The sequence below is a fragment of the Miniopterus natalensis genome, chromosome 6 (assembly GCF_054644295.1).
Source record: "Miniopterus natalensis isolate mMinNat1 chromosome 6, mMinNat1.hap1, whole genome shotgun sequence".
NCBI classification, from domain to species: Eukaryota; Metazoa; Chordata; class Mammalia; order Chiroptera; family Miniopteridae; genus Miniopterus; species Miniopterus natalensis.
In genome coordinates this window covers 65,301,983-65,374,022 of record NC_142086.1, presented here as the reverse complement: position 1 = coordinate 65,374,022, position 72,040 = coordinate 65,301,983, and the positions used below count along the sequence as shown (strand labels likewise).

The 72,040-nt window shown below is 42.7% G+C and overlaps 1 protein-coding gene across 1 annotated transcript; it reads right to left on the bottom strand.

The window, feature by feature from the left end:
* Positions 1-19,558: 19,558 nt before the first annotated feature.
* On the bottom strand, positions 19,559-58,935 carry SLC7A14 (solute carrier family 7 member 14). The gene is made up of 7 exons (XM_016202983.2): positions 58,632-58,935; positions 46,704-46,940; positions 44,568-44,785; positions 35,784-35,930; positions 33,554-33,762; positions 30,872-31,749; positions 19,559-20,037 (listed from the first exon to the last, which is right to left on the bottom strand). The coding sequence occupies exons 1-7, from the start codon at positions 58,933-58,935 to the stop codon at positions 19,715-19,717; spliced, it is 2,316 nt and encodes a 771-aa protein (XP_016058469.2). The 3' UTR covers positions 19,559-19,714.
* Positions 58,936-72,040: the final 13,105 nt, after the last annotated feature.

The window sequence follows — 72,040 nt, the reverse complement described above, 5'->3', positions numbered from 1 at the left end:
GTAAAGTGGAGACTTGAAGCAATGACCCCCATGCTGGGGACTGCAGATGGTCTGAGTGTGCTGAACTCAGAAAAGAAAAATATGAAGAATAATTTTTTTATAGTTGATTAAAAACCAAACAATAGAAACAACAATCTAGGCTTTATCGAGTTACTAATATAGGTACCACATGAGTGATTTAATGAACTCCATTTCACAACCTGTAAAAGCGTGGCATTCCCCAGTCTTTGCCTAGTGTGGTGGTTCTGCTTCACAAAGCCTCAGGGACCCGGCTCCTTCCAGCTCACTGTGTCACCAGCTCTACGAGGTGGCTCTTGACTTCAAGGTCTAAAATGGGAGCATCTACATTGCAGGTGGAGAAAGAATCAGAGGCCCAAGTCCACTATCTCCTGGGATTGCTCTCTGAAACTGGCACAGGAATCTGCTTGCAGTAAGTCACACAGTCACACCCAGCTGCAAGAGGTGCTGGGAAATGATAGTCTTTATCAGGGCTTGCTACATAATTGTTGGTGCCAGAGTAATATGAAAGTGTGGAGGTCCTTTTACTGAACGCAGGAAAAATGTGTTGTTAAAGATACTGAGGCGTAAAGCTTTTTCCTTTTTTTGTGGTCTCTTTTTTGATTTGTCATGGTGGTGTGTGTTTTTTTGCTATTAAATGTTCCTAAGTAAAGAAAATTAAAGTTTTAAATTACTAGCATAATTTTACTATTCTTCTTTATATTGTGCAATATCTGTTTTAAATGCAAATATGAGTGTTTCACTTTTATGTGGAAACAACCAAAATTCCACAATTTGCATTTGGTAGCTTGTACATGTATTAGCATTTGCTTCTTATTAGAACAGTGGAAACACTGCACATAACTAACTCAGTTGTTTTTTATTTTACTTACTGACATGTACACATTCTGTCAACACTCTCTACCCTCAGCTTAGTGATGAGTAAGGAAGAACTGAAATGAAGAGGAACTATAAATTGCATTCTTTCCCTTTCTTTCGATGTCATCACTTTCAGTGTAAAGTGGTTGATTAAACATGGAATTTACACAGGGATAAGACAAGGTTCCTTGGTCGTTTGTGTTTCTCAGAACTCCATTGCCATCTTTTTGTATTTGAAGCAAATTGTGGTTTGAATGGTGCAGTGTGGTCTCGGGACTGTCAGTGCATCTGCTTACTCAGTGTCTTAGTCTGGTTGGGCTGCTCTAACAAAATGCCACAAATTAGGCAGTTTACAAATGACAAAAATTTGTTTTTCACAGTTCTGGAGGCTGGAAGTCTAAGATCAAGGCATGGTTGCTTTCTGGTGAGGGCCTTCTTCCTGGTCCACAATTGGCACCCTTTCACTGTGTCCTCACTTGGCGGAATGGGCAGGGGAGCTCTGTGGGGTCTCCTTTGCAAAAGCTTTAATCCCATTCATGAGTGCTACACTCTCATGACCTACGGACCTCCCAAAGGCCCCATGTCCTAATACTATCACTTGTGGGGCTTAGGATTTCAACATATGAATTTTGGAGGGATGCAAACATTCAGACATTACACTCAATCATAGACATAACACACACTTACCTTTGAACTTGCTTGGAGTCCTGCTGAATTCCCACACATCATGGATGCACCAGAGTTCTATGCTCACGAGGCACTGTGAATGCTATGTGCAAAGAGAGTGGTAAGAAATGGCGGGCACGTGTATTGCATGTGCATTTTCTTTGCTCACACACATGCTCCATCGTCCCATTAAGCTTCACTTGCAAAACATAAGTTCAATGATAAAATAATGAAAAAGTTCAAGACAGCAACTGTAGAGAATTAAACCAAATGTAGGGTCCTTCTGCTTGTAGGGCCTGTGAAACTATAGTTACATGTCCATGAAGCCAGCCCTGTCCTTTACTCTAGCTGGCTATGTATGTGCCCAGGTAAAATTTTGATCAAGTCTGCAAGAAGAAAAGAGTGGATTTTCAGGGAAACTTGTAGCCTATGTTCTAACTTCTAACAGTTATTTGAGGAGTGTAGCTGTTTGGACTGCTATAACAAAATAGCATAGGCTGGGTAGCTTAAACAATAAACATTTATTTCTCACAGCTCTGGAGGCTGGGAAGTCTAAGATCAAGGTCTTGGCAGATCTGGTGTCTGCTAAGAACTCTCTTCCTGGCTTGCAGATGGCTGCCTTCTTGCTGTGTCCTCACAAGGTGGAAAGAGAGAGAGAGAAATTTTATCCTGGGAGCTTCACCCTCATGACCTCATCTAAACCTAATTACCTCCTAAAGGCCCCACCTCCAAATACCATCGCACTGGGATCAGGGCTTCGACACGTGGATTTTGAGAAGCACACAAACGTCGAGTCCATTCATCGTTCTTTTTCTCCATGTGAAGAAACTGGGGCCCAGGGAGGCGAAGTAACGAGGCAGGGCCATAGCTAGTGATTATCAAGGTCAGGATTCGAACCCATGTCTTCTAAGGTTAACGCCAGTTCCCATGCTGCCACAGCACACTTGGAGTTTATGAAATGAAACAAAATTATGTTTAACAAAATACAGTAGATTGAAAATGTCAAAAACATGCATCTTTTGCAGGAGACATTAAAGAGAAGCATACATTTTACTGAATGTTGACACAGAGAGTAGCATACAAGAATTTATTTAATTTTTAAAACAATTCCATGAGTTAGGAGCAATCATGTACCCATTTTACAGAGGGGAAAACAGAGAGGTTAAGGAAATTGCCTAAGGTTCTATAGCTGGGATTATAACCCTTGCAGCCTGACTGTAAAGTCTAAAGCATTAACCACTACTCTAGCTTTCAAGTGAAATTTATTCCTTAAGCAAGTGGAATGAATTACTAGGGAAAGCCATTTAATAAAAGGACAGATGCAAAATTAGCATAGGATTTTTTAAACATAAATACTCAATTAAAAATTTAGCTTAGTGGCAGGGTTAAATTCTTATCTACAGTTAATTGGAAAATTGGGAAATAAAGGGAACTCAACTTCTCTATAGTGTAAGAGCTATTGAATATTTCTATCTCTGGAAAGAGGAAATGTAGAGTCATATTCTCCATCACTACACAAATGGATTTTCAGGAAATATGGGGAATTAGCTACCAAAGGGAGTAAAATCTGTGGTAGGCTTTGAAGTCCTAATGAATGACAGAGATCATAATCTGCATATGCAAAGTCACACGGGAGCACCTTTTACCAGGTCTGGGCTACAGTAGTCACCACTTGCAAGCAATTCCCAAAGTTGTTAAGCCGGGGTATGGACAATGTTCAGATCACGGGTTGAGTTTGCAAACAAACGCCAAAATTAGTTCATAACTCTGTTTTTAGCAAAGAAATCGGGTTGGAAAACCCTCAAAATATCAATCATTCAATTAGGCCTCCTTAGGAAAACAATGTTATGATTTTTGCACAGAGCCCTTTTGAAGTTAGGCAGGAAACTTCAAACTTTTAAAGTTTGGCTTAAAATTTAAAAATAAGAGACCATTCTAGGTCAGGAGGTCTTTCTGAGCTCCTTGCAATCCTGCAAGACCCCTAGAAGGCAAGTAGGTAGAGTCTTGATGTTAAAAAAAAAAAAAAGTGTTTGGCTTTAGTATGGAAAAGAGAGAGGCAGGGTTCTGATTTCCGAGTCATGCACTTTCCCTCCTGACCCTAGGAGGGTGGGCCGTGCCAAGACCTGGGAGGCTATCAAAGGCTCCCTGTGCTTAGGATTTGGAATTTATTTCTGAAGTCATGAAAAGAACAAAAGAACCTCACTCTGTGTCAGGCCTGGTAGCTGCAGTGCCCCTGATGGAGAGGAGTGGAATTCGTGTCCTTGAGGTACATCTCCAAAGCCTGAAGTTTTCCTTGAACAAACCTAGTTTTAGTTAATAACCCTTTAGAGAGTTAATCTCCACGAATGCATCTGAACCTTCCCTGAATCCATCTCTGCTTGAGCGGGCACTGCCACTTGGAGTTAACAAGTTCCATATGTTTGCCACCCATGGTGAAAGTAGTTATTCCACTTATTTGCCCTCCAATTGTCTCCTGTAAGCTGGGCGCTTTGTCTCATCAATAATTAATTTGGTCGCCACAAAGTTTGCTCACCTCATCTCAAGGGTCAATACACTGATCTCAGAACTTGAAGAGGAGCAGCATTTGAGAGGCAAGTTTTGCTGAACTTGCTGGGTAAACATTCTGCAGTGACTGAAGATTTGGGCACAAGTGAGTTAGCTTCAGATGCGTCCATTTTCTAATCTGTTAAATGGAAACAAAAGCTCCCCAGACTTTGAAAGAAGAGAAGAAAACTTTTCAATTGCAATATAATGATAAGGGATAAATATGCCTTTAATTTCCCTCTACGTTTTTTTCACTAACTGGCTGGGCATTGCCTGGAAACATAGTAGTATTTCACCATATTTGTGAATTCAAATTAGGCAAGATACTAGAATGGGCCTTTGTTTGGTCAAGTGAATTTATTTAATGATTAGATCTTGAAAGTTTGCCAAAAAAATGCCACTAAACTTCAGTGTAATTTCTCTAATATATTTTCTTAGCTGGATATATAGTTTTACATTATTATCTTTTACTCACTGGTATAGTTTAAATTCTAGGACACCAAAATTTTTTAGAGATGATTTCTTTCCCTTTAATTATTACAAAATAAACAGATCATGTTCTACCTAAGAGTCCTTTTTTCCTCTTTTTGTGTTTTCCTTCACTATTCTATGCACAGGATTCATGGGCACATTTTATATCTCTGCTATTAAATCTTATTAGAAAATTTCATTCTGCAAGCTTTTATTAACTATCTCCTCTGCTTCTAGATGTACATATATATGTTTAGTTATCTCTATAGATGAACAACTGTATTAATGTATTATGCACAGTATAAAATGTACACAAAATATTAATAGAATGGAAAAATAAAATAACATTTTAATTTATTTCATATTATTTATTAATAATACAAACTTTCTTTTCTCTTTTTATTAGTAATGATATTTTAAGGAGAGCAATGAATTTGAATGTACTTCATTATTTAATCCTGGGACAAACATTCAAAAGGTTAATTATTAGTTCAGTTAATTTTTAAAAATATATGTTTTTATTGATTTTTTTTTTTTATAGAGAGAGGAAGGTAGAGGGACAGAGAGATAGAAACATCAATCGGCTGCCTCCCGCAGACCCACCGCTGAAGACTGAGCCCGCAACCGGGGCATGTGCCATGACTGGGAATTGAATCCCTGACCTCTTGGTTCATGGGTCGACGTTCAACCACTGAGCAACACCAGTTAGATAGTTCAGTTAATTTTACTACTTGGTTGTAATAGCTGCTTTGGCTGAAAGAGGCTACTTCATATGAATACAAAGAGCCATATGTGAGAAATCCATCAACTGTCTTCTTCAGTCATTATACTCTTGTGTCACCCTCCTCCATCAATTTTGCAAACATTTGTACTTTTTTTCTTTTTAAATTTATCTTTATTGTTGAGAGTATTACAGGTGTCCCATTTCCCCCTCCCCCCCAATAGACCTCCTCCACTTCGTTCTCAACCCCTCCCCAGGCCTTCACCCCGTTATTGACTGTGTCCATGGGTTATGCATATATGCATATAACTTCTTTGGTTAATCTCTTCCCACCCTCCACCCCCCTTCCCTCTTTCCTCTGAAATATGATCGTCTGTTGCATGTGTCAATGTCTCTGGATCTATTTAGTTCGTCAGATTCTTTTGTTCATTAGCTTCTTCTTAAAGAAGACCCTTCAACATTTCCTGTAGTGCTGGTCTAGTGGTGATGAACTCCTTTAGCTTTTTCTTATCTGTGAAGCTCTTTATCTGACCTTCAATTCTAAATGATAGCTTTGCTGGGTAGAGCAATCTTGGTTGTAGTTCCTTGTTTTTCATCACTTTGAATATTTCTTGCCACTCCCTTCTGGCCTGCAAGGTTTCTGTTGAGCAATCAGCTAACAGTAGTATGGGTGCTCCCTTATAGGGAACTAATTGCTTTTCTCTGGCTGCTTTTAATATTCTCTCTTTGTCTTTAACCTTTGGCATTTTAATTATAATGTGTCTTGCTGTGGCCATGCCTCTTTGGGTTCCTCTTGTTTGGGACCCTCTGTGCTTCCTGGACTTGTAAGTTTATTTCTTTCCCCAGGTAGGGGAAGTTTTCTGTAATTATTTTTTCAAATAGGTTTTCAATTTCTTGGTCTCTTTCTTCCCCTTCTGGCACCCCAATAATACGAATGTTGGGCCTGTGGAAGTTGTCCCAGAGGCTCCTTATGCTATCTTCATATTTCTGGATTATTTTTCCTTTTTGCTCTTCTGGTTGGGTATTTTTGATTTCGTCATGTTCCAAATTGCTGATTTGATTCTCAGTGTCCTCTACTCTACTGTTGATTCCCTGTAAATTATTCTTCACTTCAGTTTGTGTAGCTTTCATTTCAAATTGGTACTTTATTATGGCATCAATTTTCTCAGTTATTTTCGTAAAACTCTTACTAATATCCTTGAGCATCCTTATACACAAAATTCTGAACTCTGAAGCTGTTAGCTTGCTTGGATCTGTTTCATTTAGTTCCTCTTCTAGAGATTTCTTCTGTTCTTTCCTTTGTGACCTGTTTCTTTGCCTCCACATTTTGGCTGCTTCCTGGTGTTTGTTTCTATGTATTAGGTAGAGCTGCTATGTCTCCTGGAATTTGTAGAGTGGCTTTGTGTAGTAGGTGTCCTGTAGAGTCCAGTGGCTCAGCCTCCCCAGTCACCTGAGCTGGGCCTTCTAGGTGCTCCCCTGTGTGGGCTGTGTGCACTGTCCTGTTGTAGCTGAGCCTTGGTTGCTGTTGGCATCACTAGGAGGAATTGACCCCCAGGCCAGTCAGCTCTGAGGACTGGCTACAGCTACAGCCAAAGAGCTGCTGTGCTGGAGACACCCCTATGGAGCAGGATTTACTTCAGTGGAGCTTTGGTGTTCACCAAGTGTGCCCCTTGAGTGTGTCACTCGTGGATGTGGTAGGGTTGTAATCCAGCGTGGTCGAGTCTGATCACCAGGTGCACTGTCTCTGAGGCCTCCCCTGAGGTGCCAAGTCAGCCTGTGCCAGTGCCTTGCCCAGGGCCACCCAGCATGAGCTACACAGCAAACCGTAGTTGGCTGCTACTTGTGCTGGGCTTGGAGGTGCCCAGGAGAGGCCAAGCTATGAGCCAATGCAGCTGCCACTAGCGCCAGGCCTGGGGCCACTTATCAAGCCATATGGGGCCCACTGCTGCTTGTTTGAGAGATTTTAGCAAAGTCCTAAGCATGAGGCTTGAGAGGCCACTTGCACAGAAAAGCCCCTGGAAATGGCCTGGATGAGCTGCAGGCGGGGAGGGGCGGGGCCTCCGGGAATCCCGGGGCGGGGCCAAAGGTGCGAGTCAGGTGCTGGCGACTCAAATATGGCGCCTGCCTGCCGGCTGTGTGCGGGAAGGACTCGCCACAGGAGCCATGGCCTCCGCCAGCCTTCTGCCTGGGAGGAAGCCGCCCTCCGCCTCTCGCCCGGATCTCAGGCAGGTTAGTTCCCCCCCGAGTGTCCCGGGTCCTTTCAGCTGCTGCCCGGCGCTGGGCTCAGAGGGAGCGTCCGAGTGAGTCCTGCCGGGCCCTTTAGAGGAGCTGCTGGGGCTCCCGCCGCCTCCGCGACCCTCAGGGACAGTCCCCGCTGGTTTCCCAGCCCGGAGTTGTGGGGACGTCTCTTCCCGGCCTGGAGCCCTGGGCTGGGGGCCTGCTGTGGGGCTGGGACCCCTCGCTCCTCCAGGAAACCTCTGCCGCCGAGATTCCCTCCCGGGTTTACCCCTTGGCACCGGGGGTGGGCCCGAGGCCGGGTCTCTATGATTCAGCCCCGCCCGTGTCCCCGCCCCTCCTCCCGCTCTCGGTGCTCCTTCAGCCCCCTGGTTGTAGGGCTTCTGTGCAGCCAGGTTCAGGAGGCTCTGAGTGACGGTGGTTCCGTGTTAAGTTGTAATTTTGATGTGGTTGCGGGAGGCGGCGGGTGCAGCTGCTCCCTACGCCGCCATCTTGTTTCTCCCTCAACATTTGTATTAAAACTTGGAGATTCTCCATTTTTCTTGGTGCCTTTCAGGTGTTTTTTTTTCAAACTAATCAGTTAGGTTGCATTTTTATACTTCTAGAAAATTGTTTGAAGCTTCATTTGTAAGATTTCTTAATCAGATTAAAAAAATTTAAGTTTTCTGTATGTAGAGTAGGACTATTTTTATAGTTGATACATATTATTTTCAGCTTCGATTATTTGTGTCATTGCTTGGGGAGAGGTACCAGGGTGTCTTCTTGGTTTGCTACTTGGTGGCTAATATTTGAAAAGGGTCTTATGTTATAGGACATAAAGATGAACAACATTTTATTTTTGAAAATAAAAATAAAATATGTTTTGAAGAACATTTGAAAAACAAAAATATAAAGAAAAAATGCAAAACATCCCATGTAAGACTTCTCAGAGGTAACACTGGTTAACACTTTAAATAATCTTCAAAATCTTTTACTACACATTTATAAAGTATATATATTTTCAAAACTAAAAACATAGTATCTATAATCTTTGCATCCTACTTTAAAGTTTAACACAATGAAAAGCTCATGTCATGAAACACTTCTTAAAACAGTTTTAGGTGGATGTACAGTATCAAGTTCTATGATTACAGTGTATTTAAACCTCTAGTTGGGGACATTAGGTTGATTTCAATTTTGAGGTTATTTTCTTTCTGTAATTACAGATATATCCTTTGGTATAAACATTTTACCATATCTCAGATTATTTGTTTTCTTAGGATCAATTTCTAAAAGTGATTAGAAAGATCTGAAATCTGTTAAAGGTGAACTGTCAAATATTTAAATAGAGTGATTGAAATTGTTCTGCATCTTGGCAAAAGCACAGGGAGGGCCTCTGGCTGATGAGGAAAAACTTAACTTCTGTTCATTCATTCCTTCAGCAAATATTTATTGACTGCCCCCTACATCCCAGGCTCTGGGCTAGTTGCTGAGGTGCACCAGGAAGCAAGAGAGATGTGTTCGCCCCTCATGGTAGTGAGACCTAGGAAGTTAGAAATCATGGGCCAACTTCTTGTTTCCAGACGAGGAAGGAGGGAGTGGCCTGCCTGAGTTTACTTAGCGAGATGTGAAAGCCCAGAATGGAATATGGGTTTATTCTCTTGCAGTCCAAGCCTCTTTGCACCCTACCAGCCATCTGTCCCCTCAGAGTGATTTGGGGGCATCAGTTCAGGGCAGGTTTACGGTCTCTTGTACCCTTGCTGTATTTGGATCTAGCTCTAGGCAAGGTTGTGAAGTGAGTGGGGCCAAGTGTGTCTCTGGACCTCTCCCTTCTGTGCCATTTCTCTTCCTGGAGTCCCCCAACCCACTCTTAGGCACCCAGAGACCTCATCATCTTTTCTCATGACTTGGGAAAATGTGTTTTCTGAGGAGAAACTGATATCAGTCATTCATATCTCAACGTGGATGAGTAAAGACACTGTGTTCCTTCTTCCAACGGGAGTTAACAGTGAGGCATTTAAAGGTCTCTTTCTTGTTGTGGAATGCCAGACTTTGTTTCCAATGGAGGCATTTTGGGCCTCAGGGAGCAGACAGGGCAGAGGTGTCCTTCCCCCACTGGCCCTCCAGGCTCATAGCACATCTTCATGTGCCCTTCCCATCACGGTTGGTTGGCCCAATATCCACATTCTCATACAAGATTGACAAGGTGGGTGAGAAAGTTGAGGACATTGTATCCACACCTGGAGCTTGTTTCCAGTATATTAAAGGGTCTGCTTTGGACATAGAGCTTCATAGAGCAGGGAAACCCCATTGCTAGGAAACCCCCTTCCCCCTCCCCACCCTACCCTGTGAGGAGTGTCTCTACTAGGAAGGAAATCCAATCAGTCTTCCAGCCACCAGAATTGAATTTGGATGGACTGTTTCCTCTTTGGATTCTGTTCCAAATTGTATTACTTTGCTATGTTTGAAGTTAATTAGAGTCATAAATCATTTGTATTTCCCTACTCTGAAGGAAAACCTGCCACAATACTTACCTCATCCAGTTAATTGACTTACAGAGGGCTCATCCCTTCCTGAAAACATTCTAAATTGCTCTGACGGGTATCAGGCTTACACGTATATGTAATAAAAGCTGGAGAATTCAGATTTCTAGTTCATAGAAATGGGGATGTGTGATTTTCTCTCTGAGCCTCGTAGCTTAGAGTTTTTCTTGATTTGATTGAGGCTAATGTGAGAATGAAAGAAACCCATCCTCAGACAGGGAAAGAGATGCGTGTGGGCAAAGGAGAGGAAGGGAACTTGACATAGAAAAGACTCTCATTGCCAGTCAGTGAGCTGCTGACAGTTGAAAATAAAATGTGAAAGAGCTGTCAATTTAATGCTTGCAATATGAAGATCCCTTAAATTTCTAATGGGGTATTTAATTTTAAAGTGGTTTTGAGTTATGGCCTAAGGAGAAGATGGTTCCAAATCAGCTTTGATACTCTGAATAGCCTTTTAATTGTTTTTCAATTTAAAAAACTGTGGTAAAATGTATATGACATGAAACTTATTATCTTAACTATTTTTAGGTGTACACTTCGGTGATATTAAGTGCATTCATCTTGTTGTGCAATGATCACCACCATTCTCTTCCAAACTCTTTTCATCTTGCAAATCTGAAACTGTATGCTCATTAAATAGTAACTGCCCACTCTCCCCTCCCCCAGCCCCTGGAAGCCACCATTCTTCTCACTGTCTCAATGATTTTGACTATTCTAGGTACCTCAAAATTGGAGTCATATAGTATTTGTTTTGGTGTGACTGGCTTATTTCACTTAGCATAGAGCTCTCAAAATCCATCCATGATGTAAGATGTGTCAGAATTCCCTTCATCTTTAAGGCTGAGTAACATTGCATTGTGTGTGTTTAACACATTTTCTTTATCTGTTCATCCACTGATGCTGTTATGAACATACACCATCAAGACCCTGCTTTCAATTCTTTTGGATATAGACCCAGAAGGGGAATGACTGGCTCCTATGGTAATTCTATTTTTAATTTTTTGAGGAATTGCCATACTGTTTTCCAAAGCAGTATGTTTTCCACTGCACCATTTTACATTCCCACTCACGGTGCTCAAGGACTGGACTCCACACCGTTGTTAGCACTCGTTATTAAATAACTGTTAATTTTAAGGCTCATGTCATGAGGTCATATTTTGAAATATTAATTCAATTATTTTTCAGCCTGGTAATCCCTACTTCCAGGTTGTCCCATGACTCTTCTTGGGTACTGTTTGTAATAGGCAAATAGACAACCCTTCCACCAGTAAGACTGAGTTATGAGGCTCATTGTCCCTGGGAAGGAGCATAATATTAAGGGAATCCTTGTCAGGCTGAAAGAGGGATGGAAAGCCAGTCCGTGCTGGCCCTGCTGGATGGTGGGAAGAAGAAGAGAAATAGAGGTAGGACAGAGAGGGAAAAATACTTGTCCTGGTTTTCCCTGTCTATGGGTGGTCTACTTAGGGAAAGGGTATAAGCAGTGTGCTGGTAAATGTGTAACACGCAGCTCCTTGGAAAAACAAAAACCAAAAAACCCCCTGATTTTGTAGCACTTGACAATTTGCATGGCATAAATTCTCCCATCATGGTTGATTTCAAGCTACCAAAGCAAACTCATTGAACATGGAGTTGGGAAAAACATGTCCAACAGCATGTCATTATATAGCGTCTTCCTCATAAAGATATATACCTGTAAATAACCCTGAGACCAGTTAAATGCAGTAAAATAATTAGTTATTACCTTTGAAAGTTTATAGGAGTTAAGTTTTAATAATGGTTGTGTTTAGCAACTGACTCACAAAACTCCTAAGACGTGAACAATTGTTCCCATGAGCAGGCTGGAGCACCCTACTGGCTATAAGCTTCAATGAGCAGATCCCAGAAACGATAGTGTCTCATTAGTGAAGGAAGTGGCTGGATACCTGAGGCCAAGGTAGTGTTCATGGATCCCCAGGTCTCAGAGGGGTGAGAGGGGGGTTCTAAAATGGAAGAGCTGAGGGCTCAGTGGATCAGCAAAGTCCTGGCGTCACTGTGAAGAGGCGTCGGTGTACAGAAACTTCATTTCTGGAGTGAGAAAGCCTAAATATACTGGATGGGTTAGTGGTCTACTTAGCTGGAAGGAATATAAGCACTGGTGTACTGGACCACTGTGGACTGAACCCGGACCTATAGATTTTGGAAGTGAATGTCATTATGAAACCAATTTGTCTAGATGGGCCATTTTCAGTGGTCACCTGTCCAGGGAGCAAGACAGGCAGCCACTCTTTTTAAAAAAATTTTTTAAATACATTTTTATTGATTTCAGAGAGAGGAAGGGAGAGGGAGAGAGAGATAGAAACATCAATGATGAGAGTCATTGATTGGCTGCCTCTTGCATGCCTCCCACTGGGGATCGAGCCTGAAACCCAGGCTTGTGCCCTGATGGGAATCGAACTGTGACCTACCTCATGGTTCATAGATTGATGCTTAACCACTGAATCACACTAGCTGGGCCAGGTAGCCATTCTGTAGCAGCATTTATTAAGTGTTCAGAGCACTCTAATTCTATTGCACCCCCAATTTGTGAGATCATACAGGCTCTGCCCCTAGATGCCATTTTGGAGAGAAACAAAGGGGAGGGGAGGAAATCCAAAGACTGAGCCTTGACCCCAAAGAGACTCAATCATCTAAAGAGACTAAACAGAGAGACACCTGAGATTCTGTAAATTGATACATTTAAAGTTTGTTTTTCTCCATTGCTACCCAGGCAAGGGAGATCATGAGTTGCTGGAAATGAAGATGTAGTGTAGAAAATATATGAGCCTGCTGCACCACTCTCCTTTTCTCCAGGTGTCACTATTGTGGTGTCAAAAATAAAATAAATTAAACCACCACTAGAGCTATTACAACTGGGTTTGGGATTGTAGGCAGGTAATATTCCTACAATTTGTCCTTAAAATGAATGGGGGCAATGGGATGGAATGCTCCGTGGTGCTGAGGCTGGAGGGTGTGTGTGGCTGTGACTAGGACTTGGCAATGGAAATGCGGTAACTCAGGAGGTCCTGGTAAAGCCTTGCACCTTGTTTGAAGAAAATCGTGAGAGGGAGATTGAATCACCTCACTTCCTCCAGAGTCCACTAAAGCAGAACTTTCATGTTCTCCTCGTGGAAGTAAAGTGGATTTGAAAATGTGGAGTGGCACTGACTTTCTTCAAATTTAAATTTTAATAGTCGGTTAGCTGTAATTTTTAAAATATTTTTATTCTGAAAACAAATTTTCCACAATAATGCAATTAATTTCAAACCAAAAAAAAAAAAAAAAAAAAGAACTCATTTATCTGGCTTTTCTACAATGGACAATTGAAACATTTAAGGCAAGATTCACTTATTCATGTCCATTTTAGAATGGAAAGAATGTACCAGACTCCTGGTGCTGGTTAAGGTTAACAAAATATGGGAAATCTTCTTTTTCTTTCTTTCTTTTTTTTTTGATAGTCTCCTGTGTAAAAGCTTTACATTACTATGGATATTTTATAGTAAGACACTTTTGTTTCTGACTTTTTTTATAAACTCATTTTTTAAACTTAAAGGCACACAATAAAGCTTTATGCATTTATTAAAATATACACATTTTGGTAAATTTAGAATTTTCTCTTAGTATCTTGATAGATCAATATATCATCAACACCACAGTCAATTTAAAAATAAAACATACTCCATAACATATCTGCATATTATTTCTTTCTTCATGATACACTACGACACCCCATTGTATGGTGCACCAATGGGGATTAAAAACCACAAAACGAACAAACTTTAACAAATACAGCAATTTCATACCAATATATATATCTATATATATCTCAGAAACGACACCAGAAATTACCAGCTGCAAAAAGCAAGTTGTATTTCTCAAGGACCAAACAAAAATGAAACAAGTTAGTAAAATTTACAGGCTGTACTAATAACTTTGGATACGAATTAAACAGGAACCTTTCTTTTCCACAGTGAGAAAAAGCTAGAACAAATACCTGCTCTCTTCAAAACCTGCAACCCCTACTGTTCGCCCAGACAGTTGAGGTATTTATGTGCCACCGTAGCATGAACAGTGTCCTTGCTTTGGAAAGGGGGGGTTATGATTTCCAGGGTAGGTCCTCGCCTTGGGGAGCGTGGGTGAGACAAGCGCATCGCAACTGCCAAGACCAGCCAGGAGGAGATGGGCAAGGAGCAGTCTCATCCCAATATCGGAAAGGACACAGGCCTTCCTAGTCTGCACTTCCTGAGAAATTTACATCACACACCATTCCCTTCAGCCAGTGTCACCAATTCAACGTCAGGAACGAGAGTAACAGAGGAAAAAAAAAGCACCGAGGGAGTCCCTCAGGAGAAGAATCCACGCAGCCCCCATTTCCTGGTTCGAATGCAAAGCCTTTTTCTTTTCTTTTTGTACCAAAATGCACTAAGTGTTCTTAAAGAGTAAGAAATTGGAGCTACCTGCTTTCAGAAGGCGTCAAGCCCAAAGCTGTGTTTGTGAAAGCCCTGTGTGAACTTTGTAATTCCATGCATGTAGAATACTGTTTAAAAACTTCTAACGCTATTTTAGTTGATACTGCAGAATATAGGTTCATTTTTGATAGGCTTCAAAACTTCCACTAATCCCTTTGGGGCTTTAAGTCCTAAAAAATATATTTTTTTCTTGGAGAAGTAATTTTGGCAAAAGGCTCAGGTATTAGAATGATGCATGTGTTACTCAAGCTGAACAAGAGGAAAGCGTTTCAGACAGGAAGATGCTCCTAAGGAGGAAAAGCAATCACAACAGCCTCTCCTGTAAAGTCGTAGAGAAAATACAAGTAGACACAGGAGGAATAGTTATGTACATGAAAGGGTGCTACCCATCACCACTCCAATTGAAAATATGAAGTGAACTCCGTGGTGAGACAGTACCCTGGTTCCTGCTTGCGTGGGCCCAAGGTTTGGGGTGCTGTTTCTGTGCTTGTGCGTTGTTTAATTGCAAATACTGGCTCTCTCGCAGCGGGGCCACCACGGCTGACCAGTTGGCACCTTTCTCTCTTGGGGACTTCAAAGGGCCCCGGTAGACAAACAGGTCCTCAGCATCAGCGAGGTACTTGCATGCAAGGGAAACCTAAGCTTAGTAAAAAATTTTGATAGAAATACCCTCCTTGACTAGTTTTGTTCCAAACTGTGTGAAGACAGAGTGCTGTCATGCAGCCCTAGGGCCAGCTTTGGGGTATGTGTTTCCTTTGCACCTCCCTCCACACCAGCATGAGAAATTAAGGCCGTCTGTGGATTACTCACTCACCTGAGGGCTAAAATCCAAGAGTGGACCATTATCTGCTGCCTGGACTCGGTGGGCTGACCTCAGCTCTAGCTGCAAGCACGTTTCCTGATTTCTGACTTCTCCACCCACCAAGACATTCTTATCTGAGATACAAGATAGGTGAACCTGTGGCTGACCCTCAGTGGGCTTCCACTGACATCTCTGGACACGGGTAAAACCTAGTGGGAAAGGGGACAGCAGTTTCCTCTACTCTTGTAGGCTGATTCTCAAACCCATCAGGCTCAAGTTGAGTAAAATCTTGAGCTGAGGTTTTACTGTGTAACTTAGAGAGAAATAAAGACTTGTTAGGTTTGGTTGTTTAAACTTACTGTTGAGAATTTTAAAGTGGTTGCAAATAACTCTGTGTTATCTGCCCGCATGTTAAATGCCTACATTTCTCCTAAGTTAATGATCAAAGGAAGAATCATATAATGCTTCAAGTATGGGTATTTCCCGCCTTTAATATATTAAATCAACCTGGAGCGTGTATGTGGTTTGTTAGCTCCTCGCATAGGTAGAAGGAGTCACTGCCCCAGCTTCTTAAAGTCCAACTTCTCCTCATTCATACTTTCATCATTTCCCCAATGCCTCCCCACCCAAGGAGAGCCAGCCAGCTCTGTTCTAGTGTCACATCTATCTGTGGGTGAGCCCAAACCTGCCTTCTCAGCATGATTTCTTACTGTTCCATACATAAATCATGCATAAATCATAAGCTCCTGCCAAACTAGCTTCTTGCTTTCCCTTGAAGGAGGCACAGTACAAATTATTAGTCAGGAGACAGCCAACAGCCACAGTCTACACCTTAACGCTGATCTTCCACTTGGTAAGCCTTTTCTCATTTCTACCTGGCAAAATTCTGTCCATTCCACAAGGCTCAACACAAGGGCTGTATTCTCTATGATCTTTCCAATGGAAGGAGGTCTTTTCCATATTTGAACCCCCCACTGCACGTTATAACTCTCTTGTCTCACTTGTCTTCTTCACTATTGTTCTTTATTTATATATCTGATTTCCCCATTTCTTATGCCATAGCACATAATAAGCACTCCATAAAAACTTGAATAAATGATAGTTCATTTTCCTTTCATTCATCATGCGTCCATCCATCCATCCATCCATCCATCCATCCATCCATCCATCCATCCAATCAATCATCAGATATTTATGACATCCACTATATGGCAGGCACATGTACCTGGTAAAATCCAGGTCTAAAGCTTATCTGGGTTTCAATAATCTATGCTATTGCAATTCTCTGCCCTTGTGGGGGAAGGTTTGTTCTTATCCTATAAGACTACTTCGTCCTGTCATTACCAACAATTGCAGCATTTTTCCAGTTGCCCCTATTGGCAGTTAGCATTGCATGTCAAGGTTCTGCATTTGAGCACTTAACACACTTCTAGCTTTGTCTTATCCTTCTTATTTGCCCCCAGCTCCTCACTTAATTATTTTGGGTATTATATGTATTTTAATAGCCACATCAAATCTTTTTTGAAATGAAGCAGAGTTCCAATAAATCGACAACAATTAAAAAAAAATCAAATAATTGGCTCCAAACCACAAATCCACGTGATGTAACCTCACTGGAAGAGTTCTTGCTACAGAGAAGAATTTCATAAAATGTAGGTCTTCCTTGGACTCCTCTCAAGGGGGCTAAGTTTCTATGGTAATTATGTATAAGGTGATCTTACTTTTAATGTGGCTTCACAAATGTGGTCTTAAGAAAATTGTTAGGAAACACTAGTAAAATCATTCTAGTGATTGATGGTATTTGAAAACTGCACTGTGAGATCTGGGACTATTTCACAAAGGCTGGGGAACATGAGGGAAAATGTGTCTATTTACCTGAAAAAAACCCTTTTTCTATCATAGTGACTAATTTTTAAAAACCAGCTTTGCTAGGGAGATGACTGATCAATTTTAGGGAAGTAAAGAGATCAAAGCTTTAAAAAATTGTAGAGTTGTTATTTGGGAGAAGTGACTCCTGTTCATAGGATCTTCATGAAATCAATACAAAGGTTATTTACCAAAGCTTGTGTTCTCTCTCCTCATGCTCCAGAAATTGCATACAGTGGTCACCAGACTATTGTGACATTAATACCTAAAACCTCTCTAGTAAGAGAAAGCTCTTTCACCCACATTAAGATTTTGTTATTTTGCATTCATATTTCTCTTTGGACATTTTTAACGAATACAGCCCCACCCTATCTATCTGGATGTATCTCAAGCTTAACAGATAATATTTAAACTAGGCAGAATTGTTGATTCACAAAACTTGCTGATGATTAGTTTATAATTAATCCCCAAGGATCTATTTCACAGACCAGGTATAATATCTTTATGGTTGAGTTTAGGGGAGAGAAAATACAGCATTACCAAGCATTACATTAAAAGGACAAATGACCTCAGAAAACCAGGGTTATAAACAATAGAGAAGAATGAAAAAGATCTAGAAAATAGTAGTTATCTGAATTTAAATGACATATGTTGACTATGGGTATGATATGCAATTTATTTAAAAGCACATTAAAAATATAGTTTCAATTGACCTTTTTAAAAATACTATGTTAAAGCCTAGTGCAACAACCACGGGGACTTGTGATGATCGGCTGTTGTATTTACAGTTACCAGGCTCCTGTGCTGCTCCTTCCCTGGACTCTGAGCCTTCAAGGGCAGGTGTCACTCTTTTTTGTTCCTATCACTTAGCACTTGGGACATTCTCAATCAGGGTTAGTTGAGTGGAAAATGGACTTCTGCTTCCTGTCCATAATCCTACAGCACGCCAAGATGGCACTAGCCTCAACCTGTAAGAAAGAATAGACTTAAACATTTGTTGATGTACTTGGGAAAACTTTTGGCATAACACTAGATCCAAGAGAGAGAATAAGGAGTTTTCTGTTTTGCCCCCCTTTCGGGGAATTCTCACAAAGATTTCAGCTTGCCCGAACTGTGCCTTCATGTACAAGTGTACATATCTCAATGCGGAGTGGGAATCCCTGGAACCCAAGAGTAGAATTTATAGACCATGAGCTTTTTCCTGTTGCAGATGGTCTCATCTAGCTTGTTTCAGAGTGATTTCTTTAAGAGTGCCTCTTAAGACCCAGATTGCGACCTTACCAAGTAGATATTTCTCTGGGCTTCAGTGAAACCGCTCTGGGAAATAGCAGAAAAAAAATACATGCCTAAAAGTGAGCTGCCCCAGAAGAGTAAGGTTCAGAAGTGAAATGTGAGCTCATGGAATGCAATTACCTAAGAAGCTGTGCTTCAGCATTTTTGTTTTCAGAGTACACCCACCAATCGAGTGGCGGCATATCTCAAAAAATGACAGAATTTATAATTTTAGAAATCTGAAATAGAATTTGCAATGTGATCTCAGTGGCTGGGTCACTTCTCCTTGTAAAGATTTTTATCTGATTATAAAACAAACAGCCTCCTTCTGCAAGGCATATTAGTACCATGAAATCATGCTCCAACTTTGCCCCCTTCCATTATATCAGCAGGAGCTTCGAGTCTGCTGTAAGAGAAGGCTTGACAGAGAGTTAATTTCTGCCAATGCCCTCTGGCCTTCACTGCAAGAGATGGTTATTTAATTTTTTCTGGGCATTTAAGTAGAGCTTTGATGGTGCTTTTCACCACATTACTGGGTCGGCAGGACTGCTTTATGGTGAATCTGAAACCTTAGGGGAGATGGTCTCAGAGTCCCTGGCCTTTGCTGGATCCGAAAGTTATAGTTTGGAGAAAGTTGTGAGAAGGTTGGTGAACAAAGAGAAGCATGTATCTTTTCCATGAATCTGTCTTTGTGAGATTTCAGGACAAAATGTTGCTTGCTAAGGAAGTGCCAATGCCACCTGCCCTTCTTAGCCTGGGGGAGCTGCTCTCAGCCCGCATGCCAAGCACAGAGCTTTGCCCTTGTGGTCTCAGGTGTTGGAAATGCTGTCTTGTGCCCATTCCCACCTCCTTTGACATATCTCCATGAGGAGCTGCAGCCTCAATGTGTCCAAGAAGTTTTCTCCTTGCTTCTTGGGGTCTCAGTAAGAAGCAAAAAAATTCAACCAGCAAAGCAAAGGCCTAGGAAACATTTGCTGTCAATTAGCTCTTAGATGGTTGCATCTAAGATAGAATTTCTTATAGCTTCTTGTTGTTTTTTTCTATAAGGGGATCAGTTAGAGGACCCAGGTTAAACCCTTCGAAAGAACTATACTGAAGAGCAAAAGTAGCAAATGACAGGCTATGACTGGGGACTAACTTTGGGGAAGGCTGGACTTTTGAAATGAGAGGCAAAACGTTTTCACCTTCTAGCCCACAGGTTAAGTTGCCGAAAATAAATCACCACCATTTCTACCCATTCCTTGTGTGTTTACTCCTACTCCGGAGAGTAATCTAACTCATCATTTGCAATCAGGGCCTCCGAGTTCTGTTTGTGTTTGCTTTTGCCCTTCGCTTTGCTACTTGTCCGGGTGTTGGCCTTCGCATCTGACATCTGTTGGTAATAGAAGCCTTTGTCTTCGGCCGGCCCGCCCCAGTTCTCCTGGCTCTCGCCCTCTGTGGCGTAGGAGAAACCCTCCTCCACCGAGAAAGGGTCGTCCACATCGTAGCTCTGGTACGTGCTTTGGTGCAGGGCCTCTTCTCGGGCACTGATTTCCAGGGTGCTGTTCCAGATGCCATACCCAAAATAAATGAGCATACCTGCAGGAGGGGAAAGGCACAGGTGAATGAGCGGTTGCTTTGGGACCCATGGGGTGAGTGGGGAGGTTACTCTCAATGGTGTAAGCAGAGATGGCGGTTGATGTGTTTTCTTTGGTCTACACCATATTTGAAAGAGACTAGAATTAGAGGGCATTAAAAATTGGGAGATGCTGCATTAAGCAATCCACATCTATAGCTTCCCCTAAAAAAGTCTGACAACACTGTACCCACATTCCTGTATGGCAACTTCAGGCTGGAGGTAAGAACTAGCTGACTCTTTAGACAGGATACAGGTTCTCTAGGTCACCCCAGTCCCCACCTCTGCTGTTGACACCCAGCTTACTACATTTGTGTAGATGCCAGCCAGGAGTCTGCATTTTTTTACCTTGGGCTAGATATTTATGGATCAGCAACAGTGTATTCCCAACATTCTCACATTTTATTATCCTATGCTTCCATCTTTTATTTTACCACTTAGCAAAATTCATGTTATCCTGTGCTTTCCCTTGTCATATTTCACTCACCAAAAGTGTAATACATTATTGCCACACAGAGGTGTCTACTCCCTTCTATGGCCTCCTAGAGAGTGTAGTGCATGCAGCTGGTGTGGCCCTAAAAACAGCATTTGTGTGATTGACTACCTGCACAGAGAAGGTCTATTTCATAGACTCTGTGGAAAACTGGCACTTAATATTTGTCGAATGAATGAATGAGGATTCCTAATAAGCATAAAATATTCAGTGCAACTCCTTGTTTTGATGTCACTTCAAGCAAAGGAAAGAAACTTGTCTCCTTAATCAGTATGTAGCATTAATATAGACAAATGCTTCATTTCTATGAGAAATTTTTGGAAACAATATATAAAAATAATTTGAGAGCCCCCATTTTCTATCTGGAAAACTGAGAACCATAGCCTCGGGAGGCCATAGGGCATGGTGATTAAGAGTGTGAGTCATGGGTTCAAATCCTGCCCCCACTACTATTAACTGTGTAGTTACTTAGCCTCTTTGTGCGTCAGTTTTCTCTTCTATAAAGCCTTGGGAGTTATTGTACCTACAACATGGGGTTGCTGTGAGAATGACACCAGTTAAACAATAGTTTTCAACCCTGGCTGCGCCTGAGGGTCAGTCACCTGGGGAGTTTTTGAACCACTCTGATAGCTAAGCCTCATCCTTAGAGATTCTGATTTAATTGATCTGCGGTGTGACCCAAGCATAGGTATGGTTTTTAAAGCTCCACAGGTGATTCCAATGGTCAGCCAAGTCTGAGAACCACTGAGATCCAGGACGTAGAGCTCCTGATTCATGTATTCCACCGCCAACTTTGGCCATCTTATGGCCTGGCCATTGGGGGTGACTCGGTTATGCACCCTCCTTCTAGGCCCCTGGTACCCTCTTCTGAGGGGCACTAGTCCCTTTGGCTTTGCTAACCCTGCAGGCATCTGCTGGGCTGTTGGCTTAGAATAGCAAGGTCAAGTCTGCTTTCCGCTCTGGTGCTTGAGAAAATCCTGCTCCGTTTTGAATTTGAAGTGTGTCTATTTAAGCTTGGATTTCTTCTTTCTTGCCTCAAATCACCCCCCACCCCCCGAGAAATCAACTTTTCAGCAGCCAAAGTAAGCAGAGATTTATAGTCCTAATTGGTAATAAATCCTCAAGTTAATCATTTGCAGATGTAGCTTTTACTTCTCAAATAGTGACTTTATTTTTTCTCTCTCTTGCCTGGGGGTGGGGGTGGCAGTGGGGGACAGTCACTATCCTTGTGTAGCATGAGGCGTCAAATTAAGACCTAAAAGAGCCAGTCTGCTGCTTCTTGGAGAATGCCTCTGTTGGAAGCATGTCTAGACCTGAGAATAAAATTCAGGAGACTAGGTGGAATTAGCAGGCACACTCCTCCTTTTGCTCAGTTTTGCTTTTTTGCTATCTGTTTTTCTTAGACATCCAGGCAGGCGCCAACTCTTGCCTCCTACTCCTGCTTGGTATCTATTCTATCAGTTCTTTCCTCTCTGATCCCCTTCTCTGACCTTATTTATTTCCCTGCTGAGCTCTATGCCATTTTTTTTCTTTTCCCAGTGCCCCTCACTCCTCTGCCACCCCTCGCCTCATTCAAGCACGGGTTTGACATCTATTCTAACAGACCATCCCCTACCTTCAGCAGGTATTGGGGTGCCAGGTAGATTGACATTTATGGCAATTCTCTTGCTGTGAATTGCTCATAGAATCATAGATATTCAGAGTCTATAGATTATCCATTTATTTGAAAGCCTTTATTTTACAGAAGTAGAGATAGAGGTTGGGAAAGACTAAATCACTTCTGTAGGTTTGAGAGGGGGCAGAACTAGCAATCCATATGGATCTAGAAAAGGCTCTTGTATGTCCAGTCCTTCACAACTCCCCTTCCTGAACCAGGAAGAAATGTGTGTGTGTGTGTGTGTGTGTGTGTGAGAGAGAGAGAGAGAGAGAGAGAGAGAGAAAGGGGAGGCGGAGTGTGAGAATGCATTGACTGTGATTACTTTGGGAATGCAATCCATGGAAACCTGCCACATAAATATTTATGGGCCTTTTAATGTTTGCTCTGAGCCCCCTACAGTTTCAAAGGTGTGTCACTCTCTTCAAAAACACATTTCAAATATGAGTGCTGTGAACCAAGAAGCAACTGTGCGTGCAGCCTGATGGAATAAGCAGTCAGCATTCCCCACGGCTTGGCTCTCTCTGCCTTCATCCCTCTTGCGGCCCTTAGTCAATTCAGGAAAAGTGGTGGGATGCAGAGGGAGGTAGGAGAAAAGAAAAACTGGAGGGAGACAAAGAAACAGAAGGGAACAAATGAAGTGAGGGAGGGAGGAAGAGAGAGAGAAGAGGAGAGGAGAGAAACATGTAGTACCATCTGTCACACATAAACAAGGGCTTTGTGTCGGAGGAGTAAACAGAGCTGCTAAAAGCCTCCTGTGTAGAAGCCGGGTGTTCTGTTTCTGCTCCTTTCACTTGGCTTAGTGAACTAAGCATGAGGTAGTTTCTGAAAAATCTGTGGGGATTCTGGGAACCCTGCATCATCTAAGCTAGACTTCACACAACACCTCTGGGTGCCGAAGTCCTGTAACGATGCATTTAGGTTGCACCTTTATCTCAAGGAGCTCAAAAGGGTATACAAATGTTATCTTGTTTAGACTCCTTCTAGCCTGTCAGGGGATGTGTGTGTTTACGATTATATGCATTTCACAGACAGGAAACTGGGCACAGGACAGAACAAAGGATTGTCCACAGCAACACGGTTGGTGGTCGGACTGTGAATCCTTCTGGGTCTCTCCGTGTCCTAACCGAGGGTGCTTCCATCTGCTATTTCTCCCATTAACCAGGGGCGGCTATGAGGTATAGACTGGTTGAAAAAAATTTTACCTACAGTTTAAAAAATTTTGCTTAACTTTTTATTTTGAAGAATTCTGAACATATACAAAAGTGGAGAGAATGGTATAAAGAACCCCATGTACACATTGCTAGCTCCCTGCCTCCCTTCTCTTAGCTTATTTTGAAACAAATTCCTTCCATCCTATGTATGTACTTCTAAAATAGGCTCCTTTAAAAACTTTAACTTAGTATCATTACACATCTAAAAACTAATAATAATTCCTTAATATCTGATATCTACTAGTATTAAAATTTCCCTGAATTAGTATACATGTGGGAAAAAACCCTTCACCTTATAAGGCTATATACTTAGTCCAATGAGGCTGTCATTGCTTGAAATAGTCTTGGGCACTGCTATTTAGGTTGTCACTAGGACTGGTATTATATTCTTTTGTAAACCCTTACAGGTGGCAAAGTTTTATTTTTGAGAATGGATTTAGTTTTGGCATAAGCCAGAATTCATTTGGAACCAAGCCTCAATAAGATGGCTAATTGATAAGTAATAGTATTTATTCTATTCACATATTTAATTCTGCTGGTGCTTAAAAACTTTCATTCATTGCTCCTTGGTTACATACCTTATATCTGTAATAAATGACAAGCAGGTGTGATGTTGAAAATCAGAAGGGAATCAATTTTTGTGCTGCAGTGTCCACACACATACACACATACACACACACAATGGACCCGGGGGCTCCGCTGTTGGACTGGAATTAAGACTTTTTTTAGTTGCGGATCCTGGTGGGAGGGGGCACTAAAGGCAGAGACTAGTTAGCAGCAGAAGTGTTTCAACATTTTAACAACAGACATGGCTGTACCGGGCACACGGGCTAAATGCCAGCCCTGGTCAAAGGTAAAGGCCATGAGTCCTGCGAAAGGCTGTCTGCAGTGAAGGGAGGTATTCACAGGGAGGCTTTGGCTTCTTTTCCAGACTGAGTTCCCTGGTGGAAAATGGGCCCAATGAGAAGTTTGGGCTGGATGTGTGAAGAATCATGCCTTGAGAAATTGAATGGGCTTTCTTTATGTAGTAGGACACTGTGATCGTCGAGCCCTTTATAAAAAACCATGTTCTTGTCCATCAGCCCAGAGAAGCTAAGAGCTGCACAGTCCATCAGTGATGGAAATGGCACTGGGACTCACATCTCGTGATGGCTGTTCCCATCCCACTTAAATGCTTCGGGAAGGTGTAGAAATGTCACGCCTGCCTTCAGATGCTGGGGCACCTCAGCATGAGCTGGCACTACACCTACGTGCTCTACTTGTGTTGATCCATTCTGTGGTGATTAAGCAAATGATCCCAAACCTACACGTGAGAGGGATGGGAGGAGTGGTCCTCTGGATCAGATGGGAGAAAACCTAGAACAAAAACTTAACTCTGAAAAGAGGCTGAGGGACCTGGAGATGGATGATACCAGCAGGTTTCCAATTCTGCAGGCACACACTTGGGTTGGGCAGCAGGTCCTTGATCTCTGGAGCCCCCCAGGAGCTGTCTGTCCTCTGCTCGTAGCTCCACGCTCAGGGCGGGAGAAGGTGGGCCACCTGACCTCGGGCTGGGTGGAGTTGCCTCTTCCTGGGGAGCATTTTCCCTCAGGAAGCCCTGCCTGTGCAGATAACTGAGGCACTTTGTTTTGCCCAGAGGCTTTTTTATTTTTATTACTCTGGGATCAACTTTCCAAAACAGACATTTGCCAATGCAGAGATGAAGACTGGATGGTAATGAGGTGGCCTCCCATCCAGCGCAATCCCTGCCAACTCCCACTCTGCTGGTTATTTTTTACAATACACTGCAAGCCCTGTTGGTTGTAATAACAGTACGATTTACTATGGAGTGGCCAGGAAGAGTAGGTTCAGGATGGAGAGATTCCCTCCCCGGCCCTGCAACTAATCTAACATAAAACAGCATTACTTTGTGTTTCAGTTTCCCATCTGCAAAATGGAGCTGGGGACCCATATTTTGTTTGAGGGGTATAATAGCCATGAGACAGAATGCATTTTGTCAAAGAATATTAAAAAATCTAATAATCCAAGCCAGCAATTGTACTTCTAATTCAATAAAAACCCAAGGGGAATGTGTCCATGTGACCACCAAATGCACCTACAAGAATGTTCAGAGAGGTTCTATACCCAACAGCCCCAAACTGGAAACAGGCTAAACGTCCATGGACACTAGAATGGATAATACCTTGTGGTGTATCACCGCAGGGCAAGGCTGGACGGCAAGGAGAAAGAACACACTAAATCTACAGGCAACAACGGGAATGAACCCCTCACACACGGAATGCGGAGGGAAAGAAGCCCGGCGCCCACTCTGTCAGGGCTTTACGCTGCTCCGGGCGGCGGCCCCTGCCCGCTCCGGCCTTCCGTCTCTGCAGTGGTCCTCTCCGCCTTCATTCTCAGCCGCCCCGGGTGCAGAGCCGTGGCCGCCCTCGGCCCCTTTTCCCCATGTGTCTCCCTGTCCTGCCCAGCGCCTCTGCCAGCGGGCGGCCTGGACTCCTGCAGGGCTCGCCTCCATCCTCCCCCCTCCTCGGGACCCCGCTGGCCCTGTTGCCATCCTCAGCCTGGCCTTCATGATTTTTCTTACTCTCCTGGTGCTGAAGGTGCCAGTGGTTTTCTCCTTTGCCTACAAGGAGAATTTTAAACTTATTTGTGGGACATCTCATCAGGAATTTGTTCATCTCGGTGCCCTCTCAAGTCCCAATTCATGACTCCCTTCTTTTCCTCCTTGCCCCCTCATCACAATAGCTGCTTTGGTCAATGTCCAATAAAATTCCAGGGGGTAGCTCAAAGACGGTACGCGGTGCCTCCTCTTTGGAATATTTATGTTTTAGTACAGGCTATATGGGCTCCATTGCCCAAATCACAAGTTCTACCTGCTCTCTAAATCTATAGACAAGAATTCGTTCTCCTCAGAGGGATTGAAAACATTTCAGATGAAAACTTGGCTGCCTTCATGGTAAGGAGGCCTGCAAACTGGTCTCACAAATGATCAATTCATAATAATGGCCCCAGGGAACAGTTGACCTGAAAGATGCCCATGAAAATCCCAGTGTGCAGTGTTCTCACGAGTCCCTCCTACTTTCATACCCCCCGAGCCTCTGCCCTGTTCCTGGAGATGTTCTCACAAAGCTGCATCAGCTAAGAGAAGAGGGGAATGAAGGCTGATCCGTGCTCATTTTGTGGGATTACTGAACATTTGCTGTTGGATTACTTCTCTTTCCTGAAGGAAAAGAAACAGGTGCTGGGTAATCTTGTTGGGGCTTGTGCCTCATTTCACTCTCTGAGTTGTGTCTTCTGAAGGTCAAAGCTTAGCAAAACATTGTGACAAAAATGTTGCAATTACGATTCCCGTTTAGAGAGGGTTGGGTAAAAAAAATGTATCCAAGGAGATTATTAAGGTATGACTCAGCCTAATCATGTAAAGCTTTAAAAAAATTACCTGATGTTTCATAAGAAGCTCCATTTAAAAATATATCTATGTTCTCCCCAGGAAAGCTATGCTATAAATAGAGATTAAGAGGAAAAATAGGACATTTTGGAGACTCAGAAGTTTAGAGGTGGGATATTTAATCGATAGCATCATTAAAGATTTTATAAGCCAATTTGGGGTTGTAGGGTGGGTGTATTTTATACAGGCAAATATGTGTTTTGAAAAACAGGGTTTTGTAATTAAATGATCTATCTTGCTTGCTATTATCTCCTTATTTTTCTCTCTAGATGGGTGGCTCTCAAATTCGAGCATGCATCAGAATCACCTGGGGGGCTCTCGAACACCTAAATGACCCTTGGAGATTCCGTTCCAGTGGCGACAGGGTCCGAAACGGCATTTCTAACTAGTTCCCAGGTGATGCTCACGTTACTGGCCTGGGAGCACACTTTAAGAACCACTATTCTAGGTCATTTTAAACATGGCTGCACATTATAATTACCCGAAGGAGCTTTAAAAAATACCCAGTATTGACCATACTAGACCAATTGATTCAGAAAAATCTCTGTAGAGGAGATTCTGGGCGTAGAATGTTTTAGAAACAACTCAGGTGATTCTGATGTGTGCATCTTTGTTCTAGGTGAAGCTGACCTGTATACCAGCCTTCAAAGATCACGATACCAAAGGAGTTAGTAGCTGGCAGCTGAGTGTTTGTTGACCTGCGGGCTCCTGTGCCCTGTCTGGCTGGCCCCAGGCTGCAGGGTGGCATCCTCCCCTGCCAGGGAGTATCAGTTTCTGGAGCGAGCTTGAAGTTTGTGCTATCAGCAAGATTGCAAAAGGCTCTCTGGGAGTTTTCTTCTGCCTGATAACTGGGAAGGCAGCCTGAGTCAGAACAGGTTCACGCTGTACTTTGGCTTGTGATAGCTAGTTTGGGGGACAATGAATCACTTTAGATTTTTTAAAAAAAGGCAGGAAAGAAACAGTTCTCATTGCTTTCCCAAATATTTTCTTATTTAAGCCCCACACAGAACGAGATCAAGGATAGTAAATTATCTGCATTTTTCCAGATGAATAAACTCTAAACTTCCCAAAGTCACAAGACACAGAGGTGGCAGAGTCGTGATTGGAACCCAGGGATGTTTGATTCCAAAGGCAAGGGTCCCTGCCACCTCATCACTTTTGCAAAATGCTTTTGTATGCCAGAAACCATAGATAATATGTAGGACCAGCTACTTAATTTGTGGGTATGGGTGCAAAACAAAACCATGGAGCCCCTGTTAAAAAACTGTTAAGAATTCAAGAAGGTAGCAACTGAGCATTCAACCAAGTGTAGGATCCTATGTGACTACACAGGTCATATGCCCAGGAAGCCAGCCCTACCTGATGTTATGTGTTAATCCACACATATCAAACATCCTGATCAAATAAAAAGGTCTGCTCAGAGGCACCCTGGTAGGGAGGTAGGAGCCCTAGATTTGAGCATAGAGATACTGGATTGCAGTAATAGCTCTGTGAATAACTTCCTGTTATTCCTGTTGACCTTGAGCGTATAATTTAACCTCTTGGAGGTTCACTTTGCTCATCTGTGAAACTGAGAGAGGGAGAAGTGGGGAGGTGGTGGACTATATTAGTGTCTCTCAAACTTTATTTATATATCACATTTTAGTGCAGTGGCTATGATCATGGACTTTGGACCCACATTACCTGAGTACTGATTTTGGCTCTGCTTTATTCTAGCCATGTGACCTCAGTCAAATACCTCAGTTTTTTCATCTGTAAAATGGATATTGTTGTGAGGATTAAATAACTTAATATAAGTAAAACCCTCAGAATAATGTCTGTGTGATAAGTGCAATATGTGTTAATTATTGCTATGAATCATATAGCATCTGCATGAGTACTAATGTTTTTCTTAATTTGACTCCTTTTTAAATTTAAAAATAATCACCAGATTTATGTATGTATATTTTTTTAGTATATGTGAAAATGTATAATAACCATATAATATTTTTATTTTGTGTGTGTGTTTTTTAATCCTCACCTGAGGATATTTTCCCCCCCATTGCTTTTCAGAGAGAGTGGAAGGGAGAGAAAGAGAGAAACATTGATGTGAGAGAGACACACCACTTGGTTGCCTCCTGCACGAGCCCTTACCGGGGCCGGGGGTCGAGCCTGCAACTGAGGTACGTGCCCTTGGCTGGAATGGAAACCGGGCTCCTTCAGTCTACTGGCCGACACTCTAACCACTGAGCGAAACTGGCTAGGGCACCATATAATATTTTAAAAAGTTCATTCATATACTCTCTAAAGTCAGCCCAAATATTACCAATGGAATGGTCACCCTACCGGGGGTAATACTGAACTAGATAGTAAAGGCCCCTTCCAGCTTTAATAGTCTAGCAATAAATGAGTAAATCCATGTATCTTTGTGTCTATACCTTTATTCATTTCACAAATATATGACTAAAATATTTCTACCCACTTCAGTCCTACCCATGATAGGATCTTTCCATTGCTTAGCTACATGTTACAGTGGGAAAATGTTTAAACAGAGGAGAGAGATTGTGAATCAATCATATAAATGGTTAAAACCTTGATGAATAAGTGGTGTTGTCCTCTGGAGAAATCCCCCTAATGTCTAACAGAGGATGAGACCTAGAATAGTGAAAAATTGAAACAAAATGTGTACAGGAAGACACAAAATAGCCTTCAGAGGAGAGGAATCTGAAGGGAGACATATGCCCTTTCCTTTGAGTACTATGATTTCCCCCCCATTTTTCTCTATCTAAACCTTACCTTATAGGCCTACTTCAAATTCTACCTCATCAAAGTCCTTTCTGGCTATTATGACAGGAAGTTTCTTTGTTTCTCATCTGAAGAGTGCTTTATAATCATAGAGAAGTATTTACTAAGCACCTACTATGTTCCAGACACAGAAGGCACAATGTTGAACACCCATATCCCTGACCTCAAGAAGTAGATGGTTTATTAATTGATGAGTCTCTATACTGTCTTGCCCAGTCTAGTTGATTCATGCATATTGGTCTTGCCTCTCCTTAAGGCAGGGGTTAGTTATTCTATTACTTTCCTATTCCTCAAAGCACCTAAGGATCCCCCTTAGCTAAGCATTTGTTACCAGAGACCCTAGGGTTACCAAGTTGTATAGGGAACATAAAAATAGTGACTAAAGAACTTTAAAATTAATCTTCACTTAAACATCCCTCTCAAGTTACTACTAGCACCAATCCCCAGCCATCTTATAAACATCTTGAAGGCAAAGAAAGTGAGTTTAGAAAGAGCAACTCTAATTCACACCCAAAGCTGTGAACAACTGAGGACCTGAGAGAGTCCTATCAGTTATCAACTGAAGACGGATCATGGTGTGATGGATACTTCCCAAGAGAATGATTGGAATCTCAAAGGACAAAGAAAGGACCTTGGGGAAAAAAAAGAAAAACTCTTGAATAGTTTATGAAAGTCAATATGAAGTGAGGGATGTTAAATGGTGCCATAAAGCAATTTTATCAGAAAAAAATGATGCCAAAAAACCCACACTTAATTTATACTTTGCTTACTTAAAAATTATGGCATGGTTACTATTTTAATTTAATTTTGTCAAAAGTAGAATACTTTTTTCCATAATTTTTAGTTTCTAAGATAGAATCAGTTTTCCCCATTCTCACTTTTATTATGCTATTTTCCCCCTTTTTATGTGGATCCATTTAAAGTGGACCTTGTATGGTATTAATTATCCATAAGAAGAATGTTTAGTAATAGTATCCAATGAAGTGATAGATTGATCAGCATCATTCTTCAGAACCAATGACCAAGACCATAACAGGCAAAGGGTGCAACTAGCTTTCTTGACTCTAATGCAGAAAGCCAGGGCCCATAGAACCAGCCATACTTTTCTTGGAATGGCAATGCCTAGTCCAGCAAGAAGGTAATTTTTGGATAAGCCTGTTCAATGCCTTAAAAGGGAACTCTCAAAGCTCCAAAGGAAGTTGCTTACCCACAAAGCACCAGACGGCAAACCGGATCCACGTGATGGTGGAGAGCTTTAGCATGAGATAGATGTTCACCAGCATGGCAAAGGCAGGCACAAAGGGGAGGCAGGGGGCCATATAGGGCAGCTTCTTGGGGTTCTCTGGCTGCTGCAGGATCACAAACACCAGGGCACTGATCAGCAGCACCATCAGAACAACCAGAAGGATGGCCCACCAGCTCTGCTCTGAGATGTAGTCGGAACCGAAGATGATGAAGGAGCAGAAGATGAACATGAGGATGAAGAGCAGGAGCACGCAGATGGTCACCGTGTGCCCTGTAGCTGCCGTGGGCCGGTCCATCTTGCCTGGAAGGCCCAACCGGATCCTCATGGTGTAGTAACGGGGCCCGATCAGCTTTTTTAACTTGATGAGATAAATGTTTTCAGATTCGTCTGCTTCTATGCCTGTGGTCATGTCCACGGTGCCATAGTTGGGGTGGTTGACGTTGTAGGTTGACTTGTCTGATTTCCCTATGAGCATCTCATTGTCTCCCAAGGATGGTAAGTTCTTGGCCCCACATGGATTGGTGGCGGGGCCAGAAAACTCTTCCCCTTCACTCACAGGAGAACACACTTCCTTCTCACTGTCAGCCAGAATGTCCTCCTTCTTCTTTGTGTGCTCCTCCGATAAGAACTTGACAAAACCATCAATGTCACTCTCTGGCTGGTATCGAAGGAGCAAGACGCAGACAGAGACCAAGGTATAGGCGAGGAGAGTGCCGATGGACATCATCTCTATCAGGTCTCTCAGGCTGACTAACAGCGAGAGGAGAGCCGCCAGGAACCCAGACACAATGCAGGCCACCACTGGCGTCTCCGTGTAGGAGCTCACATGAGCCAGAAACCTGGAGGGTTGATGGAACACAGGGTTAACGTGGCTGCAGATGGTGTCTGACTCTAACATGGCTTAATTCCTCCTGGTCCTGCCCCTTCAATTGACTTCTGGATCCACTGCTCTAAATACAGCTGAGATGCCTACCCCAGGATTTGGTTCCTGGAATATAATTTTAAAAGAATTTACTTTAATTCCTTGGTTTTGAGACAAACTTTTATTAAAGTTCCTACCCGATTATGTGATGTGAAGGGATGATTGAATCTAGGGGGTATTTCAGAAACCTAAATTGAAATCCAGGCTTTGCTGGGAAGAAGTGATAGTTGGAGAAGTCACACAGCTGCTTGGGGGTCCTCTAGACCTGTTACCCAAAGTGTGGCCCACGCATCAGTGGCACCAGCATTGCCTTGCGGGACTCAACAAACTATGCTTTAAAAAACCTCCAGAGTCTGATTTATGCCAAAGCTTGAGTAGCATTGCTCAACAACATAAGTACAGGGATTTAGCTGGTAAAATAGCACAATAATTAAGAACCTGTGCTCACTGGCACAGGCTAAATTCAGCCAGTTACCAACTGGAGAAGACCAACAAGGGCAATTGAATGGCAGCTGCTTCCTTAGCGGTTCCTGTAGGCCTTAAGCAGGTTCCTGCTCTCTCCCATTCCTCCCTTATTTTCAGGACTCACACAAGACAATGCACTGTGCTTGGAGCCCCAGGCTCTTTCCTCTTAATTTCTTTGAGAGCAGAAAAACCTTTCGGATGTGTGAAATTGTCACACCTCCACCACAGTCCAATTCTTCCTGATCTATCCAGCTCCCCAAATATAGCAGCTCGGACCTGGTGATGACTGCAGGGGGTAGGCTGAGGAACTGGAGCAGACGATGACAGCCAATGGTAGAGATAAAGTCCCTGAGCTGGATCCCTCTGCACCCCGAGAACTCTGTGGTCTCCAGGGTTTACGCCTTGCTTTGTGCACTGGAAGAATGCCTTCCCTGCAAGCCCCTCACATGGTGGGCACTGGGAACCACAGGATGCTTCCATTTACCCTCTGTATTGGGGGCAGATAGGCCACTTCATGGTCAAGGCAGGGGGCAGGAAGAGTCACTATATTGGTGTGGTTAAAAGTCTGGTCTTTGGAGCCAGGCAGTCCTGGGTTCAAATCCTGCCCCCCACTCAGAAGCTGGGGGATTTAGGGCAAGTTTTTTTCCCACCTCTCTGAAAATACCCATCTAGTTCACTCTTCTATAAAACAGAGTTATTATAACAACTAAATAGAGTTATTGTGATGACTAGAAGGGATACTGTATACAAAGCACCTGGGATACACAAATATTCAATGAATGGTAGCTATTGCTGGTACTATTATTAGGTTCTGTTCAGAGGGTCTTGTTCTCCCTTTGATTAAAACTTTGCACTTTTTCACCTCCAGAGGTGCTGTGCAGAGAGGGCCAGGTATCAGGCCTCGATAAGAGGGCAGACCTAAGATGTCCTGAAATGGTTTCTCCCTTCTGGAGGCCACCCAGTGTAGCAGTTTGGCACCCACCATCTTTACAAAGGAATATACAATGTCAAACAGTAGAGGGGGCAGTTAGAGCAACAGATTAGTTTGTGCTAGATTGAGGGACCCAGAGTCAAATAGAGGAGCTGTTTCAGGGCGTAAGCTCTTTCAACTCAATCTCTTTGCCAGGATATATGACAAGTTCCACAGTCTATGTGACAGGCACTCACATCGAAATTGCAGTCAGACTGACAGCGAGTGACATGTTCCCTGTCAGGCATGACATAACAGAATCAGTCTCACAGAGCATAACCCTTACCTGAAAAGGAGCCCGTCACCAGCCATGGCATAAATGACCCTCGGCATTGGGAACAGGGAGCCCAGCAAGCTGACTGTCAATCCTGCAACTGACCCAATGGCCACTATGAATTTTGCAGCATAGAACCCATGAGCCACAAACATCTCCATGAGTGGGGATTCCGTGTCAATGGCATAATATGGCACCATCAGAGTTAAGATCATGCTCACCTGTTAAAACAAGAGAAAACATGGGTGGAGGTAGAGGGGACTGACAGCGTGGATGAACGTCCCATAGGAGAGAAAGAGCCCAGGACCTGGAGTCAGGGGCCCGCACAGCAGTTTGGATCTGCTACTTCTTGGCACATACCTTCACTTTAGAACAACGATTTGGCCTCTGGAGCTCTTGGTCTCAGCATTTTCTCCCCACATGTGGATTTAGTGGACTGGACCAGATAATCTCTAGTATCTTCCATTGGGCTTTTCATATCTAAGGAATAAGTCTGCAGGTATTTCAGCCCCAATGAAGCAGAGCTACTGACAGTTCAGTGAAGGGCAGACATTACCAGGTGGGAGTAGCTGCAGCCACAGGCACTGGAGCCTGGCAGTGACCACGGCACCCTGCCCACAAGGACATGACTCTCTTTTAAACTTTCAGAGTCTTACAAGGTCTTAACAGTACTCCTGTCACCCCAAAGACCAGAGATCAAAACTTCAAAGATAGGTGTGTAGGAGATCCATAGCCAATAAACTGATAAGACTCAGATGAGGGCTCGTATTTCCATTTCTTCTCTGCAGCTCAGTCCCAGGAGCCAGGCAAACCAACAAACAAATTACGGCATCAGGATGGAATCCAGTCCTACTCTTGGCTATTAAGACCACCATGGCTTTGCTTAATCAGGAATCACTGAACCAGGACCTATCTTCCTTCATACAGTATAGATCTGCCATAATATTCCTCCCTTCAGAATTGGCCTCAGGCAATGGAGCCACCAGTCATAAGGCCAGGCTCCCCCTGGCCTACAAAGGCCAATGCTGGCATCAAGAAGGGAGTTCAGAGCCTGAAAGGGAGAGAGTGGTGCATTGCGGAGTAGAGTGTCTGCGCTGCTCCTCCCACGCCACACCTCCCCGAGCGCTCTGTCTGCTGGGGTGATCGGGATATAGATAAGATGGGGCCACTTGTAATGTGTGTGCATAGTGGGAGGTTGAATTTCTATAAACCACATTCAAAGCTGCTCTTGTGTTTTCCTTTGGTTTCCAGGACAATCGTGTTTTGCAGCTTGCCTGGCTTCTTCAGGTGGTTGCTAAAGATGGTTTTATTTTTTCCGGGTGGGAGGGGAAGGAGGTGCTTTTCACATTCTATGCCAGCAGGAGCTGCAGGGCTTATAGGGCGCACCCCAGCTGCTGACTCTTTTTTAATGTGGTGACTGACGTGAGTGGGACTCTCAGGGCCTGGGGTATTTGTGTAACCACACACCTGTTGGCTTGTCAGCTGGTTCTCTCCACTGCCAGGGGCTGAGGGGATCTTGGATGTGGCTGATCTCTGTGATAGAAATTCTAGGGTGGGAGCTGAGAGATGACACATCAAAAGCGTGAGGAGCATCCCAGAGTGTGATCCTGAGCACACAAGACTGAAGGCTTCATTCTGAGGATGACCCTTAACAGGGAAACCCTAAGGGGTGAGCTTGAGCTCATGTAAAAGAAGCAACAGCAGAAAGACTGCACTTTCCCCGCCCCCAGGGTTTAAGGGAAGAGCATCTCCAGGGACGAAGCACTCTCTCTCCTCACTCTGGGGGAGCCTCGCCTCTTCACTGCCGGGAAGCTCCCAGAAGACAGAAGAGCATTGAGGAGGGTGCACAGAGGCCCACAATGCCTCTGCTCGCATGCACACCCACCCGTTACTGCCAGCCTATGATCTGAGCTCCTTGGACGGCAGCCCATTCCCAGCACACCACCCCCAGCCCCGGGAAGCAGCAGGCACCAAGAGCCTGTGCCCAGGGCAGGCGGGGATGGAGACTCAGGGCCTGTGGCTGAAGGAAGGGCCTGAGGTTCTCCCACCTCCAGTTTGGACGCCTGATTTTCATCTTGTCATCAGTGGGTGAAGATATAGGGAGCATGGACACATTCATACAAACACCGAGGGCACAAGGAGAGGATCACTTCCTGACAGAAGGGAACCCAGCCCCAGAGCCACATTTTAAGGTCAAATGCGAAAGGTCATGAGGCGTGTCCCCTAAGCACTTGGTACTTACAGATACATATGCTGTCAGGCAGATGACCAGGGAGGCGGTGATAGCATAAGGGATGGAGGTGTTGGGATTTTTGGCTTCCTCTCCAGTGGTGGCGATGATGTCAAACCCAATGAAAGCGTAGAAACACGTGGCTGCTCCTTGCAGCACCTGTAGGGATGATGACATTCGTCAGATTCAGAGTGTCAGGGCAGCACCAGGGCCTTACATGTGGCACCCACAATTGCCCAATGCCCAGCAGACATCACTGAGGGGCAGAGGGGGTAACATGGTGGGACTTGTGCTAAACACTCAAGTTCCAATCTCCTCTACTTTCTAGCTGGGTGAGACTAGGCCATTCCCTCATGTGTAAAATGGAGATAAGAATTATGCCCAAATAAAAACAAGTCATTCAACACATTCAAATCATTTTTGGAAATAAGTGGGGTTATAAAAAAATCACTAAGTTGGCTATCCTCATGTCTTGGAAAAACTCATTAACATCCCAATGCTTTTATCCAGTGGTTCTCAACCACACCCAGGGGCTGTGTTTACAAACTACCCATAGGGGGTGTCTGTAAATGTGGGGAGGTACTTGTGACTGTCACAGAGACATGGAGTGGGCGCTTCTGGCATTTAGTGTAGTGGGCTCAGATGCCTGCACAAAGAATTGTCCTGTCCAAATTACCATTAGTACCTCTGGTAGATCACCTCTAAGGTGACTTCTAGATTAGAAATGATGTAAAAGATTTTCAGATCTTCAAATATTCTATTGTCTCCCATGGGAAGACAGGTAGAGACGGTTTGAATTTTCTGCTTCTTTGGGGGGCTTCAGTGACCTAGTGGGGCTACAAGGCAGGAGGTCTGAGGTCTGAGGCTATGTAAAGCTGGGGAGGTGGTACCCAATGACATCTACTGGATGTCTGTCTGTCAGGAGCATGCGTGACTCCAGGGATGGTTGGGACTTGATAAGTTAAGGTATCAGTGAAAATCTTCCACTGAGGAGTGTATTACTTTCTTCCAAAGAATTTACTTAAGTGTAAATGAACTTTCCCCACATTTGCCCCCTCATTATGAGCTGAAAGTGAAAAATGTGCCTCTTTGAATGCTTGGGGATTTTCTTTTAGGGGAAGGTGAGAGAGATTTTTCTGGACTTGGGTGTATGGGGTGAGGGTACTTGATAACATTTAAGCTCTAGCCAGGGGTCCAGGAATGAGGCTCTTTGCAGACTGGACCTTTTTTTTTTCTTTTCTGTACATTCAGTTGATAAATGATGACATCAAAACATATGCCAAGCAGACACCTGTCCCTAAATTTTCACTCTTGCCTTTCCCACTGTCTTCTTCATAAGTAGAAAACAAAATACTAAATACTAGGAATTGCAAGGTCCATCCCAATATTGAAGATTTCAAACCTTCAAAAGCAACCTTTGCTCATCTGCAAAATGAGCTGGTCTCTTCCACAGTCTCTCCCATTAGGATTCTAATGTTTCAGCTCCCTAATTAAGAGTTCTTAGCCTGGGGTCTGTGCAATTCAGGGGGTCTGTGAATTTGGTTAAGAAAATAAGACATCTTTATTTTCACTAACCTCTGATTGAGTATAAGCATTTATTTCAATCATGAGTATAGGTGATAATTTTATCACTAAGAGCAATCATTTCTCTATCATATTAATGTCATTGGAGAAATTTTAGAATATCAGTTGTGCTCATTGCTAATTTCAAATTATGATAGTTATTAGACATATTAGTATTTAACATACCAATAAACAAGCACATTGTTATTATATCATGATTTTAAAATATTTTTATAAACTGTATTTCAATATAATTGATTCCTTTCGATTTCCTATGTGAGTAGGTTATTCATTTATGAACACAATTTTCAGAAGAAGTTTGCAGGCTTCACCAGACTGCCAGGCAAATGGTCCCCCCAAATCTAAGAGTTCCTGGTCTAGTCTAATAACTCAGGTAGAACAACTTCTCAAACAAGCAGTTCCGCTGCCAGAGAGCTACTTCCTGGGAGGGGAGATGACTCCCAGTTTCACTCCAGCAAAGCCCTTCATTTCAGGGCATGGAAAATGTCTTTGGCCTTCATACAAGGAGAGAAAATAGATGTGCGTGGAGGCTCACAGGCTTGGAAATGTGCTTGTTTTCACTTGTCTAGAAAATGTTTCTGTTCTTTAAAGATGAACACATGCTAGGATTGCAGGCTCTCTAAGCTGCCCCATCAAGAAAAGCCTTGCTTTAGGACAACTTCCAGAAAACATGTCCTGCTTTCTCTTCCCTTAACACCTGTCTACACACACACACACACACACACACACACACACACCCTTCTTGTAAATCATACAGTGACCTGTTGTGACAGTCAGCCTGAAGGTACATCATTCCCAATTTAGGATGACCCAGGGTTTCCATTCCATGCCTGTTTGGTGTGGTCAGTTCTGAGTTGAATCAAAAGGTCAGAGATACTGGAAGAGCTCTCTGCTCAGGAAAGGAGGGTAGGAGGATCCTAATCAAGAATTTTAGGGCAAATCTATCCTAGAAAAAGGTGAGAGGCCTGTAAACCACACCATGTGAGGAACACCTGGGTGATGTCTAAGTTGAAGAAGAGAAGGTTCAGTGGAAGTCAGAGAGGACACCTTCTGATTTTGAAGTATGGACCATGCAACAGTTGGAGGAGAGGTATATTGTAGGCTCCAGAGGGAATCCCAGAGGCATGGGTGTGGGCGGAATCAGATTTGGGTAAGAGTACAGACTCTATAGACGGTCAGACCTAGATTGGTTCTGCCACATACTAGGCTGGTGACCTAGAAAAAGTTCCTAACCTCTTGGAGCCAAGTTTCTTTATCACTTAAACGGAAGTAATGATAGTATTTAGCTCATACGGTTGTTTCAAGGATTAAATGAGATAATAAATGGAAGTCCTAGAATACAGTAGTTGCTCAATAAATATTAGCTCTTACCAGTAGTATTTTTATAACTATTGTAACTATTTTTATAACTATTGTGCTTTTGTAGAACAGATACAACCCAAGGGCACAGACAAATTCCCTCTCATCCTCCTTGTTCCCCTTGTTCTCGACACATATTTATCAACTGTCCCCAGGTGCCAGGCACTGTGCTTGCTGATGTGGAGACAGTAATGAGCAAAAAGTACTCTGAGCTTGACCTTGACCTTGATCTTGACCTTGTGAGTCTCAGAGTCTCAAGGATACTGCACAACCCAAAATGCAGCCTTGACTGTGGTAACAAACTGAATAAGACTCATAAACATCTACATTATTTCTAAAACCACAAATGCTACTATTGTCCAAGGGAGTGAACAAACAGATGACAATTGCTCATAATGATTAGATACCAGAAAGTTGACTATAATCAATCAACCAAGTTGGGAAGAGGGGGATTGAGTTTGCAAAGAGAATGTCTGTTAGCCTGAGTTTGCATATGTAGAACTAGAAAACAATTATGGTTGATGAAAGACTGGGTAGATCAAAGGTAGGACCTTGGGAGGTTCTCCTGCATTAGGCAGGAAACAGAATTTAACTGAGATGGTTCAAATGAAATGATTTCAATGAGGGGACTATAGGAGCTAAGGCTAGAAGGGAATGAGGAGGAAATGCTCTGGCCTTGCTCTCCTCTCCCCTTAGCATCTCCTGATAGTAACTCCCATTGGCTGACCCCAACAGGAAGCAGTCAAAGGGGGCTTTGGGAGCACAGAACAGAGCATGAAGGGTGGAGAATGAATCTGGGGAGTGGAGGCAAAGGGAGAAAAACCAGCACACCTGCCAAGATCAAACAGACCCTGGCCTAACAAGGTATAGATTAAATAAGCAGATTATCAAAGAGAAGAGAATAGAATTAGCAAATAAAGTCACCTTTTTACCTGAGTAAGTTTGAATGAGGTTTTCTTCCTTGAAAGCAAATGATCCCTGATTAGTAAACACAGGAGCCATTAAATAATACTGTGTATGGGTGTATCTCTACTCAAGTCACCACTAAAACTGCTTTCTACTCTACTCCATCCAGATTCAGATCTGGCCACTGGTATTATGGTTAGGATACCCTTCCATGCATGAAAGAATGCATGTGGTACCTGAGGGTGAGCATCTGTGAATAAAATTGGTGGGTGAAGTGTATGTGTGTAGGTGTGTTACTGGGTTCATTGGTAATTTATCCTAACTTTCCTTTAATGTTTTACATAAATAAAAAATAGCATTGACTTCTTAATTGGATGACATAGTGGAAATTGTTTTCCAAAGTAAACCTGGTATAGCTGCTCAGCCAAGAGATCCAGATCGGTCTGTGCCCCTGTAGAGCTTTGTGGGGAAGCAGCACATGCCGCAGTTGCTGGAGGGCTGCTGCTTAATTAATTGTCAAAAGCAATGTCATTAGTGGCCTGCTACTCAGTGTGTGGGGTCCCTAAAAGCTGACCCCCTGTGCCTTGCTGATACTTGAAGACATCAGGATGAGGCAGCCCTCCATATCATGCCTTGGCCAATCTGCCAGGTGCCTAGGAGATAATTAGGCACCTTTGTATAATTCACTCCCAAGGTAACAAGACAAAACTACAACTTTAATAATGTTTTCTCCTGAGCTCATGCTCCAGCTCTGTTAGCAGCCTGTTTACAGCGACAGTGGAATGTGCTAATAGGTTCCAACAAATAGATTCAAATGTGGAGACAAGGAGAATAACTTTTCCTTTGTTTGGAGGCTCTCAGCATTCCCCACAAGTCCTTGCTATGGACTGTGTTGCTGGGAGCTATTTGTGCTGATAGAGCATCTTATTTGGTTAAAGGAAAACCATAAGATAGCATCAAGAACAAATAACATACAGGGAAGACACATCCAACAATGTTCAGGGGCTGAGGATTTGCAGATGGAGGCAGGGGTTCAGCTGAGGGCCAGCAGTTACTTGATATAGGGAAAAAATGTTTGTTGTTCTTAAGCTCTTCAAGACCAAAGAAGCATTTGACCCAGAACCTGTAAGTGAGTAAACCATTCCTTAAGCTATTTTCTTTGGAAGGAAGTAGCTGGAGTAGGGAAAGAATAAGCTTATGAGGGGTCCATGGCCAGAGGACAGATTGCTCATTAACTCTTTCAAAGTACAAGAGAACTTGAGAATTGTGTTGCAAGTCAAGTAATGGTATCCTTATAAACCACCCCCGACACAATGGTTTTCTCCATCCCATCCTACCTAAAGTGATGGAAGAATAAAGTGGATTGGAACTCTGAACTAATCCCCTTGTAGGTCAGGTTTTCCCTAAGGAGTGAAGAAATTGATGTAGCTGCCAAGTAGGCAACTCACTTTTGTTGACAATTGTTAGATAACAGAGTAAGGAGTGTGTTTATTAACTCAGTGGATGAAATACTCATGAGAAGGTGTTGGACCTTAAAAAATAGGATCTATATTCAAAGTGGCCTTGCTGGACTGGAAAAGTGAGCTGAAACCAAAGTTGAGAAAGAACACGCCCAGGCCAGTTGGCCAGGGAGGAAATTCACTATGCAGAGATCCAAGGCCGGGCAGATAGTAGAGAGGATGAGTCAGCAACATCTTCACACTGGGATGTCCTTTGTGCTCAGATGATGCTTTTAGTCACAGCCACTAGGACACATATTGGAATTTTCTACAGGGAAAATGGATTTGCAGTGAAAAATCCGAAATTCCAGCCACTTTTTGGTGGCCAACGGCAAGCCTACTCAAGGTAGTAGGTTTGGGTTGGAGTGAGGTCATTGGCCAAAGGTGTAAAAAAGGACAATTGTTCCCATGTGCCCACTACCAGGGGGTAGTGGAGTACATAAACAAGGGCTTTGGCTCATCCAGGACTGGGATCGAATTTCAACTCTTTTGTGATTAAGATTTGTGGCCTAAGCTTCAGTTATTTTGATGTAAAAGTGGAGATCATTGTATTTATATTGCAGGGGTGTTGTGAAGAGGAAAGGAAAATTGTATATGAAAGAATTCATCATAAACAAAATGTTAAGTGATAGGAATGGAATCTTTCCTTCCTTTTTTATGGTTAATTTCTGATCTTCATTTCTTGCTATAAAAGCTGCTGAGAGCCTGGATGTGCAAACCAGGAGCCTCTGAGGCTGGCTTAATGAGCTCCTTCCTTTTTGAGGCAGGCTCCTGACTGAAGAAGAATGTGGAACCCCAAATAAGGGAAGAGGAGACCCCCAAAGAGAATAAAGACCCCGGGACAAAACCCCAGAAGGAAGACTAAAAGACTCATCTTCTTCAGCATGGGCAAAGGGTATTTACACGGAGGATATTAGCTCTTTCCAGTTGTCACGTGGGGCCTAAACTACAGTGCATGCCATTCAGGTAAGCTACGAGGAAAATTATGAAAATTTAACATGATCCAAGTCATTAAGAAAAGCTTTTGAATTGCTCTGCCATGATGTCTTGGTAAACAATGCGCATTTGGCCTGGGCTGGTTTAATTTTACTCCCATTTGAACATAAGAAAAGAGACTAGGCCACCTCTGAAGGCTCTTGCCAGTTCCGAGACTATGACTTTGGGAAAGCTCAAAGGAAATAAAAATATAACATGTCAGATTAATTATCTTATTTAAGAAGGCCCAGAAGGGAGAGTCATCATATACAAGGCATTGATGTAGTAAGGGTTTTGGAGCCACCGGGCCTGGGCGGGAATTTTGGTTCTGGCACTGACTAGCTAAGTGACCTCTGGTGAGTAACCCAGCCTCTCTGAGCCTGTACCCTCCACCTGTAAGTTGGGGACTGCAGCTCCTGTGTTAAAGTTTTATTGTAAGAATGAGATAATACTCATAGAGAACAATCCACAATTCAAAGAGCATCTAGTAGGTAGTGGGCACATTCTAGCTCCTTCCTCCTGTCATTCTCACTATTGTTAACCACACAGTGTGCACATAAAAACATCCAAGATTTTATTCTCTTTTGCAGACTTTTGGTACAATTAGTTTTCCCACTTGATAGCTGAGAAAACCTAAAAGCACAGAAGTTAGCTGTTGGCCAAAGTCTTACAGTAAGTCCATGACCCAGTAATCTCTTACATTGTTAAGAAAACGGTGAGAACATTTTTGTGTGCTATGATGAAAATGCAATTGAGTTCCTGAAAAACATTCTTTCTTTGTCACTCTTATAATTTGTTGTTTCTCTTATTTGATAGGAAAGGAACGATTTGTATCATAAGAAAATATAGCTTTGGGGATCCAGAATGGGGTCAACAGTGTTTCTTTGTCTCTTCTGGTTTTTACCAGTTTCAGAATTTATTCATTTCAAGGAGGCAGAATGAATTTGTGGTTCTGTGGGATTTTTACAGATAAGCAGAAGACTAGAAATCTTGGCTGAAATTGCTTCCTTGCTTATTTCTCTGCATCGAACAGCATGGCATGGTTCAGAATAACAGAAGTTATTTTGAGTGTTCTCCAAGAGAGATTTCTGATCCCTGAAAATCCTGGAGGAAAAACAATCTAAGCAAAACCTACAAAAGCAAAACTGGTGGAATCCTGGACTTGCCTCTGCTACCATCCTAGGCAGGTTTGGCTCTCTTGGCCTCAGTTTCTCTACCTGTTAAATGAGGGGATAGGACCTTGTGACCTCTAAGACCACTTTTAGCTCAAAATTCTCTGAATTACATTCTACTATTTTAAAAAAAGAATGGGCTGGTGAATTTTACCAATTAATGAATAAAGTAAGCATTTTTAGTCATCCTAGAGAAAGAATCAGGTGAGACTTAGAACTACTCATCACAAGAGTGAGATCTGAAAATATCCTTCTGGTTCAGCCCACTCATTTGCCAGCCCCCAGGTGGGCTTCTCTGCGAGAACCATGCCATTGGAATGGAATTTATAATCTGTACCTACGGGGCCCACCCAACTGTCCTCAGACCCCAGAGGGACTATCTACCTTGGGTCAAAAGTTGGGATTAGATTTTAGAACTGTTTGTTCCTGCCCTGGCTGGTATAGCTCAGTTGGTTGGGTATTGTCCTGTGTACTGAGGGGTTTCAGGTTCGATTTCTGATCAGGGCACATTCCCAGGTTGCTGGTTTGATCGCTGGTCAGGGCACGTACAGGAGGTGATCTATCAATGTTTCTATCTTTCTTTCTCTGTCTCTCTGTCTGTCTGTCTCTCTCCCTTTCCCTTCCTCTCTCTTAAACTAATAAAGAATGTGTCCTCAAGTGAGGATTAAAAAAGGGAAAAAAAAGAAAAACAACAACAATAAAACTGCTTGTTCCCTAGTTCTATACCTAGGAAACACTCATCTCTCCCCCACCTGTCCCTCTCCTGGCCTTTTTACTGCCTTGTTTATCTATGAACTGTCTGTCATCTGAATAGACTGTAGGGAGATTCCACGGAGTTTGGAGTCCAATGGTCCTGGCTTTGGACCCTTTGTGTTTACCTACACTGAATGCTTAATAGCAAGTGATTTGAGCTCTCTGAGTGTGAGCTTTTTCATCTGTAAGCCCAGAATGTAAATATTTCCTTGCAAGGTTATTAGGGAGATTAAATGAGATATTACATGCAATGCACTTAGTGTTAGGCATATTGCAAGCGACCAACACACCAGATCTATTACTGTTATCTGTAAAGCAGGATCTTAATAAATGTTTGTGAGACAAAATAAAATAAAATAAAATAAAATAAAATAAAATAAAATAAAAAGAGCCACTTCTTCAGAACACTCCAATGGAAGGTAATGAAGAGGATGGCATGAAGATATGAGACACAGCAGCAGCATTTTCCTGAAAATACATCTCAGACTGGTCACAGGGTGGAAAGCAGAGCGGGTGACAGGTCCACCGGGATTTAGGGATGAACTCACCCCTGACCAGCCGTGGGGCAAGAACTGGCCCTCAGCCCAATATTTCCCATTGATGAAGAAGAGGCCTGCAATCATGATGAACACCCACACTGCCAGGTTCAGCACATTGAGCACGTTGTTGAAGCCCACAGAGTTCTTCACGCCCAGCGCCACGATGATGGTGACGATGACCGCGATCACCAGAGCCAGAAGGTCCGGGTACGACTCTTCACCTTTCCCTAGAGGGGCAAGACATGAATTAATATTGTCCAGAGGGGGAAAAGCCCTGCAAACTTCCAGCCCCACCCCAGGGCATCTGCACTCAGCTCTCAGAGGGTGGTCATTTTGTCACCATGAGAGAAAACACTGTGTGTGTGTGTGACGCGCCAGTGCCCACCGACACTATGGTCTACAAGTGTCTATTTGCACATGGGAAGGTTTTGGTATATAAGTAAAATAACATGATATCCTGGACCAAAAATTATGATACGTGATATATGACAACTACAAGAGTCCTATGGAACCATGGAAGTTAGGCCTGTCCTGGGATATTTGGGATGTATATATAGGCCTAACATGTTATTTGAAAACTGCTTTATCTTCATTCTTGTTCACTGTATATTCCATGAATTTTGTTTTCCATTCCAGCAATTTTTTATTAGAAACATTTAAGATGTATGTCTTTGAAAACTATTGGAAGAAAGATGTTCTTTCCATTTATGTGTATGTGGCTGTAGAGAAAATAACCAGTGAACACACACTCCATGCTAGGTCTTGTCCATTGGCAGTGGACTCCTGCCCTCTGTAGAGTGGAAAAGGCACTGCCTTGGCACTGAGGCTCCTGAATTTCAGCTGTACTTTTGCCCATAATCAGAGGGGTCAAATTAAATTAAATTGCTATTAAGCACACAGTGTGAGTAAGCACACAGGACCCAAAGACAGGGCTGTGCCTCAAATGGGCAAGTGCCTCGTTTCTCTGGACCTCATCTGTAAGGTTAAGGGACTGGACTACCTGACTCTGGAGGACCCTTGCAGACTTAAAATTCTATGAAGTCAGCATGCTGAGGAGAGGTGGTCTTCACACTTTTTCATTTTCTGCTGGTATCTGGGCACTCAGTATGTTCCTCAATTCTTCTGATATAGGGACACTGAAGTTAAATGACTTTCACACAACCACAGAATCAGTCCCTGCAAGTTCCAGGGCAGGACCCCAAAGTCCCCTCAACTAATGTTTAGCCTCCCATGAATGTGAAAGAATAGAGTGAGACATCAGGATGGAAAGTGGGTAGCAAGTGATGGACAGGGCCTGAAGTCTCAAGGTAATTGTTACATGACTCCTGATTGTTTAGTATTCGCACAGTTCCATTGCCATCCTTGACCTTTGCTAGACTGGAATCTATTTTGTTCCATTTAAAAAATGTATTTTCTCATTTAAAAATTAATGCATGCTTACTTATGAAAATTTAAAAATTCTTCTGAGGAAACCACTGGAGAAGTTCCTTATAGTTCTTACTGTATTCATTTTACTTTTATATAATTATTAACATGATGCATGTAGATTTGCATCCTTTGTCACATGCCATTACATTGAAAACATTCCATGTTATTACAACAATCTTCCTAGTCATTTTAAAAAATTTCTAGCTACATAATATGCTTCCACAATTTACTTAGCTATTTGCTCCACTGTTGAATATTTAGGCTGGTTCTAATTTTTTGTTATTATAAATAAGGATGTGATGAACATCTTTTCGTAAAAGCTTTTTTTTTTTTTTTTTTAAATATATCTTTATTGATTTCAGAGAGAGGAAAGGAGAGGGAGAGAGAAATAGAAACATCAATGATGAGAGAGTCATTGATCGAGCCCGCAACCCGGGCATGTGCCCTGACCGGGAATCGAACCCTGATGGCCTGGATCCTAGGTTGACGCTCAACCGCTGAGCCATGCCCATCCGGGCATCGTAGAAAGCTTTATGGAAATTAGACTGATTTCCTTAGGGTAGATTCACAGGGGAAGAATTCGTTTGCTTGCCCGCCCCCCCCCCCCCCCATATTTAAGGCTCTTGAGGCATTTTACCAAATTGCGTCCTGAAAGGGGAACCCATTTATTTGGCTCAGCAAGCTTGCCCTTGGGGTGAGGGGGTGCGGCAGTCTCACCCAGGCCGTTGAGTGTTCCCACGCTGTTCACCATCCAGCGGCTGAAGGTGTGGTTTGCCAGAGAGTCAAACATGCTGCTCAGAGCACTGGCGCCCGCTGCGGTGCCAATCAGGTACTCCAGGATCAGGTTCCAGCCGATGAAAAATGCCACAAACTCCCCGACGGTGACATAGCTGTAGGTGTAGGCTGACCCTGTGGTCTTCGGGACACGGACTCCAAACTCTGCATAGCAAACACCTGCATAGGAAAACACACATGGGTAGTAGACTGTAGGGGATGAGCTAGCCTCCTGGTGGCTAACCATGTTGGGTAGAAAATATTGGGAATTCCTGGGGTTGTAGAACAAATACACACAGTTTTATGTATATGAATCAGTTCAAAGCCAGTAATGTTTTCCAACCTCACTTTTAACCTGAATGCCTAGAAGGCAATCGGAACAAATTCTAAGGAACTATTAGAAACTGATCTTTATTTAGAAAAAATCCCATTTGTTGTATGTGTCTCTGTCACTGTTCCTTGGGGCCTAACTCATTATGACCCCACAACCGTTGGCACAAGGTTAGATTATGTGTAACATTCTTCTCTTTCATGCTTACATCTAGAAGAGGCCTCTCATTTGAGAGTGATACTGTGAGTGATTAGTGAAAATCTTTAACTATATCCAGGGGGCTGATAAAAAATTCAAATATAAATAAAGAACTAGTTATTAATAAGGAAATTGAGCACATGCAAAATACAATTTAATGAACACTTTTAGAGTGCCTACTATGTGCCTGGCAGGCTGCTAAGTGCTGGGAATTACAAAAGACAAATGAGACATGGCCTTGCCCTCAAGGGGAGATGTACCAGAAAATCAGCACACGTGGTAGGCTGTATAAGCTCAGCAATCTAAAATTGTACAGGAATGAGAGCAGACATGAGAGACATGCACATCAGCTGGTTTTGAGGAATATGGAGAAATTAACTGGACAAAGAAAGTGTTATATGGGATAAAGTCATGGCAGAGAGACAGCATGAAGTATTTGGGTGGAGGGGAGTGTGCATGTGGCAGGGGGCTGGGAGGTCCAGGGTCCATCCCAGCAGAATCATCTGTTGATAATAATTTCAGGAGATGGGGACCAGGCATCTGTATTTTAACAGGCTCCTCACTTATTTTTGAAAACATTGGTATATTGCCTCATTCTTTGGTTAATGGAATTAGAGACCAAATTAGAAAGAGGCTGGGAATACACCAGACTTCTGGGAGCTGGGAGAGTTTCCTGTGTCGTGCTAGGAGCTCTGGATATGGGGCCAGTGGGTGGGGTGCCAAGTTGGAGGACAGATGTAGGACAGCTTGGAGGAAGCACAGCAGGAATGGGAGGTAGGAGGATGTCAGAGAGAACTCAAAGTAAACTTCACTGTCAGTCTCAATTTTGTTCAGGGTCAACCCTGAAGCTCTCTCATCACAAATCAGTTACTACATAATTGTTCACTCTTCTGTGAATAAAGAGAGCAGGTTTCTTCTCCATTAGAAGGGGGGAGAAATCAATGCAAAGAAGCAAAAACAGGGATGTCAAAAGCAATGACATGAGCGATGACATGCGATGCCGTATCTCTTTTCCTTCCTCTCGGTGACATCAGTTGTCAGGGTGACCATATGGAAGGAGCCCTGGAACAACTGGGCTGCACTGTTGTCTCAACTCTAACTTGACCCTGTTCCGCCTTTTACATTCAGCTTCCTTCTTTGTAAAACAAAGGAATCGGACTGGGATGCTCTCTGAAAGGTCTTCCTACTCCGTCACTCTAGGAGTCAACTTACTGTACTGAATTTTGCTGTGAAATATATTGAGCATAATCTAATTTTTGTTTTAGGTCAATTACAATGTTGTTCTATATCATGAAGATGCTCTCGGGGCTAGCAAAGCAGTTTGTCTCTACACTGAATGGTCCAGGTTGCTATTCATTTTGAGTTCCTATGTCAGCCTCCCTCCCTCCACTTTGTAAAAATAGTTTTCTGTCTCCTTCCTGGAGATCAGATGGTCAGTTGTTTCTCTTTGTTGCCGACACAGGGCTTACCCTGAGCAGTCAAACCTCCTCCTTTCTAAATTGCTGCTTCTGACACCTGATGTTTGAATTGTTACAGTGAGTCTACATTTTAGAGGATGTGGTCTTGGAAGAAAGACCTGAGGAACTCTTCCATGAGGAAATTGTAGGGTGTATAAGCACCAAGTATGAGGACCTGATGATGCTCTCTTGCGTGCAGGATTTTTGTGTTCTCTTGAAGAGAGCTGAGCTCGCACATACAGAGTAGGCTGCTCTTTCGGTGCAGTGTGAGGAAGGGATTAGGAGGAAATGAACTTTTTCGTGTAGGATCCACAATTTTACCCAATAAGTCATACATGCTATGAGTGTCTTCTCTCCACCTATCTTTACCCCCTGATAATATATAAGGCTTATAAATTGGATTTTTTCCAGGCAATATTTTTGAAACAGGCATCAATTTGCAAATTTAATTGGGAGAGCCAGTATTGTGGAGTTTGTGCAATCTAGCATTCTCTTCTTAATATTTGATCTGTCAAATCGAATTTTAAAACATTCAGTTCACGCCTGGCCAGGCGTGGCTCAGAGGTTGAACATTGACCCAGGATCCAGGCGATTGGGGTTCGATTCCCAGTCAGGGCACATGCCCAGGTTGCGGGCTCAATCCCTAGTCAGGGGCGTGCAGGAGGTAGCCGATCAATGACTCTCTCATCATTAATGTTTCTATCTCTCTCTCTCCCTCTCCTTTCCTCTCTCTGAAATCAATAAAGATATATTTAAAAAACAACAAAAACATTCAGTTCACCATCAGAACTGAATAGCCAAGATTTCATTAGGTCTTAGGAAGGGACCAGCCCCTTGCTGTCCTGAGTCAGGCTGTGCACAATGCAGGAGCATATGGAATCTTGGTCATTTGTTTCCCAAGGTCCTGTCTGGACCCTGGTGACTGGAGGTTGGGGAGAATGGTGAGAAAATCAATTAGCCACTAACCATGTAAGACAATTTTTGCTCTCAGTAATCCTTCTTTTGAACACATTGTAAGGGCATTTATAATCTTTTTAATCTTTCTCATTTATTTGTATCCCAGCTGGCATTGAAGCTCAGTGGTGAGAAATGAGTGATTTCAACCCCAAATATCCTGCTAAAAACTGGAAAATGTTGAGTCATTCATCTAATTTCAAATACTTAGTGTGTAAGAGAGACAAATTCAAGGGTATCTTTCTATTCAGTAAAGGAAGTCTTGGTTTTTATCCTAGATTATGTAGTAACTGAGTGTCCAAGAGCAAGTTACTTACCATGGATAAAAATGAGGGGGCAGTTAGATAAGATTTAAGGTACCTTCTAGTGCTATCATCTTTGGTTTCACAGCTAGCGTCTAAGTAAATGGGGGAAGCTCTGTAGAAAATACTTCAGACCAATGGTTCTCAACAAAGGTGGTACTGCCTCCTAGGGTTCAAACTCTGGAAATCTACAGGCGTGTCTATGGTTCTCATGAGAACTGTGGGCACAAACTACATTGAATGGGCAGAGGACTGAGCTGTGAGACATTCTGCAATGTGTGGGGGCATCCCACAGAATGAAGCACTGTCCCGTGTCTTACATGACTTCTGAAGATACCAATGCACAATCACGCAAGTAAAAACCTGTTTATCATCTTTGAGCCTGAATCTATCTCCATATTTTTTATTAGAAATTTCTTATATTTCATTTATATTTCATACTCAGGACACATCAATTTTTTAAATAAATTAAGCATGTATACGAAGGTGACATTCTCCCAAGTTTGTATTTCACAATAGTAAGGGAAGCATTGCAAAGTATTTATTACCTAAAGTCAATTTGGTGTACTGGGTTGAGAATCATGATTTTAAGGGAGAGATATGTTTATAAATAAATTTTACTCAATTTAGTAATATATTTTAAAAAAATGTTTCTCCTGGAGTTATATTCCTATTCATATTTGCCAGTCCTATTGTCAAAATACATTCCTTGGCTGTCCACCAAGTGGCTGGAGAGGGAGAGGCATATTGATTCCAAAAGTTTAACCACGTAGCTAGAAAAAATCAATATAGAAGTCAATGTTGAGGTCCAGGTAGCCATCAAGGAGAGGCTGAATGCTGCAGACCACATGATGGACATTTCCCATTAGAGCTGTTCAGAGATAGCAAGTCTAGGTCCTTGAGAAATATGGAAGATTCATTTCAGCAGGACTAGAGGAAGTGAGTGGTTTCTCATAGCCTCCAACTCTGATAATCTTTTCCATTGCCCACTCTTTAAGTATATTGTAAATGTATCCCTGTTTCCATTTTGTCATATCCCTAGTGTTTTGTTTTATACCTATACCATGAACTATTTTGGGTTAAATTAACACACTGCTAGCCTAAAAAGCAGCCAAACTTAGGATTTATACATTTAAAAGACGGTTGGGACAAGATACCAGGTGATTCCATATTTGAAATATTGTCTACCAATCCTCTCTTGTGTACTCCAAATGAGGTATAATTTGGGGTTCAGAAAAATTTAGTCCCTTTCAGTGTGAATTCTTTCCAACTCAGAGAGTCCATGCTTCTATCATATACACACATAATAGGCCAGTGTGAGGTTAGACACTTCCAGAGAGCCTATGGACACTGTTGAACTTTCCAACTGTGCCTGAGACAGTGCCACAGAGCCGTAAACTATCACTACATGCTCCTCCCCTTCTAGTTGCATCCCTTCACTCGGACTGCCTTGGCTCTACTACTCATTAACATGTAGTTTAATTTATGGACTAATTCTCTAACCTAATTATCAGCTAATTTACTAGTTTCCTAAATAACTTCTGACTCCCCAATTTCCTTCCTTTATGTGACACACATTAGTAAGTGCCTACTAAATTGATCACTGTAGTGATTACCAGAGACAGAGGACAGTAAGTGAGCAGGTCTCTTGACTGTGAAGCATCTATGTTTTAATCAGGAAAGAGTTTAATAAACAGATGACTCCACATGGCCAGTTTTAATACTATAGAGCATTTATGAGGTGCTCTTGGAGCTCTGTGGGGCAGCTCAGTTCTTGGGAGCATAGGTCTTTTGTTGCTGGGGGAGCAGGAAGGAAGGGAGAGGCTTTTGAGTTGCATATTAAGGGTGAGCTGGGCTTTGCCAGGTAGAAAAACATGGAAAAGGGTGATTACAGCAGATGAAAAGGCCTAGCTGCAATGGCACATGAGGGCTACTTTGGGGATTGAGGAAGATAAGTCTGCAGAGGTGGACTGGGAGCAAGTAATTGAGGGGGTGTGGCTTTTTTAATAGATTGGGGGAATCTAGCTGAAAAAGACTGGACAGTTTATCTGCTTCTATAGTTTTAAAGCTTTGCCTTGAGTGTAAAACACTCTTTGCACATAAAGTCTTGTTTGAGGCCTAATAAGTAAAGGCAGGGTGGCTATGTTTGAAGAGGGGTGGGGGAACTGAGGATGGTTTGCCCAGGTTCTCCCTCATTCCACACCTCCTCCAAGCCCCTGACCCTCCTCTGTGGATACACGGGGCTGGACTGAGCATGGCATGGGGACGGGTGTCAACTGCTTATTGGGTTTGTTCTCTTCATAGCTGACACAACTGAGCCTCAGGCTATAGTTGCATATTCAGTTAAATACAGAGCTGGGGCTAGAACGGAGGCCTCCAGATATCCAGTTCTAGGAGCTTTAAATTCATTCGTTTATCCAAAAAATTATGAAGTGCCATCTCCATGATTCTATGCTAGCTTTTAGGGATTCAAAGATGAACAGAAGAAGAATATCCCTTTTTGGAGGGTCTTATAGTCTAGTGGAAAAGACAGACCAGAAAACTGACAATTGTAATAACACAAAGAAGGAGAATCTGGTTGCTAGGGTGGGCGGGAAATGCAAGCGCTGCTTTAAGAAACTGCAAAATTGAATTTTGAATTAAAGTCTTTGGACAGCCAGAAGGACTATTCAAAAGGAAAGAGGGAATCAGAAGATGTGAGAGGGAGTGAAAGGAGCTGTTCAAGAAAATGATTTGCCAGCCCTGCAGTTTCATTCAGGCCTGTAGGATCAGCAACATCTTGAGTGTTGCTCAGAGTTCAATCTCAGAGGGTCTTACTTTGTGTTATGGGCGCAAGTTGCAGACATCAGACCTGGGGAGCTTTTTGAACATAGTGTATCTATAATACTGCATAGGGAAGGTAAGGAGGTAGGGGTGGGCTGGTTTGGCAAATGGATGAGGTCACTGATTCCTCATTCATGAAGGCAGCTTCTCCTGAGTGTCAATGATCTGTCATCTCCCAGACACAGGATGGCATCAGCTGATAGACTAAACCCGTGCAACTCACCACTTAGGCCCAAACATGTCTTTAAGAAAGTCCTCACCAAATGTAGCATTTTGCTGAGATGGTGATTACCTGTTTCCTTCTCATTTTCTTTGTTTTTTAAAAACATCTTTGCTCCATTTATAAATTCACAACAGGGCTAAGACGTGTCATATATATTGCTGTGGTGGCTAGTACTGCTTAAATGCAGGTTAGGAATAGGATGTAAGGAGAAATCACAGGACCTCAAAGTGTGCGTTATCTTGGAAACTTTGTTTTCTCTGTGACACTGAAATTCTGACTGTGGGTGATAACGTGTCTCCATTGTTGCTGTCCCCCTTGAGAAGCAGGCTGCTGGATTCTGAGAATCATCTGCTCAGCCCCCTGTCATGTGCCACGGGACCCTGTGATCTGCACCCATGTCCTCTTCCCAGTGTTCCTGATAAACAAGAAGATTGTGGGTTTCTTTTTCAGGGGGTAATCCATCAGGCGCTCTCCCTGCCACCTCCCTCCTGCTGCCCCTTCTCCCTGAGCAACCTTGGCCCTCACCTGTCAGCGAATCCCAGGCAATTTTTACAAATGCGTCTGCGAGTGCCCATGTTTCTTTGCGTCTAAGAAGAGACTCATAAGTTTTCTGCCAAAGCAGGCCCAGGTGGACAGTAAGAGCCTGTGTTTCGGGGACGGATAGCACTGTTAATCAAGGAACATAGGACACTATTAGTTTCTGAAGCTGACAGGGCTCCAATTAAAGTTGGGCTGTGAACAGAGAACTGGAAAGTTCCCCAAACCACAGCACCGATATATAACATATAAACAGGAAGAAAAGAAGCTGTCCGCATAACAGAGAAGTGACTCCTGAAACAGGCCAAGGAAGTTTAATAGTTTGCTGATTAAATGCGACCAGACTATCTATGCCGTCTCTTCTCGAGATCTCCCTCTATGAGAATAATTTAGGGGTTATTGGAAGCCTGATCTCTGTTTCTGTAACAGTTTCCTTAACATGAGGAATTCAAGTAGTATATTGTCTGGCGTCTTGACTTGTGACCCAGGCCCTGTTGTCTCTTGCAGCGTTCACAATTATGGCACGTGTGCCTGTTTTGTGTCTTTGCGTCAATGCCAAGGTCTTTGTCTCAGAGCTCTTGCCTGTGTCCTGCAGCACCTCTGCCACACTGAGCCCAGAGCAGGTGGCCAGTCCCTCCTGCAGCCGCGCTAAGGGCCCTTCGTATGCACTGTCCACTCTACCAAGGGCTGCAGAAGGTATAAAAGAAGCCCAGGTTCTCCTAGGTTTGCTGGAGAAAGCTCATTTTCACAATCAGCTATTTGAGAAACTTGCAAGTTTCTATTACAATATGCTCACCTTCTCTGAACTGGTAACTGACATCCTTCCTACAGGGCTGTCAGTCAGCGCTGGATAGAAGAGCTGCATGCACTTCACAACACCCTTCCAGTGCTGACAGCTGACAGAAAGGTGCTGAGCTTAGAAGTCATTTTCATGACCTGGGTTACAGAAGTTTTGAGCTAAAAAAGTGCTCTCCTAATCAACAGACTACAGTGAGCAACAGGCTCTTTTGAAACCCCAAAAGAGTGAAGGTTTCCTTGACTCGTTTGATTCTCTTTGGTGAGTTTTTGAATTTTGGAGTGTGCATGAAGCAGACTCTGAAGCTAGGCAGAATTTGATTTAGACTTGGCCTTTGACACTGGCTGCCTTGCGGCCCTGGACAAGTCACCTAATCCCTCTGAGCCTTAGTTTTGACAGCTATGAAGTGAATATAATCATGGCACTTATTTTGTAGGGTTTGTTGGGAGGGTTGTGCACCTGGTGTTCTGCTGGTGCCAGGCACACTGTAAGTCCTCAGTGATTTAGCTATTATGATTTGCCATAGAATGAAAACACTAATACCCAGCCAGCAGGGAGGTTGAGAGGATTGAACGAGGTGATGTATGCACAGTGCCTGGGCCACAATATTTGCCTAATTATAATAAAAGCAATAGTACTCATAATAATGCCTAACATTTATTTAGTGTTTAATAAGTTATGTCCTAAAGACTTTGCAAACATCAGGAGGAGCTGGTATCATTATTAGGAATTCAACATCCAGCTGTGTATTTGGACACTACTTGGAGTTCTCGTCTTCCAGGGGCTCAAGGACTGGCAAGCATTTGCTTATCTTTGCAATTCCTCCCCACCCTCTCCATGTTTCTGCCTCTTTCACCTCCCAGTGTGGTTAAAAGCAGTTCTCAGATATGTTTGGGGGAACAGACAAATGCAACTTTGTGGAATGAATGAATTATTCTGGATCATTGAGAAAGGGTTGCAAAAGGACCAACCCTCCTGATGTTCACCTCTCTAATTTCAATTTAAGGAGAGGAAAATCGTTCTTGGAAATGAGACAAAGAAACTCACCAGACTAACTAAACAGACTCTGAATCTTTAGAAATCTTCCTCAGTTATGAAAATCCAACCTGAGATGAATAGTAGAGTGGGGAGACTCTGCTTAAGTTTCTTCAAGTCCCCAGAACCAGCCCAAGAAGGAGGTTGGGAAAGGCGTCTGCTCCCCTTACCAGCTCCCCAGGGATTCACTTACTGTGGGCTCACCTGGTGATGACCCGGAGATGCTAAAGAGCAAATGAGGATGGCAGGAAATATGAATTATAAACCCCAGTTTCAAACCATAAACGAAGAGTGCCAAGAAAATTACTGCTCAGTGTGATGATGCTTTACTGCCTTTCAGACCCTTCTCATTGATTGCAATGTTTTAATCCACATTAATGAGAAATACTGGCTTCAAAGATCTCGGGGGCAACTTGCTGAAATGGAAGGCCATGGGTACTGGAGTTCTACAGGCTTAGATTTCAGGTCCGGCTCTGCAATGAAACATCTGCCTGCCCCTCAGGAAGTCACTTTACCACCTCTGACTGTCTCCTCATCTGAGGGCAGAACTAAAATCACTGCTCCCTCCACTGGGTTGGTGACACGGAAAGGAGGTGCCACATGAAAGCACTGCATTGGATACAGTGTTCAGCACACACAGGTTAGTTTACTGTCACTTGGGGTGTGCTGTGAGGGTCTTCTATACTAGAGCTTTCTGTTTCTACGTTCACTTTCTGTCACCAGAGCGGTGCCGTAAATCCTTTTGATGGATTTACTCTAATAAAATTATTTCAAAAATATTCTTATTTATTATGTCTTTTCCAAGCTAGAAAGAGCACTCATCCTTCTTTCCTCAGCCTTCCTCTCCCGCCCATGCCCAAGTCCTCTCCATCCTCAGCATCCTTTCCTCCACCGTTAGGGCCTAGTGCCTCCTAATCTCTTGCCTGTTCCATACAGTATGTGTATAACCAGTTTCTCCACCCCTCTCCTCTCCCCACTGTTACTAAAGTACAGATCTGGTCATGCCACTGAGCTTCTCAGTGCCCACAGAAGGATATCTAACCTTCTTGGCTTGGCCCCCAAGTCCTTCCTCTAAGAACCCATTTTGTGTAGTGAATAATCTTGATGGACTATTTTGTTTGGGAGATGATAGTCTTTGAAAAATGTCCAGGATGAGCTTGGAGGGAGATAGAGATAAGCAAACCCCACTGGATAAGATATGGACAAGAATCTTAGTGCTTGACAGTGAGCAGGCTGAACAGTCTGAAGGAGAGAGGCTGCCCATCAGTGGGGCTGGAGGCTGGAGCCGAGAAGAGAGGGTTGGTGAACATTTTCTAAAGGCCAGAAAGAAGTGGAGTGTCCTATATTCAACTGTAAGCTTGCTGTCTGCTGGAATGGACTGCATTCTATCTCCCATCTCTGGCCCAAACTTTTCACAAAGTCCATATAACCTTGCCTTGCTGATACTCATGGGAGGAAGAATTGAGGTGTCATCTAGTTGGATGAAGAGCTGAAGAAAAGGGGCACTGGGAAGTGAAATGCAGAGTGGAGACAGAAACTCCATGGAAGAAGAGATTTAGGGTTGGAAAAACGAGGAGAGAGGTAAGACTCACAACTCCCTAGTTTTATTTAAAGGGCTCTAGATTTCCTCACTGTGCATTCCTGGGTATCAGAACCAATTTTACCTACTGTCCTTTAATCCTTACCAAAACCATTTGAGATATGAGTTTGAAGGGTTATTGAAGAAAGTGCATGAACTTAGGAGTCAATTAAACCTATATTCTGTTTGAGGTTCGATTTTAATGATATTAAAAGAGAACTGGAAATAAACTTAGACAAAAAGTTAAACCAGCCATGCTTTATAAGAACTCAAGTTCGTGGAAGCCGCTTAGGGAAGGTTGCTTCTCATGCCAGACGTGGCTGGTGCGGTGGCTTTGCTTTATTTCGTCCCAGCCAGCGGAATCCCAGAAGCTCTCTAAACCGGCTCGCCTTCATCCCAGTCTCTGAACAAAGCTGTAGGTGGCAACCAGGAAGGAAAACGACTTCCCCTATCTAATTTACTTCAGCTGGAATACACAAAAGGCTTTTCAGCTTTGGTAATGGCGTGGCGTCCGGTGGTGGTCGGCTGAGCTAGTGAAGAGTAGATCGGGCCTTTTGGGCAAAGGGCAAAGGTTAAAGCTGTTTCCTCTGAAGTTCCCCTCCACTGGGATGGGGCTACGGGCAGCGACAGTGTAGGTGCAGGACTGGTAGGAGCTTGGGAAGTGACTGTGGCTTTGGGTCTTGTCAAACTGTAGGGAAGTCACTCTCTCCTAGAACAGATTCGCTTCGCATTATAAGCTGGTTTGCACTGTATGGGAATGAGGCCACAGGGCTAAGACAATGTCTTAAGAAGCTGCTGGCCAGGTAGTTTCTATCCTAACTTATGTTTCCTCTTCTTGTTGGTCATGGCTCAGAGGAGGTAGGTTCTGGGTCCTATAACAAGGTCTGTTGACCTATCTCTGGCATTCTGGGAAGGTACTGTGTGGATCACAACTTAAAAGAAGAGGAGGGAAAGGAAGTAGGAAAAAGCCAAGGAAATAGGGAAAAGCCACTTCACAGGTGATAACAGCTAAGTCCTAGTATCTTATTAAAAAAGAAAACAAATAATGAGTTTTGTGATTCTTTCTCCAGGAGAGAGAAGGTACTAGCTGAGCTGCTCGGTAGAATATCGGTCTGTGGTGGCAGACGTGCTCTGTGAGCCTCATGATGGTTCACATTTCTAGCTTGGTGTCCTCCTGCTTGGGAGTCATAATACCAGTCTGAGGCTCACCAAATCCCAATTTATCAGATTTACTGACTTATTTTACTACTCTTCCTACCCTTTATTTATTTATTATTTATATCTGAGCTATATTCGTCCCCCCACTCTATAAAAGGATAGACTTATATCTTCCCATGGAAGGGAGAGTGATAATAAAAATGGAACCAATAGGACATGACAGGGAATAAGAAGTTGTGAGATGGCTGCACACCAGAAAAATTATTTGTATCAAAAAAACCAATGAAAAGCATAGCTACTACAGCTGAGCCAAAAGCTATCCCCGAACTCCCCCGCAGTCCAGGCACAAAGGAAGCATGCAGATCACTTCTCTTCACTTCCTACATCTCACCACTGAAGACTCTAGGATTGTGGGATGAACAGTAATAGGCCTGCAAGCATGCTTTCCACAGGACTTCTGCTGCACAGAGACCCTTACCTGATAATATGGATGCAACAGCTGCAATGATGAAGGACACAATGACACCAGGTCCTGCCATTTCCTTGGCCACGAGGCCAGACACCACGTACATCCCAGTGCCCACACAGCTGCCAACGCCAAGTGAGATGAGGTCCACAGTGGTGAGCACCTGAGCTAGCTTGGTGCCATGTGCTGTGGTGCCCCCTGTTCCCTCCAGCATGGACTCTACCGGTTTGGTGCGCAGGATCCTGGAGTGCATGGCATACCAGCAAGCCCCCCACTGCACCCGCCGGGGGTCCAGGGAGGCAAGGAAGCCGCTCATCCTGAGTGGTAGGGGTTCCAGTGAAGGTCAACTGATGGAAGAGGGCTATGGAAGCCTTAGTGGATGCTTCTGGAACTCATTTAGTGCACAGGGATCTTCCTTTTAGGAAAGGTCCAGAGGGACCTAAAGCAGCCTTCTCCTGGGCATGAATGTCTGCAGGAAGAACACAAAAAAGAAGGTGAGACTAAGTGGGAAATAAACCATGACTTGGATGCATGGCTGGCGGTCCATGTACTGCTCTGGGAGAGCTGGCCTAGCCTGTGTACTCATATACCGGAGGGTTGCATTGCCCCGTGTCCCCTACAGTTCTAAATGATGGTCTGTACTTTGCACTGTGTTGTATAGTCATTCAGAAGAGGATGGTCTGAGTCAGGGCACTGCTACTAACTTTTCTGGGACCTTGCGTTAAGTTACTTTACTTCTCTGTGCTTTGGGTTCAACTGTACAATGGGGATAACAAGGTCTGCCTAGTGTTTACATGAAGATTAAATTAGAGTATGTCTGAAACAAGCTTAAGACAATGCCCAGCACATGGAATGTGCTTATTTGTTTATCTGTCCAAACCTTAAGTACTTTTTACCTGGCATGGCTGGGTCTGTGATTCTTGGGCATATCCTCTGGGGACGTAGTATCCTCATATTTTACATAAGGATGTAAAATTATATCTACGACTCTCAAGAGGGCCAGTGCCATCCCATGGGGTTATTTTTAAATGATCATATATTGGTGTAATAACCAGAAAAATACAAATAAAGACAAATCAAGATTAGTAAAACATTTCATAATTATTTTAAAATTTCTTAACATAATGAATGATGAGCATAGCTCTAATTTGTCTGTCCTTATTCATACAGACAATGTATGAATTATTATTTTTTAAATTTATCTTTGATGTTAAAAGCATTGCAAATGTCCCCATTCCCCCCCCCCCATTGATCCCCACCTCCTTGCACCCCTCCCCCCAGGTCTTCATCACGCTAGACAATGTATGATTAAGGTAACCAATAGGTCCACTATTACAGATGAACATCATAGTCCAAGTTTTCACTTGACCAAGTGGAAAATGTTTTGAACATTTTTTTTGCTCCCAAGGATTGGGGATGGGGAAGTGCTCCTGGCATTTGGTGCTTGGGCCTCAGACATGCCAAATGTGTGGGGATATCTCATCAGACATTCCTGTAGATGAAAATTCTGGTTATGATGATCTGAACCTAAAACCTAACTGTTTTACATACAAACACATGGGATTTTTGGGGAGATGGTTTTAACATACAGGTTCAGTGAATTTTTTCAGGAATGCAACTATAGGATAAATTGAAGGAAGATCATAATTTCTTTAGTTTGGAACTTAAGAGGAGTTCTTCACCATATCAGAACACCAATGTCCCCATAGCAATGCCACCATGGTACTGCATCTCCCACATAGCACACTTGAAACAGCCTGCCATTTGGAACTGGCCCATGTGCAGTATTTCTTCATATAGTGCATTCATCTGACAACTTCACCTAGACATGCTTGAGTGTTTACATGCTGAACTATGCTATATACAGGCAGGTTATCCATGAGTTTTGCTTCAGGATGTTAAAGAGAGGTGTGACAAAATACTTATTACAAAAGAGAGGTATTGGGTCTGATAGAATTGAGGACTATTGTATTAGATGATTTCAAAAGTTTTGTCAAGTTAGAAAATGCAAAGTTTATATGAAGCTACTTTCTTTGGAAGCCAGAGCATTATAAAATTCTATAAAGAAAAATTTAAAGTACAGCTAAATATTGTACTGTGCTGTAAGCCTAGGACATTTACATTTATAATAAGTACCAGCCCATGTAATCTACTAATGTTAATGAATATTACTTAGTACTTAATGTAACACTTGTCTGCCTCTAAAGCCTTTGCAAATATTGTCTAATTAGGAGAATCATGTGAAATGTGGCAGTTTGGTTCACAAGAATTGGGTGATGACCCCACTGGCTAAATTTCCTCCTAGATTTGACAGTATTGCTTCATGCTTTTTAAATTCTTGATAACACCTTAAATATCAGTACAGTTTGATAGTGCCACTGTATATACATGAGTCATTTAAAAACCTAGAGTGTCAACATTGGTTTTGTTGTTTTTTTAAAAAATATATCTTTACTGATTTCAGAGAGAGGAAAGGAGAGGGAGAGATAGAGAGATAGAAACATCAATGATGAGAAAGTCATTGATTGGCTGCATCCTGCATGCTCCCAACTGGAGATTGAGCCTGCAGTCTGGGAATGTCCCCTGACTGGGAATCTCCTGGATCATAGATTGATGCTCAACTGCTGAGCCACACCAGCCAGGCAGTTTTCTTTTCTTTTTTTTAAAAAGATTTTTGGATTTATGAGAAAATGAGTATACCAGGAAAGCTGCAAGAACAACTTCTTTGCTTGAGCTCTTGAGCACTTGTGGGAAAATTTATGTATTTATTATCTGTTCAGTTTCAACTTAGCCAGCATATATTGAGCATCCATTATGTGCTAAGCATGGTATTGGGTTCAGAGGTGCGAAGTTGTGGTACCAGCTGTCATGGAGTTCCCTGTCTAGAATGGGAGGTGATGGACAGCCAAATCACAATGCAAAGGTAGGCATTTGTTTGTTTGTTTATTTTTTGGAAAAGTTTTTTTTCCTATTACAAAAGCATATCATCGCTATTGCAGAAAAATCACACAATATAAACAATGACATTCAGCCAGAGAGAGAAGATGGTGGCCGAATAGGCAGATCTTTCTTGCACCTCCTCCCAGGGCAAGACTGGAAATAAAACTAAATTGGGGAACATTCGCCCAGAATTACCAACTGAGGAGGAGACATACCAAGGAAGGACAAAAACACCTGGAGACTGCACTTGCACAACAGCTCGCACGATGTGGTTGGGGGTGAGTCTCATGGTCAGCCAACCTGAGAAGAGATTCCATCCCCAAATGGACAACATTCGAGACACAATTACAACAGAAGAGCCCAAATAATTCACACAAGGTACATTCCTAGAGCACCCAACTCAGGAAATCTTAGAAACTGCACCACTGGGTCCCATAGAACACTTTCTACATAAAACCACCCCATGAAGACTGGGAGGCATAACGGTTTGATCTAATACATAGAAACAAATACAAAAGGACAGCAAAAGTGAGGAGACAAAGAAACAACCCCCAAATGAAAGAAAAGGAGGAAACTCCAAAAAGAGAGCTAAAAGAAATGGAGGCAAACAATTTATCAGATATAGAGTTCAAAGTGATGGTTATAATGATGCTCAAGGAACTTAGTGATAATTTCAAGAAATTTAGTGGGAACTACAACAGCATGAAACAAGAAATAGAAATTATAAATAATAAATAAGATTTAAAATAATTATAAATTATAAATAAGAATCAGTTGGAAATGAAGAATAACATCTGACAAGTCAAGAATACACTGGGAGGAATCAAAAGTAGATTAAATGAGGCAGAAGACTGAATCAGTGACTTGAAAAACAAGGTAGGAAAAAACCACCCAATTAGAGCAGCAAAAAGAAAAAAGAATTAAAAAGCAGGAGGATAGTTTAAGGGAACTTTGAAACAACATGAAATGTAACAATATCCGCATCATAGGGGTAACAGAAGGAGAAGAAAGAATCAGGAATATAGAACCTGTTTAAACAATGACATTCAGTGAGGAGAGACAAGGCAATGCAATACTCAAGTAGACAAATAGAACCAGATGGTTCAAGAGAGGGGTTAGGGCTATGTTATGGTTTGAATTGTGACCCCCTCAAAATCATATGTTGAAGCTCTAATGCCTAGTACCTCAGAACGTCACCTTATTTGGAAACAGAGTTGTTGAAGATATAATTAGTTAAGGTGAGGTCATACTGGAATAGGGTGGGCACCTAAACCAATTTGACTGGTGTCTTTATAAAAAGAGATTTGGACCCAGAGCCACACACACACATAGAGAAAAAGATGTGAAGATGGAGGAAAGGTCAGGGTGATACATCTATAAACCAAGGAACACCAAGGATTTCTGGAAAACCCCAAGAAGTTAGGAGAGAGTATGGAACAGATCCTTCCTTCCTCACAGCCCTTGGAAGGAACCGACCCTGCTGACACCTGGATCTCGGACTTCCAGCCTCCAGAACTGTGAGACAATACATTTCTGTTGTTTAAGCCACCCAGCTTGTCATACTTTCTTACAGCAGACTTAGCAAACAGATACAGGCTACAAGGAAATCAAATAGGGCTATGAAGGGGCAAGGGGGTCTCTGTGGTCATGGCATTGGTTCCTGAGTGACAAAAAGGAGCCAGTCATGCCCAGTGTCACTCTCCCTGCAGGGGGGGTCCACACAGAGTGGCTTTTCTGGGAACTGAGTGGGACTGGGACAGAGTGAAGAGGAGGATCTGAGACCTATTTTAGAGCTTTACGTGTGCGGACTAATTTAATCCTTACAACAAAACTGCCTTTACAGATGAGGCAGTGGAGGCTGGAAGAGGTCCAGTAACTTCTCTGAAATCATGGAGCCCATAAAGGCAGAGCCAGCACTTGACTCTGGGGCATCCTCCTGCAAATCTCATGTCCTTACTCCTGGCTCTCCTGCCCGAGGTGTGCAGGGTCAGATTGCTGAGGGTCCCACAAGCCAAGACGAGGGGCTTTAGTTTACTCTACATGTGGTGCGAAGCCATTGGAGGGTTTTATTCAGGCAAGTGACATGATATAATTTATATTCTTAAAAGCTCATTGTAGCTGCTGTGCGAAGTTAACTGAGGAATCATACCTGATGGTAAATTAGTCCCAGGTTGGATGTATGAAGGTGAGGTGTGCACCTGCAGCTGAGGGAGGCCCTGGTTCTCCATCCTGGCTGCACAGTGAAATTACCCAGGGAGCTTTTAGAAACATTGGTGCCTGGCCCCACCCAGAAATCCCAGTTTAATAGATCTGAGGTGTGGTCTAGATATAGGGATTTGCTAAGGCTCCCCAGGTGATTCTAGCAAGGCAGGGGTGAGGTCCCCTGCTCTCCATTACCAGTCATGACTGGAGTGCTGGGTGTGGAAAACCAGACATTGACTGTGATGGTTGATATTATGTTTCAACCTGACTGGGATTAGGGGTGCCAGACAGCCAGTAAAATATTATTTTTGGATGTGTGAGTGAGGGTATCTCTGGAAGAAATTAGCGTTTGAATTGTAGAATAAGATTGCCCTCATCAGTACTGGTGGGCACAGTCAAATCCATTGAGAATGAAAAAGAGAGGAAGGTTGAGTTCACTGATTCTGCTTGAGCTGAGACATCTGTCTTCTCATCTCCTTGGTGTTCCTGGTTCCTGAGCTTCTGGAGCCAGACTGGAACTTACACCACTGGTCCCTCCCAATTCCCAGGCCTTTAGACTCAGACTGAATCACAACATCGACTTTCCTGGTTCTCCAGCTAATGGTGGGACTTCTAGGGCTCCATAACATGCGAGCCAGTGCCTATAATAAATCACCTCGTATATATCTGAGTCCATCCTACTGATTCTGTTTCTCTGGAGAGCCCTGACTAATACATTGCCGTTTTCCCCATGGGGCCACAAGTCCAACAGGTCCTTCCTGTTTCTTTTCCTGGGCAGGTAGCTGGCTTCTCGGTCTTCTGTTGACAGTGATTACGGATGCTGTGCTGTCTGGAGACACCCTCTGGGATACTTGTCCTGATCAGCCTTCATCAGAAACTGTCACAAGGACACTGAGAAATGAACCAGGCTTGTTAGAGAGGTGATGGCTTCTATTTAATAGACAATTAGAAACGGTGGTGAAAAAAACATAAACACTCAAGTGAAACAAAAGTTGAGGTGGTGAGAATTTCTTTCTTCCTCCATGTAGTTCTCTGAGCGCTTGCTCTGTTGATGAAAGCAGGGGCTCAGGGCATTTCCTGTCTCGGTTGGAAATTTACCGGAGAGAACAAAATGTACAAGAGGAAACATGCTTCTAAGTGACTATTGACAATATCCATATTCATTACCCCCAGATTATGTTAATCAAAGACAGTTTTGGAAGCTCATTGCTGCTGTCTTTCCAAGATGAGCAATGAATGTGTATTGTGCTTTCTCCAGCACTTTAATTCAAGTTTCTCAAAATACTTCACAGCTTTAACTAAGGAAGGCTTACAGAGCCTCTGGGGGAAGAGAGTCATCATTGTGGTGTTTGCCGGGGTGCTTGAGGTTTCAGTGGACTCCAAGAATAATGACAGTAAGAGCAGGTTTGGGTAAGGGTGAAAATAATTACGGCTTAGAAGTTCACTGAGGTAGGATTATCGAATTAGGTTGGAGTCTGCATTTGGAGGAGAGGAGAGGAAGGAAACGAAGGATAACAAAACAGTAAACAGCCCCGAATCACTCCTGCCTGATTTTGCAAACACACCAAGGGATTACAGAAATCTCTTTGTGACAGTCCCATGAGTAACTGCCCTGCCTTGGTGAAACATCTGGAGCAGCAGGGAACATTGGCTGGACAGTTGGGATTGCTGCAGAATTCTTCCAATCAATGTCCCCTGGCAAAGTGAGGTTACAGTTAGAGGGAAAGGCCCCTGGTTCTATGACTGCAGGGTCAGAAGGAGCCTTCTGAGGCCCTGCCCCACTCCTGTATCTTGGGGTCCTGCGATAACCCTTTTCTCCTCCAGCCTCACTGCTTTTCCTCCTCTGGGCTGAACTCCTGGCTTCTGGTTAAGGACATACTTCAGCAGCCAGGTTCCCCGGGTTCAAATTCTGCCTCTGCCCTTACTAGCAAAGTGACCTTGGGCAAAGCCTCTGCATGCTTCAGTTTTGCCATCCACACAGTGGGATGATTAGGGTGCCTAGCTCACAGAATGGTGGTAAGGAGCAAAGGAGGTAATCCGTGTGAAGCTTTCAGCACGGTGCTGGCACAGCGTGAGTGCCACGGGAGCGTTAGCTCTCACTGCCCTGCTCTGGCCCCTGACCAGGTCTCTTGGTCCCCTACTGCTGGCACCCTCTCCCACCACCTCCACCTCCAGAGGCAGCTCTCAGAGGTCCCTTGCCTGCTTCCCAGTCCTTAGCCAGGGCTTTTCTCTGCTGAAATCCCAAGTTTCTTCTGGCTGCAGACTGAACACCCTGCTACTTTTACTGCAAGGGGGTCATGCTCACCTTTCTCATGTTTGCAGAGAGTGGCTTTCTCCTTCTCTGTGTTTTGTTTTCTAAAGGGGCATCTCGGCAGATTTGCATGGGCCGTTGGGGGCATCATACCTCCTCTCATCCTTCGACACCCTTGACTTCTCTGCCCAAGATGCACACACACCATCGGGTGGCTGAGATACAGTGGGTTCACCTGCAGTCACCACTGTATCCCTGAAAGCATGACCCTCTTCTGACCTTCATGCCTGTGGCTCACTGGGCCAGAGTCTTCGATGACAGAGCCTCTGCTGGGGTCCTTGCTCTTCCAGTCCTTCCAAGCTTGCCAGATAAGGCTCTGTGCTTGCACCCCACTGTGGATGTACTGGCCTGTCAGTCACTATGACTTTACACTGGTGGCCAGATACAGGTCCGATGTGTTTGAATCTCAGGGTCTGCCCACCCTGGTAAATTGAACTGAGATCAGTGCCCTGGCAACTCTCTTCTGTTTTCCTCTGTTTTGCTCTCTGTATCTATACAGATTAGGGCTAATCTACTTATGAGAAAAGACTTCCAAGTTTTTGAAGACAACTAACATACCCCTTGGAGTCTTATCTTTCCGAGACTAAACATCTTCAGTTTCTTCAGTGACCAGCAGTGTCTCACATGTTACAGCTTCTAGATCAATCACATTCTGATGTGTACTTCTTGGGCAGCTTGCAGTTTATCACGCTTGACATTTTTGGACCATGACAGAGCGGTTAGGAAGATGTCCTGCTGTGTGTGTGTGTGTGTGTCTGTGTGTCTGTGTGTGTGTGTTTGCGTGCATGGACACATGCATCTCCTAAATCATACAATGTTTGTGCCTGACAAAATGCGCTCAGATATACAATTGGCTTAAAAGCCAGGGTTTCTGATTTTTCAGATTACCGATCTCCCCAATTATATCTTTGCTAAGCGTTAGATAGATCAAACCCATCTCAAGTATTTTTTGATCACTTACTATATTACTTAACAATGTACCAACTGCTACCCTATTTGTATTGCATATGGAATCTCAGATATAGCTGGCTTTGATGTGCTTGGAACGTCTTTCAAGGGGAATCTGAATCTATGACAACTGAGTAGCCATGCCAAAGAGGTCGTACCAATTCAGCTTCCTTTTCAAAGCTTGCTGTTTCTTTTTCTGTTTCTCATAGGCATTCAGTGCATTAATCAGCTTTTGCTGCAGTAACAAACAATCTCAAATTTCAATATGTCACAACAATGACATGTATCGCTTGCTGTGACTCTGCTCCAGGCTTTGGATTGACTTCACGTCTTTTTGTCAGTCTGGACTGTGAGTCCCCACATGTCTGCTATTCTGGATTCAAGCTGGAGGAGCAGTCCCTACCTGACACTCGAGGCTCTCTCCTGGCACAGGCCAAGAGCAAGGACTGGTGGAAATGTGCAATGCCTCGTCTGCTTCCGCTTGGAAGTGGCGTTTCCACTGACTTTCCATTGGCTAAAAGCCAGTCAAATAATCAAGCCCAAAGTTAATGGGCTGGGTTGCACACCCCTCCCATAGAAGGTATTTTAGTCACATGGCAAAGGGTGAGGTTGTATACTTTCCTTATAAAGGAGGAAGTGAATAGCTGTGATGATTATATAACTTATTTCATTGAGCCCGTGCTATGTACTAGGCAAAACAATTGTATTTTGTTTTGAGGTGTGTTTTTCTCCGGAACCCACAGAAGTCTGTGCGTCTGAGGTATACACTTAGAGAGACTCTGTTGTGTTTGTTCCTGTACTTCCACAATTAATTCTGTAAAGATATAATATTGATTACCTTTAACAACCAGTATAAATCCAAAATTCACCTGCTTCTGACACCAAGCAGAACAAAACAGTAAGGAGTCATTTTAAATGTATTTGCTTGAAATAAAGAAATTTTTTTTTATATATAAAACCTGATGAGGATGGATTTTTACTTAGTCTGGGACAATATTTCTGCTTAAAAAAGGTTTCCTATTCTGCTTCCCTGTTTGTCAACACTCCAGGGGGTGAGAATATCATCTGTGTATTTATTTGGCAGAAACTGTTGTGAAAACACTTTCAAGGAAATGTGGCATCTACTTAGTGAGAGAAGTGAGGGAAGCTTGTTCAGAGATCTGGTTATTTAGCACTGAAATACCAACTTTCTACTCTACCACCCAGTCAGGGAGGAAATCACAGCCTGACCTTACCTTCCACTCTTTTCTGCTATTCTAAAGAACCTGTATTTTAAGTCAGATAATTTCAAGTAGACCCTTCAGGTTTTGTATCACATTTTTATGTGATACAGCAATAAATGGAACAGTGGAAAGAATCCTAATTTTACAGATGTGGGTTATTACATGTGGTCCATGAGCATTCAGTTCTTAACAAAGCTTGACTCCACATAACCCGCCCCCCTCTAAGCTTGGTTTGTACTGTTCTCGATGCACACCACCTGCTTTAATGGGTTCAGAGCACCTAGGAGATGTTTGGCACCATGTGTGCAGATGCAGAGACAGGAGGAAGAAGATGGCCTGTGCCCACTAGGAGCCCCGGGCTGGCCAGGAAGACAGGCATGACAGTGATGTGACCACCCAGTGTGATTCCGCAGGTCTCCCCAATCAGCACAATGATTTGACTTCTTAGCATCTCTTTTTGCTGTTTTTCTCACCTTCTCCCCCAGAAGCTATTTACATTTTCATATTCTTTTGGGACGTGGTTCTATCCCATCTGTCATTAAATGCGTGTTAACCACATGGGCCTCCCCTAAAATCCTATGGGACCCTCAACTCAGCATATATTAAATTGCCTTGCACAGACTGCTTCATGCTCACAGGCTAGGGTCTCCTTAAAACCCTCCAAATGGTTTTGTACTGCAAAGAAAATGAAATCCAGGTTCCCGACCCTGGCCTACAGGGCCCTACACATTCTGGTGTCTACCTCATCTTCGAGTTCACCCCCTGCCACCATCCCTCTTGGTTCAGCCACAATGACCTCTTTTTGGTTCTTGAAACACACAGAGCTCTTCATTATTTCAGGGACTTGGCACTTGTTTCCTTTATCTGGAATCTCTTGCCCCAGGTCTTTGCATGGCTCTCTCCTCAGGATTCTGATCTCAGCAGAAATGTCACCTCTGTAAAGGGAGACCTTCCTGTACCACCTGAGCTAAAAGCAGCCCTTGTCTTTCATTCTCCTTCCCTCGTGTTCTATCATCTATCTATCATATCTATCTATCTATCTATCTATCTATCTATCTATCTATCTATCTATCATCTATCTATCTATCTATCTATCTATCTATCTATCTATCTATCTATCTATTATCTATCTATCTATCTATCTATCTATCTATCTATCTATCTATCATCTATCTATCTATCTATCATCTATCTATCTTTCTATCTATCATCTATCATCATCTATCATCTATCTATCTATCTATCTATCTATCTATCATCTATCTATCTATCTATCATCTATCTATCTATCTATCTATCTATCTATCTATCATCTATCTATCTTTCTATCTATCATCTATCATCATCTATCATCTATCTATCTATCTATCTATCTATCAATCTATCTATCATCTATATCATCTATCTATCATCTATCTATCTATCTATCTATCTATCATCTATCTATCTATCTATCTATCATCTATCTATCTATCTATCTATCTATCTATCTATCTATCTATCTATCTATCTATCTATCTATCTATCATCTATCTATCTATCATCTATCTATCATCTATCTATCTATCTATCTATCTATCTATCTATCTATCTATCTATCTATCTATCTATCTATATCTATCTATCTATCTATCTATCTATCTATCTATCTATCTATCTATCTATCTATCATCTATCTATCATCATCTATCTATCTATCATCTATTTATCTATCATCTATCTATCTAGCAATCATCTATATCTATTTACCTACCTATCATCTTTTTGAGTAATTTATCCCCATTTGACATTTATTTATATTTTCATTGTCTGTATCTACTCTCTAGACTATAAACTCCTTGAAGGTAGGGATTTTGTCTGTCTTTTTTTTTTTCTTTCTGAATCCCCAGTGATCACAGCAGGGACTAGTACACTGCAGGTAGCTAACAAATACTCATAGAAAAAAAAGATTTCTGCATAGAGCTAAAAAGAGTGCCAGGCATAAAATATTTCTTTATAAAAGATATAATTTACAATAGCAGTTTGTAATAATCTATTGCAATGTAAGACGGCTTTCTTTGTTAATTACTCTTTGTGCATAAAATCAAAGAAAACAGAACCTTAGAAATCATTTTATCCAAGCCTCAGATTTTACAAATGAGGAAACTTTATTTTAATTGAATGACTAACCAGATCCCTTTGGGAAATTAAATAGTCTATCTAATTATAAATAAATTATCTCTATATATTTTTGATCCTTTTGTGTTCATTAAGTCAAGGGAAGATAATTAAAGTCCACAATATTATAGTATTAAAATCTTTAATATGAAATTATTAAAATTTAGTTAATGTTAGAGTTGTATTTTTTTGATGTAGACATTCCATGTAGCTCCTTGGAGACCTCAGTCTTTTACCCAATCAGAGTAGTAAAAACCTCCTAAATCACAGCCTTTTGACAGCCTAGAAATGCAACACATTTTTGAAAAATGGAGATCTGCTTTGCCATCTTCTTTTCTAGCATGAGTCTACTTTGAGGATGGGACCTACACAGGGTCTGTGAGCTGCAGGCCCTCGGGGTCTGCTCTGTATCCACAGCCTAGAGAATTTCTCTCTGGAGGCCAGTTTCTTCCTGGACTATCATATCTTTTCATCAGGAAATCTGAAAACTAGGAGAGCATATTTCAATGCCAGCAGCCCTAAGTCAGAAGATTGCCAAATTTCATTTGGGGACTTCTAACTGAATTTCCAACCTACAAGCTATGTGACTGAAAAGTGCTTGCTTCCAAGGTGTCGAGTTAAAATTTTCCCAGATTGCAAGTTCTTAATTTCATATGTATTCTTCACAGAGCTCCGTAAGTTGCAACCATTAACGCAAATATATTTAACAATATGGAGCAATATGTACATTATCACAAGTACTCAAATAAATGCTAAATAAAAGGAGACATTTTCTCTTATTAACATGGCAAAGGTTAAAGAAATAAAAGCACTCACTGCTGAAGATAGGGTCAAAGAAATGATACTTTCGTATACTGATGGTAGGAGTGTGAACTGACATACATGTTTTTGGAAAGTAAATATATCAGGTGGAAGTAATCAGGTGGAAAAATTTTTTATCAAGGGCATCCACTGCAGTTTTACTTATAGTGGTAAAAATGGGAGACAAACCAAGTGTTCAGAAATAGGAACAGAGTTAAATGAATTACAAGACATTCAAAGAATAAAATAGTAGCAAACATTAATATGTTCAAAAATAATATTATGGACATAAAAACTACTCAGGATATAATAAATTAAAGCTGCTACAACAATAACGAATACAGAACTGTCTATGAAGTATGATTCAATTTCATTCATTTCCTAAGATATTCAAAGTATGAATCTATGGTGGATTAGGAATGACTTCTATTTTCATCATTTCTGTGGCCATCATGTATTCCTTTAAAATAAGAAAAAAAAATTTTCAAAACAAAACACAGAAGATCCCAGAATAAGCATGTGCCTGTTTGTGGCCAGGAAAAGATATCCTTGGCTTTTGTATTTATGCTTCTATGGCAAACTGTTTTAGGACCTGTTCCCCACACAGGATTAGATTAGCCAACATTATCATTATCATTCCGTTCACTTTGAAGAGTGAATTTTCAGGCCCAGAGAAAGCTCTAACTTGGTTATGAAATCAACTTAGCAGATTTGAAGGACCAGGAGCCTAGAGGTGGGATTCTCCCAGTTGCCACAGAAGCTCAGGCCAACATCTCTGCTGGGAAGATAATATCTGCCCCTAAAGCAAATGCCTCAGTTCTATGATCCTGGCTTCTCTT

What these genes read in the sequence shown, in the direction of transcription:
- SLC7A14 (XM_016202983.2), bottom strand. Translation starts at nt 58,935, where the DNA reads ATGAGCGGCTTCCTTGCCTCCCTGGACCCCCGGCGGGTGCAGTGGGGG. An exon ending in GGGAACACTCAACGGCCTGG is followed by an intron (nt 44,786 to 46,703) that starts GTGAGACTGCCG and finishes TTGCCCCTCTAG; the next exon opens with GGAAAGGTGAAGAGTCGTAC. An exon ending in GGTGACGGGCTCCTTTTCAG is followed by an intron (nt 31,750 to 33,553) that starts GTAAGGGTTATG and finishes TCAACCCTCCAG; the next exon opens with GTTTCTGGCTCATGTGAGCT.